Source organism: Pygocentrus nattereri, chromosome 2 (genome assembly GCF_015220715.1).
Source record: "Pygocentrus nattereri isolate fPygNat1 chromosome 2, fPygNat1.pri, whole genome shotgun sequence".
NCBI classification, from domain to species: Eukaryota; Metazoa; Chordata; class Actinopteri; order Characiformes; family Serrasalmidae; genus Pygocentrus; species Pygocentrus nattereri.
This window is the reverse complement of record NC_051212.1, coordinates 32,659,775-32,731,863: the sequence shown is the minus strand read 5'-3', so window position 1 is coordinate 32,731,863 and position 72,089 is coordinate 32,659,775. Positions and strand designations below refer to the sequence as shown.

Sequence of the window (72,089 nt, the reverse complement as noted above, 5' to 3'; positions counted from 1 at the left end):
AAATATTTGGAGAAAATTGCCATGCCAAGTTTTCTGTAGATGTGTTAACATCCTTATTTTCACTCAGCAAAGCAACACATCAACAACAAAAACTTTCATCTTTAGCAGTCAAGAATTCTTACTTTCATGTTGCTAGTTTTGTTTAATGTTGCCATACATTTCTTTTGTCAAGTCAATTAGGGTTTTTTTGTTCATATGAGAAGATATTTTTAAACATTCAATTAAAAACAAACATATTTCAGCTTTAATTCACTACTGTGTATTTCCTGTGGTTCAAAAGTTTGCATACACTGATTTCTAAGGCTGACGGAATTTAGCCAATATTGCCCTAGCCTTTTTTTTTTCCATAATCTTGCTGTGAATTAGTGATGGGTAACATGGTGACATTGAAATGCTACCAAGAAACAGAGTCATGTGCAAAAGTTTTAATACCCATGTCAAGTTAGTACCTGTTTTGTTGATTTTTTTTAAGTGAAAACAAGTTAATGCATCCTTTACAGAGAACACACTCAAGTATGGCCTTTTCTACAAATATTTGGGCACAAATTCAATTTATTTGCTGAGTTTAACACATTAGAAAAAAATAAATGCATGAATTATAGGTCAGAACATACAGTACAAGAAAGAGAAGGCATGAAATATAAAATCAGCAACACATTATTTGACTGGGGTGCTAAAACTTTTGCATACTGTATACACAGAAAAATGTTCCAGTGCTATGCACTACAGGTCGTGATACAGAGTGTTTTCAATATATGTCCTTGTTACCACAGCAACCATTCAGCAGATAAGACGCACTAGAAGAACTTTCAGGAGGGTGAGGGAGTTTCAGCAGAGAGACAGTATAAAAGCTGTAAGAGAGAAAGAAACAACAACATTCTCCTCCTGCTACAGTAACCACAGTGCCGGAGCTCTTAGTCTCATCAAGCATAAGAAAACGTGTGTATGATAGAGAGATAATGGAATACTCCAGCATCTTTCAGCTCAAATGATTTTTTTGGGAATACAGCCTGATCTAGAAGTTTGGCCCCTGGCCAAATGAGATGCTTTGTTTATTTTCAAAAAATCGAGCAGCACATCCTCTACAGAGAACACACGTCTGCACATTTAATGCACAATTACTGTTTATTTGCTGAATTTGACATAGTTAAATCCATAAATAAATAAAAAGCATCAAATTTAGTCTGTGCAAAAGTATGTATTTTTTCTAATATGCTAACATCAGCTAATAATAAAAAGTGGTCAGGACCCCCATGGACCCTCACAAAGCAGGTACTATTTGGGTGGTGAATCATTCTCAGCACTGCAGTGATACTGATGTGGTGGTGGTGTGTTAGTGTGTGTTGTGCTGGTATGAGTGGATCAGACACAGCAGCGCTGCTGGAGTTTTTAAACACCTCAGTGTCACTACTGGACTGAGAATAGTCCATTAACGAAAAACATCCAGCCAACAGTGTCCTGTGACCACCAATGAAGGGCTAGAGGATGACCAACACAAACTGCATAGCAGCAGATCTCTGGCTTTATATCTACAGGGTAGACCAACAATGCAGGTGCGTCAAACAGAGTGGACATTGAGTGGACACTGTTTAAAAACTTCAGCAGCGCTGCTGATCCACTTTCTGATCAGCATAAAATACACTAACACACCACCACCACGACTTCAGTGTTACTGCAGTGCTGAGAATGATCCACCCAAAGTGTGCCTGCTCTGTGAGGGTCCATAGGGGTCTTGACCACTGAAGAACAGGGTAAAAGGGGGTAACAAAGTATCAGAGAAACAGATGGACTACAGTCTGTAACTGTAGAACTACAAAGTGCACCTATATAGTAAGTGGAGCTGATAAATGGACAATGAGTGTAGAAACAAGGAGGTGGTCATAATATTATGTCTGACTGGTGTATTTTTGTGAATTCAGGGGTTTGTCTCACGAAGCTTGTTCAGCATAGAGGTACTTGCATGTTTCAGCTTCACAAATGCAGCCATAGTAAACGCTAGTAAACAGCCTCTTCTGTTAACCTTGCTTTAGATAATCAAGCTATGATTAAGCTTTGTGCACATACACATAAAAGAATGGCATTCTTAGCAATCAGTATTTCATAAGGAGCAGCGGAGTGGCTTATTTCTCAGTGAAGGGAAAAAAAATGCATAATTAGGAAGACAGTAAAGCAAGTATGGTAAAAAATGCTGTGGGCGCTGCTTATTGGAGTAATAATTGTTTTATACTTTTTGATATCTATGTATTACAATCTCAGAGAAATTGTATAAAACGGTCACCAGGCTGGTCCCTCAGGGTTATGTTTTCAGTACCTTGAGTTTGGGAATTTCTAATATTTTTAATATTTTTCAGTTGCATTTACTCCATATGTCCTGTATTCCTTCTAGGCTTTTTTCAGATATATCAGCTTACATTGTCATTTTTTTTTTCTTTTTTGATATAGTTATTACTTCGATTTAGTAATATGACTATAGCCTTTCACTTTTATAATAATCATTCATTTTATTACAGCTGTCTCTTATATTTGAATTTAAAACATCTCACACTGGGTAACGCTGATTTCACAAAAGCGCTTTCACAAAAGAGACTTCCTCAAGGATTATTTAGTAAAGAACAGGGTTCTGTATAGAACCGTGTACACTCAAAAAACCCTTTGCATTATTAAAGGGTTCTTTGCATTGTGAGAGGGTTCTTCAGCTGCAGATGATTCTATATCAAACCTTTTTAAAACGGGGTTCTATATAGCACTGAAATAGGTTCTTTTATTGTAATGATATCAAGCTTGTAACAGTAGAAGAACCTTGTTTTGGTGCTATATAGTACCATTTTTGAAAGCATTCTACATAGAACTATGTACAGCAAATTCTCCATTAATCTAAGGAACACTTTAATGATGCAAAGAGATATTTAATCGTTCTTTGAGTGCTCATGGTTCTACAGAGAACCTTTTTCTTTACCAAAAATCCCTTGTAGAACCATCTTTTTTAAGTGTGTAGTCAACAGATCTTTATTATTTAGTGTTCTCTACTAAGAACCTGATAAGAAATTACCCACATGGTAAAAGTCTCACATTAACATCTGCAGTTCCTTTGAGCCTAGTTAGGTAAGACTACAACCAGCCCTGTGCTAATATTCATGTATAGACTGTAGGAGCCCATTTGGTCCTTTATCATGTGATGATTAAGTGATTTATCATTGTTGGACACTGCCTTTAAACTCCCCTTTGCATTGCATTGATGAAAATGGTACTAGTCTAAATTGGCAGCAGTTGGCAGTGAAAAGGCAGCTGTTAATGACTGTATTGTCTTGGAACAAAAAACAAGAAACACTTTTTCTGGTTTATTTTATTTGTCCTGAGATGTATTCAAATGAGGGGAGGGGGGTCATTATTTAGTGTCCCATGGTACTGTGTATAGTCACATCTCATCACAGTGTATCAATGTTATGTCTATTGTACCTGAATGTACATAGACATAAGGACAGGACAGTGGACTTAACAAGCTACTGAAAGCATAATGCAGGGCTCATGGTGAAAGAGGCTGCTCATTACCAGAGATTTTTCACCTTTGGGTTGAACGTGTGTGTTGTGATAAGTGTAGCCACAGCAGGTAATTCCAGCTGATTCCAGCTATGTGAATTAAAGGCCCATTCACCAGCAGTTAGCTGCTTACTCAGAGCAGACGGACTCCTACTGGTAAGGAATCAGTGTCTTTCAGCAGAATTAGCAATGGTTTCAGCAAGAAACAAGACTACAAATCAACTCTGATCAAGAGGGGGCAAGTCCATGGTTGCCAGTAGAACAGAAGGGGGGATGGGGAAGCCATGCCTGCTCAATTCTAGTACAAAGCCTGAGCAAAGTAAAACTCACGCAAGTAAAACTCTGCTATAGCTGAACTGCATTTAACCATTGGAAAACAGTACAGGGACGCTACAGCAACTAGAAAACTGCTGTTTTCTGCATGCACATGTTTCACTCACTGGATCTTTCCTCCACGTAGGGATGCCAGATTTATAGTTTTTCAGCATGGAATATGTTTGGGATCACTTGGATTGTGAAAAGAAGAAAATGCCACCAACTTGTAAGACTGAAATTTGGAGATGTTATGGATGCTGTAATCTGTAGGAAAAAAAGTAGACACACTAAATACTGATCTTTTTTGGTACTGCAGCATGATTCAAAAAGATTAATCAGATTTCAAAGCACCATAATTTTAAAGCCCTGAGGTGTCGAGGAACCAATCAAATACCAACTCGAAGAGGGTGTCATAGAGTTTCTGACTGTTACCAGGCTCCCTTCAGTCAGTGAGGAGATGGCGACCCCTGAGAAGAAAGCATTTTCCGTTCTCCACTTCAATAATTAGTCATAAGTCATAAACAACGTGATTTTCATCAGCAGTGAACCTCCAACAGCTCAGAGGCTTCAGCGTTGGTTCCACAACACTGGATGATCTACAAAATTGCATTGAAAGGGCCATGAGTACAGTGACCCCCAACATGCTCAATCCAGTATGGGATGAATTTGACTATGGGGTTAATGTTGTCTTTTAAAGCATTTACAATTTACTGCATTGTTCTGGAATGCTTTACAAGTGAAATAAATCATTTTGAAATTGGATGAATCTTTTTTTTAATCACCCTGTATATTTAGTTAGTGGACAAATGAATAACTTTCACTGAATGATCACTGGAAATTAAATAAATGAAGCGTAGTCTCTCACTTTTGCATAGTAGTCCAAATTATAGTTGGATTTTTAAAAGTTTGCTGTTGCAGTTGTAGTTGGCATGGTATGATCAGTTTATTACCAGTTTGATTCACAATGCTTATTCAACCACGGCCAGGTCTGAACACGTGCGGAGCTGGGCTCCCACCTCAGAGTGAGCAGATGCTTCTTCACTTTCATGCCAGTAGCCTCTGCTCGTCTTCACAGACCGTTGCTGTGGCAACTGCCTTGTCTAAATGATGTTGTAATGCAGACAGAGGCAACGTTGAGCAATCTAGAAGAAAAGGCCATATATCAGCGTGGCAGCACACAGGCATGTTGGAACTGATTATTTTAACATACACAGAGAGCAACTCCTACAGTCATGTTCAGCTGAGGAACACAAGCAAATGTATGAGCTGTCTGTACTGCTGTAAGCCGCATTCCTGCAGCCATCATACAGCCAGTTAAACCTAATGAATGCTCCATTAATCTCATAAATGCGTTTATGAAATTGTTCAGTCCAGCATGACATTTCATTTAAATAGGATCCAGAGTGCATCATAAACCTCTTAAATCCACAGCCTTTTAATTCGTACAATGATATGTCATTTTTCTTTTATTTACATTCAAAAACATTTTAGTTCATGACTATATTTACTGCACTGTTATCAAGAACTATCCATTCTTTTTTTTCTTTTTTGTGGAATAGTCCACATACAGTATATGTCAGTGGGTACCTTAAGGGTTTTATTCACAGGCCTATAGAAAGTAATCACAATGATGGCTTGGTTGGTGTATTGCTTATATGAACGGTAATTAGTTATTTAAATGAGGTGGCAGAGCCCTTGCCTATTTTAGTGTAATCTAATATCCTGAGCTTATTCCTTCTATCATGCATCTAACATTTAGCTCATTATGTTTTTCTTGTTGTATACAGTGCAATGCAGGAAATAATATGGTACAGTGTATTAGCTATTAGTCTAGTTAGATCTGTCACACATATGAAATTTTAGCCTATAATCAAATACACAAACAACCCTTATTAACTCTTAGGCTGGTTTACATAGTTGAGCCTGCAATTGTATACAACACCTTCAATTACTGAACTAAATTAGCAGATGATACTCTTTTAACTTTTAAGAACAAGACATGCGGCTCGATATGCAGAATACAGCAAAGCAACAAGCAGAAAGTCCATGCTAGCATGCACATGGCAACTGTAGCCTCAGTTTACAGCATGTAGTGTAATAATTTTATTAAGTTTATTTTATATAAATTGTTTTTATTTATTGTATATACAAGAATATTATATGTAGGGCTGCAACAATCAACCGACATGAATAATGACATCTTCTTCTTCTTTCGGCTGCTCCCTTTAGGGGTCGCCACAGCAGATCATCTGCCTGCATCTTGCCCTATCCACTGCCTCCTCTACTTTTACACCAACCATCTCCATGTCCACCTTCACTATATTCATAAACCTTCTCTGATCTCCAACCTCTCCATCTCCAACATTCGTTGCCCAATATATCCACTATTCTTCCTCAACACATGTCCAAACCATCTCACCCTGGCCTCTCTGGCTTTATCTCCAAACTGCTCCACCTTCACTGTCCCTCTGATCTGCTCATTTCTAATCTTGTCCATCCTTGTCACTCCAAATGAAAATCTCAGCATCTTCATCTCCGCCACCTCCAGCTCAGCCTCCTGTCTTTTAGACAGAGCCACAGTCTCCAAACCATACATCATAGCAGGATGCACTACTGTCTTGTAAACCTTCCCTTTCACTCTTGCTGCTATCCTTCTGTCACACATCAGCCCTGACACCCGTCTCTACCCACTCCATCCTGCCTGCACCCTCTTCCTCACCTCTTTTCCACGCTGTCCATTGCTCTGGATGGTTGACCCAAGATATTTGAAGTCATCCACCTTTACGACCTCTACTCCTTGCATCTTCACCTTTCCACCTGCCTCCTTCTCATTCACACACATGTATTCCGTCTTCTCTCTACTGACCTTCATTCCTCTCCTCTCCAGTGCAAACCTCCACCACTCCAGATTCTCTTCCACCTGCTCTCTACTCTCACCACAAATTACAATGTCATCTGCAAACATCATGGTCCATGGAGCCTCCTGCCTGACCTCATCTGTCAACCTTTCCATCACCATTGCAAACAAGAAGAGGCTCAAAGCTGATCCCTGATGTAACGCTACCTTCACCTTGAAACCATTTGTCACTCCAACTGCACACCTCCCCACTGTCTCACTATCCTCATACATGTCCTGCACCACCCTAACATACTTCAGCTACACCTGACTTCCTCATACAGTACCACAGTTCCTCTCTTGGCACCCTATCATATGCCTTCTCTAGATCCACAAAGACACAATGTAGCTCCTTCTGACCTTCTCTGTACTTCTCTACCAACACTCTCAAGTCAAAAATTGCATCTGTGGTACTCTTTCTGGGCATGAAACCAAACTGCTCTTCACTGATCTGAACCTCTCACCTTAGCCTTGCTTCAACAACTCTTTCCCATACCTTCATGGTGTGGCTCATCAAGTTTATACCTCTGTAGTTACTGCAGCTCTGCACATCACCCTTGTTCTTAAAGATGGAGACCAGTACACTGCTTCTCCACTCATCAGGCATCCTCTCACTCTCCAGGATTTTGTTAAACAACCTGGTTAAAAAGTCCACTGCCTTCTCTCCTAAACATCTCCATACCTCCACAGGTATGTCATCTGGACCAACTGCCTTTCCATTCTTCAGCCTTTTTAAAGCTGCCCTCACTTCCACCTTACTAATTCTCTGCACTTCCTGATCCACTATCTCTCCCCCCGTTGTCCTCCTCTCTCTCTCGTTTTCCTCATTCATTAGTTCTTCAAAGTACTCCTTCCATCTACTCAACACTCTCTGTTCACTCACTAGTACATTTCCCTCTCTATCCTTTATCAGCCTAACCTGCTGTACATCCTTTCTAGCTATATCTCTCTGTTCAGCCAAGCGATACAAGTCCTTTACTCCTTCTTTACTGTCCAGCCTCTCATACAGCTCATCATAGGCCTGAGCCTTTGCCTTTGCCACCATTCTTTTCGCTATGCGACTAGCCTCACAGTACTCCTGCCTACTTCCTTCATCTCTCTGGTTATCTCACTTTTTCTTAGCTGCCATCTTCTTCTGAATACTCTCCTGGACTTCCTCATTCCACCACCAACTTTCCTTGTCTTCTTTCCTCTGACCAGACGAAACACCCAACACATTCTTGCCAGTTTCTCTCACCACCTTAGCTGTAGTTTCCCAGTCCTCAGGTAGCTCCTCACTGCCCCCAAGGGGCTGTTGCAATTTTTCCCTGAACTGCCTGAAACCATCCTCCTCCTTCAGCTTCCACCATCTAATCTTTGGCTCTGTCTTCACTCTCTTCCTCTTCTTTGTTTCTAATCTCATTCTATAGACAACCACCCTATGCTGCCTTGCTACACTTTCCCCTGGTACCACTTTACAATCTCCAATCTCCTTTAGGTGGCATCTCCTGCTAAGGATATAATCCACCTGTGTGCACCTCCCTCCACTCTTGTATGTCACCCTGTGTTCTTCCCTCTTCTGAAAATACGTGTTCACCACAGCCATTTCCATTCTCTTTGCAAAATCTACAACCATCTGACCTTCCGCATTTCTGTCTTTCACACCATACATACCCAGCACCTCTTCATCCCCTCTGTTCCCTTCACCAACATGTCCATTGAAGTCTGCACCAATCACTAATCTCTCCTCTCTAGGGACACCATCTACCACTTCATCCATCTTACTCCAAAATTCCTCTTTCTCCTCTAACTGACAACCAACCTGTGGTGCATATGAACTGACCACATTCAAAATTACACCATCAACCTCCAACTTCAGGCTCATGATCCTGTCTGATACTCTCTTTACATCCAGAACACTGTTCACAAGCTGTTCCTTTAGGATTATCCCTACTCCATTTCTCTTCCTCTCTACACCATGATAGACCAGTTTGAATCCACCTCCAATGTTCCTGGCCTTGCTTCCTTTCCATCTGGTCTCCTGGACACACAGAATATCTACCTTCCTTCTCTCCATCATGTCTGCAAGCTCTCTGCTTTTACCAGTCATTGTCCCTATGTTCAGAGTCCCTACTCTAACCTCCACACTCCTGCCTTTCCTTCTCTCTCACTGCCTTCTAACCCGCCTTCCTCCTCTCCTCTTTGATGGTCTTCGACCTACAGTTGTCCAATTTCCACCGGCACCCTGCTGGTCAACAGCACCGGAGGCAGTCGTTGTTAACCCGGGCCTCGACTGATCCGGTATGGCAATCATATTTGTGATCCGCATGATAGTTTTGGCACAAGTTTTATGCCGGATGCCCTTCCTGACGCAACCCTCACCATTTATCCGGGCTTGGGACCGACACCAGGACAGGTACAAAGATAAACATCTAAAACAAAATCAACAAAAATGAAATCTAAAACCGAGTGGGTAGTGAGTACACTGCTTCTTCAAATAAAGAAAACTGTTCTATGTAGAAGCATGAACACTCACATGTAATTTTGCACGATTAAATTATTCTTGAAAAGGTTATTCAATGATCATGAAAGGTTTACTCAGACTGATGAAGAATGTGTAGTATATGGTTCCATATAGAAACTTTTTTAAACATATAATTGACATTTTATTTGCCTCCAAAGTCAAGTTCACAAGTACAATTATGAGCAGATAATATTTTTTAATGTACCACATTGTTCTTGTTGTAAAGTAATTTGCAAGGTGTAATTTACATAGTTGCAGCATTTTGTCTTCTTATTCTCATATTTTTCAAATGTATAAATTTTTCCTCTTTTCTTTGTCTGTCTTTTATCGATCTACACTCACTTAACACTTTATTAGGTACATTTACCTTGTATCTACACTCATTGTCCATTTTATCAGCTCTACTTAACGTAAAAAGGACTGTGTAGTTCTACAACCCCAATTCCAATGAAGTTGGGACGTTGTGTAAAACGTAAATAAAAACAGAATACAATGATTTGCAAATCCTTTTCAGCCTATATTCAATTGAATACACTACAAAGACAAGATATTTAATGTTCAAATGGATAAACTTTATTGTTTTTTGCAAATATTCACTAATTTTGAATTTGATGCCTGCAACAAAGAAGTTGATACAGGGGCGTATTTACCACTGTGTTACATCTCCTTTCCTTTTAACAACACTCAATAAGCATTTGGGAACTGAGGACACTAATTGTTGAAGCTTTGAAGGTGGAATTCTTTCCCATTCTTGCTTGATGTACAGCTTCAGTTGCTCAACAGTCCAGGCTCTCCATTGTCATATTTTGCGCTTCATAATGCGCCACACATTTTCAATGGGAGACAGGTCTGGACTGCAGGCAGGCCAGTCTATTACCTGCACTCTTTTACTACGAAGCCACGCTGTTGTAAGACGTGCAGAATGTGGCTTGGCATTGTCTTGCTGAAATAAGCAGGACGTCCCTGAAAAAGACGTTGCTTGGATGGCAGCACATGTTGCTCCAAAACCTGTATGTACCTTTCAGCATTAATGGTGCCTTCACAGATGTGCAAGTTACCCATGCCATGGGCACTAACACACCCCCACACCATCAGAGATGCTGGCTTTTGAACTTTGCGCTGATAACAATCCAGACAGTCCTTTTCCTCTTTTGCCTGGAGGACACGACGTCCATGATTTCCAAAAACAATTTGAAATGTGGACTCGTCAGACCACAGGACACTTTTCCACTTTGTGTCAGTCCATCTCAGATGAGCTCGGGCCCAGAGAAGCTGGTGGTGTTTCTGGGTGTTGTTGATATATGGCTTTCACTTTGCATGGCAGGGTTTTAACTTGCACTTGTAGATGGAGCGACAAACTGAGTTCACTGACAGTGGTTTTCTGAAGTGTTCCTGAGCCCATGTGGTAATATCCATTACAGAATGATGTCGGTTTTTAATGCAGTGCCGCCTGAGGGATCGAAGGTCACGGGCATTCAATATTGGTTTTCTGCCTTGCCGCTTACCTGCAGAGATTTCTCCAGATTCTCTGAATCTTTTGATGACATTATGGACTGTAGATGATGAAATCCCTAAATTCCTTGCAATTGCACATTGAGAAACATTGTTCTCAACAATGTTGTTCACAAAGTGATGAACCTCGCCCCGTCTTTGCTTGTGAATAACTGAGCCTTTCAGGGATGTTCCCTTCATACCCAATCATGACACTCACCTGTTTCCAATTAACCTGTTCACCTGTGGAATGTTCCAAACAGGTGGTTTTTGAGCATTCCTCAACTTTCCCAGTCTTTTGTTGCCCCTGTCCCAACTTCTTTGGAACTGAGTGAATATTTGCAAAAAACAATAAAGTTTTTCCATTTGAACATTAAATATCTTGTCTTTGTAGAGTATTCAATTGAATATAGATTGAAAAGGATTTGCAAATCATTGTATTCTGTCTTTATTTATGTTTTACACAACGTCCCAACTTTGGACTTTGATCAAACATTGGAATTGGGGTTGTATATCACAATGTATATTATGGCATTGACAGTGAAGTGAGCCTGAAGAAGCCAAGGAAATACTCCTTTATAGAACAAAGCAAAACAGCCCCTAAATAACAGTTGGAATGGTGGAGAAGGTCAATTCTAGACACACACACACACACACACATACACACACACACACACACACATATATACATATATATATATATATATATATATATATATATATATATATATATATATATATATATATATATATATAGTGAACACAACTCATTAAAAAACTCATGGTATCACATAATAAAGGACAAAAACAATGCACTTTGGATGGTTAAATTACTCCCTAGATCCAATGTTAAACACTGAAAAAAGCACTTTTCAGGGATGATAAGCATGTCAGCCATGGAAAATCACTCAGTGCACACTTGGTTTTACTGATCTGAAAATACACACATGCACACACACACAAATCTTTCTAAATACACAAAATTGTATGTTGTCACTCCTTTCATAAAATGTGATTGCTAGGTGAAATTTGAAGCTAGATAATGAACCCATTATGGTAGTAAAAAAGTTTGATTCCATTTGAAAATGAGTATGAAATCCAATCAGCTCCCACAGTTTCACTACCATTCAGTTTTCCAGCCCAGCATGAGAAATATAATCTCACCACCAGGCAGGACTTACATATTCAGACAGCGAAATTAGATACCGGCATGACATATCTCATTAGAATGTGCGGCTATTCATTTCTATATTCACACAGAAAATACTTTCATACCTTTCATATTACAAAATAATTAAATGACATTTAGGCAGAATGATAAACTGTTATTACTCTGACCATTAAATGAACTGAAGTAAGTACCTTGAGGTGCAAAATCAAGAGAAAATATTTGGCTTATTGAGAAAACATATGGCTTATTTCTGTGATACTAACAATAGTTGAAATTTAGCATTTCTGGTAATGTGGTTACATTCATTCTATCATTTCCTATTGTTTCTACGCTTATTGTCCACTTTATCAGCTCCACTTACTATTTAGGTGCACTTTGTAGTTCTACAGTTACAGACTGTAGTCCATCTGTTTCTCTGATACTTTCTTAACCCCCTTTTACCCTGTTCTTCAGTGGTCAGGACCCTCACAGTGCAGGCACTCTTTGGGAGGTGAATCATTGTCAGCACTGCAGTAACACTGACATGGTGGTAGTGTGTTAGTGTGTGTTGTGCTGGACTAAGTGGATCAGACACAGCAGTGCTGCTGGTGTTTTTAAACACCTCAGTGTCACTGCTGGACTGAGAACAGTCCACCAACCAAAAACATCCAGCCAACAGCATCCTGTGACCACAAGTGAAGGACTAGAGGATGATTAGCTCATACTGTACAGCAAGAGATGAGCTGTCGTCTCTGGCTTTACATCTGCAGGGTGGACAACACAAGTGCGTCTTCATTGTAAAACTGCAAAGTGTAAAGTGCTGAGAAAATAGGCAGTGAGTTTAGATACAAGGAGGTGTAATTAAGTGACTGGTTGGTGTTAATGATATCAATATATATATATGTGTGTGTGTGTGTGTGTGTGTGTGTGTGTGCGTGCGTGCGTGCGTGTTGCTATTTTATCTTGATTTATTTGATAAATCAAGCGTAGTCTCTGACTTTTTTATGGTACTGTGCCACCCAAAAAGATTTTGGATAACCACAGGCTTTCAGTGCTTGTAAGATATATTAGCCTTGTAGCTTCACTGCAAGGCTAAAAAGCAAACATAGCTCTTGCCTGACTGACTTTGTTTGTCGTAAGACAGAAAATTATGTAAATTGGATTTTTCTTTGGACCATTCCTTTGATGCCTCTTCTTGCTAAATTCTCAACTTTCTCTTGCTTTGATGTTGCCACATTTCCTTATCAGAAATGGATAGTTTTATATAAGCTTGCAGTGAATGGCTCAGACTGCAAACAACACATTTGCTTCCTTATCGTCGCCTGTCGCCCTTGATGTGTAGCACTTTCATCGTGTTGGTCCAAGTTGCTCCTTAATATTGATTTTGGAGAAGTGCATTGCTACTTCAGGCTCAGTCATCTGGCATGATTCAGATGTTTTACCAGATACTGTACACTGACTGCACAGTATATCAGTAGTGGACAGCTTGTCCATTCTTATCTGAAAGCAGGAGCAGAATGACTGGACGATGAAGCGAGTCGAAACTGGTCTTTTCAGTTGTGCTCAGGCTTTGAAGCAGTAAAAAGGCCACGCTGGTATGTCTGTGCATGTGTATGTTTGTAACCTGGCCTGTTTATTAGGGCTGCACAATATATCATTTGTTATGTTATCATGATATTGGCTTTTGTAATAGTGATACCCCAGAAGACTAAAAAAGTCAAGTAAGCTCACAGTAGTGAGCAATTTGACCAATCGCAATCCAGATGAGTAGCTGGTTAGATGAATTATTGTATTTTTGTACAGCCAGTCTGTAGTCTCTTTCCGCTGACCCCCTAGTGGCCATTGACTTTTGGCAGCTGCTGGTCTCTAGACAGTACCATCCCACCGGTGCAATTCAAACACTAGGTTAGAATGTTTAGTTAGAACACTAACACAACAATCAGCTTTGGTTCAATCTGTTCATCAGATCTGTCTGCTAAGTCTTGCTTCCCACATCAGAGACCCAGAGTGGATTAAGATTTCTCAAAATATAAAAATAAAAAGAAAGGGAGGAAACATTTGTTTGTAATTTGTTGTACATTCATTTTTATTCATCACACACACACACACACACACACACACACACACACACACACACACACACACACACACACACACCTTTCACCTTTGCATTGCATTGTTTTCTGTCTTATTCAGGATCACCAAGTTAACTAAATATAAACCAAACAACATACATCCAGTTTAATTATTAAATGAAAACATTGTAAACAACCAATACCCAGTTAATGACAATGAACATCAACAAATAATACCCTGACCCCATGGAAATATCATGGAAAGCTCAGTTAGATTCTCAAACAGTAGCAAACAGATTTTATTTAAACATGTAGAGAAAGAGAGGCATTGACAGTCTTAAGACCAGACACAAGGATGACAACAGTGGTGTTATCATATTAACTAGGACACTAATGTCTGTGTGTAAAATGTTGTGACTATGTTGAGCTGCTAGCGAGAAATACATAGTGGAATGGGAGGGATGAGAGCCCACCACGGCTTTGAAAAAATTCACACCTCTCCATGGAAATGGCTGTGATAAAATAAAATGGTCAGTCCAACTGATGCTTCCTTAAAAACCTAAGTATTGTGTTTAACTGCCACAGTGAATAAAAGCATTTAAACACAATAAAACATCTCTATAAACATTGACTTGTTTGCTAACATATAATAATGAAAATTCTACTTCTATATAAATCATACACATTTCCAAAATATATTCCATTGATGGTACTGAAGGAAATTAAAGAGCTCCCTCCTTCAAAGTGGACAGAAATGACACTTTATTGATTCACCAGCATATTTATAACATATTGCATTTTCACAAAATGTAGCCATACAATTGCAAAGGCAGTACTTTGCCCATATTGTGCAGCCCCACTGTTCATTTTCACAGAAATTAAATATTAATGCTAGTTTGAAGAATGTGCTTCCTCCAAGGTTCAGACACCCTTTAAAGAGCTGTCAGATTCAGCAAGACACTGAAGAGGCTTTGGGTAACAACCGACATCCACATGTCCATCACTTGTGCTATTCCGTGCCCTCTACAGTTGCTGACACTTTCATTTGAAATTTATATCCTAGAGCAAAATTGGCAATGGCATAAATGGAAAAATGAGTTTAATTAGATCTGATTGCTGTAGACTGCAGAAGATTCACAGTTTCATTTAATACTGTAATGTAAACGTTCTTTAACTACACCATTACTCAACCAAAGGCCATCAGTACATCTAATTAGCACTATTGATTAGTATTGCAGAAGTGTGTATTATGATTTTGAGCTTATATGCCATATGCTATCTGTAGCCTTTTGACCAATAACTGGAAAAGAAGTATTCGCAGTGTTAATATGACTGTTGTATGATAGGATTGAGAAAGATTGCAGTAGTTAAACTGGGAGACAAATGAAGACAAATGCATTAAAAGTTCATTGCAAATAGATCTTTACAACATTCAGTAATGCTCAGCAATCCAACTAAAACCAGTGTAGCAGTAGAAAACAGTCCTAGATCAAACAAAAATTCCAATATGGACCATTCTACCAAATTAAATAAAACTGTGGTCCCACAGTGGAAAAAAAGGATTTGACTTAAACTAGACATATACAAGCATTAAGTGATGCTCTATTTTAAACAAAGGCATGAATAATGATTAATAGGATACTGCTTTGAGAGGTGGCTGTCACAAACTCTAACCCCTAAATTTCAGCTTGTGAAAATGATACTTATATTGTTTTAAAGATCTTTTTGATTTCTTTTAAAGTCGCTTTAAAGGATTTAGATGTAGATTTAATATTTAAGTAAAGACTTGTATTACATTAAATACAAGTTATTATTAAATACAAGTTGTATTAAATTAAATGTCTTCCAAATTCTGAAAATCTGTGTGTAACATTATGAATTGTCACCATTGAAACACATCTTTTCTGTAATTAAGTAAATTTTTTTATTTTATGAAATTAGCTGTGCTGGCTACTCATATACAGGCTGGCTTTTTTGAGTTGTGATCAAAAATGATGTTATGATGAACTAAAATTCAAGCAGTGGTAGTGTCCTGATTGTTTTATTAGTGACAAAATAGAATGTTTGATCATTTATTTTAATTCAAGAACATTATTAAGGTATGGGTTCACAAGCATTTTAGTTTAAAGTCCAAGTCAGTTAAAAGTCCAATGTCATGCCACGCTGTAGTACTACAGACTGATCGTATAGACTCCAAATCCCAGAATATACCTGGGGATCATGTGACCCCATCCACCAACCACGAACCGTTTCAGAGATCAGCCTCATCTGAATATTAATCAGCCACACTGTTTGTTATTTCTCAGACTACTTGTTCTCACCGCACTCTGCACTCTTCAACTTCATTTTTCCCTGTGCCTGTGATGTGGTTGTTGTGTTTTTGTCCTTCAGTTTTGACCTGTGTTGTTGACTTCACCATTTTCTGGATGTCCCTTAGGTTATCTCTGGCTTGGACTCTGTTTTCTGATTAGAGTTTTAGGTCAAATTTCTTCTGGTAAAGCCTCATATTATTTTTTCCGCAAGTGTCTGGTACTGCCTACCGCCCAATGACCGCTGGGATAGACATGTTTTCTAAGAAGCGGCTTAGTGTGTGTGTGTGTGTTTGTGTGTGTGTGTGTGTGTGTGTGTGTGTGTGTGTGTGTGTGTGTGTGTGTGTGTGTGTGTGTGTGTGTGTGTGTGTGCGTGTGTGTGTGCGCGCGCCTTTGGCACTTTGTGCCAAGTTACATGTCATTTCCAGCTCAGTAGGATGATCCATATAAGCACCATATAAGCAAATTCATAACAGAGGTAAAACCAAGGCTTAAATCAATAGATCAATAGATAATAGATCAATAACCAGACAAAACAATAACAAGAATATAAACTGAAGGCTCAGCAATGACCAAAACTGGTAATAATGCAAAACAATGAGTCTTTCCAAGTGATTCAAATAGCCCATAGAGCTAATGAATGGAACAAAATAAGAGTGTGAATGAGGGACAGACCAGTGGTCAGAAGTCAGAAGAGTGGGGAAGACACATTTTATGTATTATTTGATAAGTTTAATAATCATTAGATAGATAGATAGATAGATAGATAGATAGATAGATAGATAGATAGATAGATAGATAGATAGATAGATAGATAGATAGATTAAAGTATCACTTATAATATAAATTTGTGCCTTTCAAAAGATGTTACTTGAAAAAGCCGTTAATGGGAATTACAAGTGAGGGACAGAGCAAAGTGAAGTAAAGCAGTGAAAAACTCAGAGCACACTGACCTCACGAGTTCATTTGGCTTGTGAATTCTTATTCAGCCTGGCTGTTCTTATCTAAAAGCTGGGAAAGAATGGCACAACCATGAAGCAAGTAGAAACAGGTCTTCACAGCTATGGCCAGGCTTTGATGTGGCAAGTGAAGCCTGCTAGTGTGTCTCTGTGTGTGGAGCCTGATAAGTCACTGACACAAGGCATGAAGCCTACACTCTAAAAATAAAGGTTTCTAAATTGTTCTTTGTTTTTATGTGTAGTTCTTCCAGAGGAGATTCCTCAGGGCCTTCTAGGCCTTCAGTGAAGGCCTAATGATTTTTTTTTAATAAAAAAAATTAAATATGGCTCTGTCTGTGATTTTTGGTTCATTTTTATTTAATGTCATAATGTTAAAAAAAATATTTTTTACTATAGTTAGCTTACTTCTCTTAGCTTACCTTAGGGCACTTGTTATCTTAGTTAGCTTACTATCTATCTTAGTTAGATTGGGTGGTTGGTTTGTTCATGTGTGCATTAAAAGTTGCAGAAAAGCTTCTCTTGACTTCACACAGACAATGTACCCTTTTGCTGTAGTGCACACCTTTCAGATACAGAACAAATGGCATGAAAAACTCTGTGAGAAGATGTTATTTGTTTTGGAAAAACTAGATGTCATGCAGTTTGTCAGTATGCTTTAGCACAGTAGGTTTTCACCTGCTGCTGAGTGATCGATCATGCAATTAATTAAGAAGCTTCAGTGAGCAAAATACCCACTGGTCTGATCTGTATGTGTGTCTTTGCGTGTGTGCATGCCTGTGTAGTGAGAAAGATGAGCTAAAAGGTTATCGCTTAAATTAAGTATGTGCATTAAAACCTTTACATGTATGTACAGTGAGGTTCAAAATGCTTCTGTTTTTTGTTATGATGAATTCAATTCTAATTTAGTGTAATAGAATATTTGAAATACTGACATGACTTTCAGAATTTGGTACATCCCCTTTTTTGCTTTAATGAGAGTGTGCACTCGAGCTGGCATTTTCTTCACAGGTGTATGTAAAAAAATGTAAAAAAAATGATGAGTAGATCAAATCTACCTAAGAATCATCTGAACATGTGATTTGGTAGAAGAGATCAGATTTTTTGTGTGAAAATTTGACAAACTTTTGTTTCCATAGGTTAGAAATGAAGCTAAGAGTCTAATGTTGCTAAAAACACTGGACGTCTAAAGTCACCCAAACCGTTTCCATGAATTTTGCGCAGAAAATCTTTACAATGTCCAATTATAAATTTTAGTACCACGTTTTCTGCACAAATACGCCTCAACCATTTATGTTTGTACCTAAATGTACACATGAACGTTTATTTGTATTGATTTCTTCTAAAATGCACAATATTTTGTTGTTTATTTTCAATTTTAATTCAATAAAGAAAAACTGATTTTCAGTTTGGGTAACTTTTGGACACACTGAATGTGTGTGTATATGTGTGCGTGTGTGTGTGTGTGTGTGTGTGTGTGTGTGTGTGTGTGTGTGTGTGTGTGTGTGTGTGTGTGTGTGTGTGTGTATGTGTGAGTGTGCATGTCATGGTCATATGTCACTGTTCAAAAATAAATAAATAAATAAATAAATAAAAGTCAACATTTTTGCACATTTTTTGTAGCTATTGATGCTTGTGTGGACATTTTATGATAAATGGACCAATTGAAATGCACCAAAATTGCTTGGAATAAAATGTTTTTACATTAACTTACATTAGAAATAAAGATATTTGTGATTTTGTCCTGGAAAGCTACTATTATCTTTAGGCACCAAGGATGTTCTTGCATCTGGGAGAAAAGTGTATATTTCTGTATGTATGTGTGTGACAGATAGGTAGATAGAGAGAAAGAGAGAGAGAGAGAGATGTGCAAGCAGGGGGAGAAAATGAGACCGCACAGTAAGAGGAACCCATGCAAGCAATGGAGAGAGAGAATGGGTGCAGGAGAGTGAGAGAGAGAGAGAGAGAGAGAGAGAGAGAGAGAGAGAGAGAGAAAGAGAGAGAGAGAGGTGCAGCAGACTGGGACTGAGTGGATGAGAGGAAGCATGCTAGAGGAGGAGAGGAGAGGATGCCTCAGCTCCGTCTGACTCTACAGCATCCTCAGCCTGAGAGAGATAGAGATAGAGAGAGAGGAAGAGAAAGCACAGCACATCACACTCACACTGCAATCATTCCATCATCCATCATCTTCCAGCCAGAGTCCTCTACACCCGCTCTCTTCAGCATCAAACCAGGTAAACCGTCTCTTTCATCTCTCCCTGCTTAACTTCTGTAGATGCACCTCTCATGTCCTGTGTTTCACCTGCCATTTCATTTCTGAGGTTTATTTAAAAAAGAAAAAAGATCAGTTAACACACACTATGCAGAGGTCAGTGTGATGTGTCTGTAAGACTCATGGGGAACATTGCTTTTGTTATTTTGTTTTGCTTTATTTTGATCCAACAATTATTTAAACTTGAGTAAAACCTGCTAAGCTGTTTGCTAGCATCTATTTTACGGTGAATGGGAAGATATTTCTTACAGTATTGACATTCTTAGAAAACAAAAATACAAATTTCTGCACCATCTATTAAAGACAAAGACTGAAAGTGTACCTAAAACATTAGTTCATTATGTGAAGTGTCTGCTTGTGGATACTCATCAAAAATGTCGGGGGGTTAGAAAGTGAAGGGGTCAGAAAATAGAAAGAAAACTGAAGAGATGAGTTTAGTAATATTTTGCACTCATTTTCTTTAGTATTATTTTGCTGTTTGTCAGTTTCAGCATTTCTATTTTTTGTTGTTTCTTGCAGCCCACAGTTATCAGAGGCGCATTTATGAATCCAGTAATGCTGTCAAATCAATCATCAGCAGCCTAGAGACAGAGGCAGGAAATGAAAGAACACTTTGTATCTTATAGCTGTCCACAGTCTCCAAATAGGGAAGCTCACATTAATAACTGCAGGCTGTGAAAGGCATCGCACTCTTGTTGTTGGCTGTAATCACGTTTGGGCAGCAAACTTTTCTTCTGAAATAATCTCCACTGTTAAGCACTGAAACAACAAACAGATAGGCTGTCTCGTCACGCAGCCTTAATGGAAACTTCATTTCCATATAAATGGCATTAGTACAGCTAAGGATTCGAATGATGTTGACATTCTTTCTCATCCACTTCTGATGGATTATTTGTATTTGTGATAGTGACTGTAATAGTTATTGGAGATTAGAGTGCCAGCTGGACCTTGGCCAGATTTTACAGGTGACTCACCTGGACAGTAAAGGACACAGTAACAAAATGTGCAAAAAAGCGGGGCATGTCTCCAAATGATCGCAGTAATGTGACAAAACAGGATTTGCTCCCTTCTTCAATTGCATATCATGTATAATTCCATTTAATTGCACATCTGCATATAATCATACATTCTATAGTACTGCTTCTGCCTTTATAATCTGTGAAGATGTTTTTCCACAACTCCAAAGTTCAGACTTAGAAGTCGGTTCCTTTTCCTGCATCTCACAGTCCAATTAATCTTCATTTCAAATTTCAAATTTTTCAGAGCCCTGCTGATGACACCCTGTATAAATAAAAATAATGCATGACCATTAAGGCATGGGAATAAACGAATGCCTTCGTAAGCTGTGCTCAAGGCTTAATTATCTAATTTCCGCTCCTTACTAAGTCATGGCCACCCATCATTTTTATCTATAAGGTTTGTCACCAGCAGGGCTCTGTAAAATTTAGACATACTGTTCTTTTTTCTTTTTTTATCTGTCTGTTTTCTCTACTCAGTAGCAGCTTTTTACAGCTACACATTGTTTCAGACTCGTAGTGTTGAGTTGTCTTGAGGATGGACAGAAACATCTTTGGATTTTTTCAAATCTGGAGCAAGAGTGGAGCTTGATTTTCTCCCCTCGCTCAATGATTCAAAGTGCTGCTTATCTGATGGTGACTGTTTCAGTGGTTTACCAGGTCTTGCACACTTATTAAAAGTCTAGTTTTCTCTATGGTTTTTAATCATTTTAGCCAGTTCTGAAAAACTCCTGTTTTTTATTTATTTTCATTTAACCTTCCCCTTCTTGATGCAAGTTAATTGTCTAATATGTAATTTTTTACTCGGTTATTGTTTTCACTAGTAAATGAAAGAAATAAATTGTGGTTTCTGACTTGTAGTATTGTAACTAAGAACATTTGTTGGAGGATAAGAATGCAAAATATTCTTAGTTCTTTCATCATTTTGTTATTTTAAGCATCTGAAGGCCAAAGATTATTGTGATCTTTACAAGAAAATGAGTGTGTTTATATACAATTTATTATTATTATTATTATTATTGTTGTTGTTATTGTTATTATTATTATTAATAATAATAATAATAATAATTTCAGAAGATCAGAGTTTGTCAGTAATTTGTTAGACATGTTTACATGCATCAAATAATGTAGAAACTCTAGGTCGACATTAGTCAGGCATTTATTATAATTCTGCCTTGCAACCTGCCAATAAACTCACAGAAGAAGGCATGTCTTAACTCAAACATCATGCTGCAGATTTTGTCAGCTTTTGACATTGAATTAATTTATACATGGATATAAGATTCACAGATTTATCATGTCAGCTAAAAAAAATTTTATTTTATTTAGAAAATGTAAAAAAGTCAGTACAGCAAAAAATACAGCATCACTACAGGGGGAGGTCACCAAAAGCTATAGGCTCCCTCCTTAAAGTGACCCCCCACCCTTTACACCAAAAAACCAACTTCCCAGACTCTCCCCATAACACATTGAACACATGTGTACACAACTCCCTGAACGAACATCAACAACACAACAACAACACAAACAGTACTTTTTACAGGGTCCCTCTCGCTCTGAACAGAGCATATAGAAGCCACCACAATATTAATGCTTCATTTTGTCAAGCATATAGTTGGTTTTAGCATAACAACAACAAACAACAGTGTTTATTACCATCCCACAGGTGCTATATGTATACAGGTGCTTAATGCTGCTTGCTATTGCGGTGTTCTGTTTTTGCACCTGTGTACACTGAGATAAATTAAAGAAATTAGAGTAAGTGTTAACAAGTGTTGAAAAAGCCAATTATTGGGCCAAAATCCTGCTTTCTTTATCTAATGTCTAGAAATCTAATAACAGCCTTAATCCAATCTTAGAAACCAGAGTATGCTGTTTACATGACCTCTTGAATAATCCAGTAATAATTGTCTGCATGTTTATACACTTAATGTTCAGTATACAGCAACATACACACCTGTTTTTTTATATATTTTTGCAATTTTACAATTTTGTATTTTAATTCCATTGTGTAACCATCAGTTGCTACTACTGCAGAATCAAACAAAAGAACAGACAGTAAATCTTATGTAGCTTTAACATCTGAAGGTTGCGTTTGCATCTAATATAACCTACCTGCAGTTGTGCTTTATTGAACTGCCTGGTAACTGGGTAGTAAAAGTATTTCAGTGCTCACCTTGAACAGTGAATGACTGTCTCTATTTAACTAGCCTCAGTGTTGAATGTCACCCACCCACCCACCTCTCATGTTCCCTGTATAAGAGCTCAAACTGGCCATTGAATTTGTCCTCATGAGTTTTCTATAGGTTTTTTTTTCCCTTCAGTTTTCAATAGTGGTGCTGAAGATATTATACACTTTTCTGGTACATGTACAAGCTTACCAGAGATGATACAGCTCACAGAATTTTCAAGGATGCTTTAATTCACCAAACAGAGACACTGTTGGGCAGCTTTAAAAGCCTCCTATCTTACATGCATAGTTGCAGTTATCTTAATGCTACTGTTTTGTGAAATGTTCATCTTGGCTTATATACCACATACTGCAAGTCTAATATGTGACAAAATACTATGTACATATTAAGGCATCTTGCTGTACTTGGGCTTGTAAGAAGTGTAAATATTATTTGAAGACATTAAGTAGAAAATGGCATATGTGATTTGCATTTGTTTCAACTGGAAGACCTGAATGTTTTTACAAATTGGAAACATCTTTCAAATTGTACTTACCAAATTAATTCTATATTGTTTTGTCGTTTTGTTTCTTTAATGTCCTTGCACAAATCCTGGGATATATATATATATATATATATATATATATATATATATATATATATATATATATATATATATATATTGGGCACTGCCACTGAGCATCAATTCAGAAACACAATATGAGGAACAAAGTATGGTAGCAAGTAATATCAACATAACTTGCAGTATCCCACGTTGACCACATTGGCAAATATATCACCTCATCAGGATAGGCAGGCAAAGGAGAGGGAGTGAGAATGAAGGACTGTCACCAACTTGTTCCTTTTTACAGGGAACTCAATTTGCTGCCTTCTTTATGTTATATCAAGAGTAAATTCAAATGCTGTCCTGAAGAAAACCCCATTAACCATCTCTGCACTGCTAGAACTGCTGGCAGAAGTAGGAACGAAGCTCAAAGTCATTTTGCTAGGCCTTACACAAGATATTGTCCTATAAACTGATGTTGGGTAGTCAGACTATATTAATGCCCAGTTTTGATAAAAAGATGGCAACAATCTTTAGGACAAGCTGCTGACTACATATTCCACAACTTCAGATATGCATATCACCAGAGTTGGATCAACAGAGTACAGGAAAAATCTTATTAATGTATTGCAACTTTAGTAATCTTAGAGAATTTCTACTAGTCCATTCATCTTGAAATGTTTATCTGATGTAAATTGTAATGGCATTTTCTATTGGTCTAAAAATATAGAGCACTGCACAAAAGTTTGTCCCTGAAAGTTTTAAATTATTAATTAAATTAAATTATTTAAAAAACTATTTATACAATAACTGCATATAGAAATGATCGTTTCTTGTATGTCAGTGTTTTTCATTTAACCATTTCCAAACCTGTCCTTGTGGAACCGCAGTATTATTTGTCTGGTAACTGGTTGGGCTAAACAATACTTCATTAAATTAAACCAGGAGTGCTGGTGATAGAATTTAAAGTCTCAGGGAACACAATTACTCAGTAATTGTGTTTATATGACACTTAGCAAAACTTGAAAGAAAAATACAGGATATAAATGTGAGAAAACACAGCTTTAAAAGGCTGCTCAGACACAGATCTGAGAACTGCGTGCGCATGGCTAATAAGCAGCTTGATTGACAGCTCTCTGTCTGTAACTCTTCTAGCCTGCTCTGCCACTCATACAGAACCAAAATCATTATCCAGTTTTTATGTGATGGTTACTGGATGATGTGCAGATATACAATTTAGTTATGCTGGGTTAGCTTTAGCTCGCTAAGTTTTCTGACTCTGAAATTGTTTTGTGTGGGCGGGGCAAGAGATTTGTGCTTTGTGGTTGGTAAGTAGGATACTTGTGTTAGCATGACCCAAAATCAGGATCACTCAGTTTATTTAGAGAGGAGAGAAATATGGTGAAATATATGGGTTATATGTGGGAGATTGGAACATTAATTAAAGGGTTTACTCAATACATGTTTACTGTTTTCCTGCAAGAGCCAGATTAACCTAATTATAAATAAAACACAGATTTAGGTTCCTTCGTTCATTAACAAACACATGTGATGACTGGGAACATTGAGGAAAAGTATAGAACCAAACCTATGTTCTTGTAACTAGCTCACAAGATAAAAAGTACTTTTTTTGAAAACTAGAAATTCTTGTTACTTTTTACTATATTCATGTTTGTTAGCATCTATTCTAATGCTACATTCAAGGAGAAATCAATTTCAATCCAGTTCAGTCATTCATGGTTTCAAATAATTTGCTTAGTTGCTATAGATATATATTCAAATATCCTGCAGAAATAAGATCTGTCATATTGAATGTACTTACATCAATAATATGACAATAGAAGCAGCTTGTAGCAACAACATATTTCTCTCTGTGGTCAACAATTTAAAGTACACCCTCCCTTCCAGAAGTAGCAGGGGTGTGAGGCTGATTTGAAAACATCATGCTATTACCACAAGGTGGAGTATGATCTCTCATTATGTATTTGGAGAAATGTTTTCTGAGTACACATACTGCATGGATTTACAGCATAGTAATGCAAAGCTTTTGCAACAATTATCATTATTATGGATTTGTAATTTAAAGAAAAGCACTTTCCTCATCTCTTTTTAAAAATCTTTAATGTTCAAAAGCTTTTAAGAGGTCATAAAACTCATTACGGTTTCATTACAGTTATGCCTAAAATGCTTCTTGGAAATAAGTATGTGGATTCAATATGTTTTATTAATGTGGAAATGATGTACACATTTAAATCTAATTCACAGTACTATTTTAGCATTTGACATATTTCAGCACAGTAATGACCAAGCTGTGAGGACACTGATGTCTGAATCACAGTAATTTCTGAAGGATTGTCTTTTCCCCTAATATGTCCACTCAGTTATGAAAGTCAAAGTGACACAGCTGTGAAACAACTGACCCTCTGCTGTCTAGAGAACAGCTGCAGACTTGTTGCCCACATGGTTAACTATAGCCATGATGCTATGCTACCTGGCATGACTCGTTGAGAGGTACAAGTATACAAAACTGTAGACTAAGTCTATACTATACAGTCCCTCCATACTGCCTGGGACAAATGTTTATATACTTTTTTAATTTGCCTCTGTGCTACACAGTTTTGCTTAAAGTGCATATTCTGAGATTTTAATAAACAGTATTTTTATACATTTTAGTTTTATCCTGTAGAAATTACAGCACTATGTTGATATGCCGCCACCATAGGGACATACACTATATTTCCAAAAGTATTCACTCACCCATCCAAATCATTGTATTCAGGTGTATATAAAACCAAGTACCTAGGCCTGCAGACTGCTTCTACAGACATTAGAGAAAGAATGGGTCGCTCTCAGGAGCTCGGTGAATTCCAGCATGGTACCATGATAGGACGCCACCTGTGCAGTCCAGTCGTGAAATTTCCTCACTACTAAATATTCCACAGTCAACTTTCAGTAGTATTATAACAAAGTGGAAGTGATTGGGAATGAAAGCAAGTCAGCCACAAAGTGGTAGGCCATGTAAAGTGACAGAGTGGGGTCAGCGAACACTGAAGCACATAGTGCACAGAAGTCAGCAACTATAATAGCTATAATCGTTATAGACCTCCAAACTTCATGTAGCCTTCAGATTAGCTCAGGAAAAGTGTGTAGAGAGATGGAAGCATGGAATTCATGGTGGAGTTTGGTGGAGGGGGGATTATGGTGTGGGGTTGTTTTTCAGGAGTTGGGCTCGGCCCCTTAGTTCCAGTGAAAGGAACTCTTAATGCTTCAGCGGACCAAGAGATATTGGACAATTTCATGCTCCCAACTTTGTGGGAACAGTTTGGGGATGGCTCCTTCCTGTTCCAACATGACTGCACACCAGTGCACAAAGTAAAGACACAGATGAGTGAGTTTGGTGTGGAAGAACTTGACTGGCCTAACCTCAACCCGATAGAACACCTTTGGAATTAATTAGAGTGGAGACTGTGAGCCAGGCCTTTTCGTCCAACATCAGTGTCTGACCTCACAAATGCGCTTCTGGATGAATGGTCAAAAATTCCCATAAACACATTCCTAAACCTTGTGGATTTCCCAGAAGAGTTGAACATGTTATAGCTGCAAAGGGTGGGCCGACATCATATTAAACCTTATGGCTTAAGAATGAGATCTCACTCAAGTTCATATGTGTGTGAAGGCAGACAAGTGAAGACTTCTAGATCTACACAGGGTTTTGAGATTACTCAGGTGGGTTTAATTGCTTCAGTAGTGATGATACTAAAGAGCTTCCAGCATCAAGGCTTCTGATCATCTTTGGCATCTGTTTTTGCTGTTTGTTAAATTGCTGTTGTTTGAACAAAACCTTGTATCTCCATTTTTGACTTTTTTGTTTTTGCTTTCCTCCCAATGACAGCTGGGATAGGCTCCAGCATCCCCCCGCAACCCTAAGGTAGAACCGGCTTAGATAATGTGTGTGTGTTGTCCTTTACATAGTATGCACATTTCATGATGAATGGACCAAAAGAACTCATTCAAAATGACTTGGAAAAAAGTCTGGTTCCATTGACTTACATTATAAGCAAAATTGATTTTTTGCTTCTCTTGTAAAGTTGCCACTTCAGAGATACTAGGTTTTGTTCAGACAACAGCAATATATATTTTATCCATATTTTATTATGTTTATTTCTAATATGTTCAACTTAGCCAGTAAATAGAAACAGTGCACCAACATTTGAAGAAAAATGCCATAATGAAATTCCCAGTAGAAGATGTGTTCGCTTATATTTCCTTAAAAATCAACAAAACATGGTAGTATTCAGACTTTTCCATGGGCTGTACACTGCAGTGTATTTCATTCACAGTGTGGAAAATATCCACATATTGAAATATATAATACAGTATTTTCACACTGGCCGTTATATGTTGACATTAGTCCATAATCCTGTCTTATACTTGACAGTGTGTTAAGATTTAAAGCCTCTGTGCCAGCAGCCAGTGATATGAGACCATGAGATGCTTGTTCTGTGCTTTGATCAGTTTTTTTTGACAGCCATGTGAAATGCAGCCATAAAGCTCGATAGAATAATGATATGACTCCAGTCCAAGCCACTGTATAGCTTGGGACATGAGGAGCATATGAATGCACAAAGGCTTCTTTTATATTATTTCTCCCAACAACTTGAATTTCCAGAGTGTGTTTTCATATGTCAAACGGCATTAAGCCAATAAAGAACCTAATAACAGTAGCTGTTCACTCGCTGTCTCTCTGCTGCATGCACGGATGCTCATCCACAATCCATACTCCAAACCATCCAACAAACTGTGTAATAGTAAAGAGAGAGGATTAGTTATTAATTAAGACTTTCCTCAACGTATTATGTCCAAATTTTCTTTTTGCTGCACTCAAGAAGCAATGCATAATACATGTGTAAATGGGTATTGCTTGATTTAACATTTGGTTTCAGCCTAAGAGCCAGTAGGATTAAACCAACATGAAACATGACCCCTTTTAGAATGTTGAAAGAAGATCATCAATGACAAAATCAGCGTTTTGTAAAAATGAATAGAACCACTAGTATAATAAAAGCTGAGAAAAATATTACTTTTGTTTTGCAATGCTATTCAATGTAGTTACACATTAATTACAGAACTATTATCAATGTTGTAATAATGTAATAAAATATGTAATGCAATGACAATGCAGTGAACTATGTTTATGTTTGATCTATGTGCAGACAGTATTGAAATGACCAACATGTAAAGCAGGCATGTCAAACTGGGGACCTTCCAGGCCAAAGTGCCATGGAAATAAGCATTAACCCTCATCTAACGTTATGAATTCAGTTCATGAAGGCCTTATTAATTAGCTGATGAGCTGAATCAGGTGTGTTTAATGAGGCACGATGCTGAAGTCTGCAGTGTTTTGGTCCACGAGGACTGGAGTCTGACACATGTGACGTAAAGGATGGACCATACATACAACTTTTCACCAAATTCAAATCCCACTAAAATATCTCATCTGCTTCGCTTATAAGCACAAAGGCAGTAGCATTTGAATGTTTAGAATCTGCACTTTCAGAAGAATTTCTCCTCTTGTCTTGAAATGAGGTATTAATGAGATGATATAAAATGAAACCATGCTTTTGTTATCATCACCATAACTGCGACTCCTAAAGGAATTTAATCACAGAATAATCACCAAAGATGAGAGGAATAGAATAGTATGTGCAGGTACAAAAGCCTTAAACATAATAATGAAGTCTGTACCACAAGCTGCATAACACTTATCAGCACTAAGAAGAAAAAGGCCAAAGTACAAATTGGTGGAAAGTTCAGGAATGAGTCAGTGACGTACCTGTGGAAATGGCTTACTCCTCTTTACTGCTGATGTAACAGAAGGTAGCATAAATAATTTCAGATGAGTACAAAGGAATTATTGTAGCCTGTTTAAAATGCCAGATACTCATTGGCTAAAGAGTCGCTGTACAATGAGATGATGGTCAGAGATATTTAGGGACTTCTCAGTCTTTACAGTATAATTCTGATTCTGTAAGCATTCAAATTGCATGCAGTTTTATGTTTGTATGCAGATATAAAATGCAAGAGAAAAGGTCAAAGTTAGAAACACACAGCTTTGTTGTATTTTACATGTAATCTAGAGACTATAACTAATGAATAGAAATTACCATACAGCCAAAATCTTTGCCAGTGTAAAGTTAGGTTGTTGTTGAAGCCCCATAGAAAAATATGCATATCTATAATACATATCAAGGGCATTATGGCTTAAAATGTGACTCAGCCAGCTCAGCTCTGATGGGATATTTGTTTTACAATAAACATTTTACATTGATCTAGTTGTAAAGCTGCTTATAGCTCTAAAGAGTTGTCTCTCTTGACATTTAGATTTGCTGTCCAGTGCAGTGGCCACAGAGTGCCATAAACCAAGAGGTCTTTAATGCCTGTGATAATGATTGCGACAAAATGTACTGGAAGAGCTCAGATGTGCAGACTCAGGGAAGTTTGCTGCAGTGAAATGGCTGCTTGTTTCCTACTTTGCCATAATGGTCACTCAGTGTGCATGCTGATTGGTCAAAATGACTCTGCCCTCCATGCGAAACGCTCCACTGCTACAGTAATGCCTGTACTTAGAGAGAGAGAGCACAAGAGCACAGTGTCTGATGGAGGATCTCAACGGACGCTTGGCTTCATTATAATAGAGATAGCATCTTCACAGCAAAATGGCCCTAGAGATCTAAAAAAAGTGGCTGCAAACGTCCAATTTCACGCCATCGTGCAGGCACCAATGTATTTACAAAGCTACATCTCTGCTTGTGCTAGAATGGAAAAAATATTATGGCAAGTTAAAGCATCTTAAATGTAAATAGTATATCTGAAATGTCTCTGGAGATTGTTCCAGTACTGCTATTATTATTCAACACATTTTCCACCCATTCTTTATATTTGTGGGTTAGGGTCTTATGAGGGTTAGGGTTAGGTTTTAGGTTGAGTTTAAGATTAGGGTTAGGATTAGGGCCAGAGCTAGGGTTGGGTTTTGGGTAAGGTTAGGTTTTGTGTAATGGAAGTGACGGTAATAATAAATGTACTTAATGTAAGTAATATATCAACAGGACAGCTACAAGATGTTTACTTCAGTGTATTCAGATGCTTCAGTACTGCTACTTCATTGATACTGTTGCATGCATGCACGTACACATATTTAGCCCTCCAGCATTTCTCTCCCGAGCCAGGCAGCCAGCACTGACAGCAGAATGCACAGCACAAGAAAAATTAAGAGGAGAAAAGGTGCAAGTGCTTTCACATTTATTACCTACACAAACTGACTGATTGAATTTGCTTAGTCTCATTACTCAAAATGAACTCTCTCTCTCTCTCTCTCTCTCTCTCTCTCTCTCTCTCTCTCTCTCTTTCTACCTCTATAAAATGCTCTATAGCTGTATGAATTAACTTTAGTCTCTAAGTGTAGGATTTGTCTCCACAAATGATTTGGAATTTTTTAGCAATCTCAGAGCCCATTACTATCAAAGCACACTAAATCTCAGAAACGCCTCTCTTTTTTGCCTCCCCCAATTTATGCTTGACGAATTCAGGAAAAAGCTCTGTTAACAAGAGGCTCTCAGTGCTGTGCCTGCATCCATCAAGACTCTCTCAGAGTCCTGCTTCTCCTTCCATTTGATCAGATCCATATGGCCAAATGCAAGCCAGGGTCATGCAGCACCCTCTGCAAGGTTTGAGATAGTGAAGTCATTTGTTGCTCTTTAGCTCGAATATGAAAAAATGAATATAAAGCAAAACTACAGAGGAGCTTCGGTAGCTGAAATGAGATTACACAACCAAGATAGTGTTCTTTCAGTATCCGCATATACCTGCTGAAACGCTAACCTGGTCCTGAGTCATGCATGTACTAACAAATTTGACTAGCATTATATTTCTTCTGTTTTCAGAGGCAGAAATAAATGGCTCACCATGAAACACCTCATGCTTCCTCATTGTTTCCTAGTTTATGCTAAATAATTGGCTTCACTCACTTGAAATTACTTTTTCATAGAACTGGAAGTCAACTTACACAATGTTATGCACTGTTTCATTCAATGAGAGTTTTTGCACATGTAGTAAATTAGTTTGAATTACCACAAACTGTACAAAGTCTAAATACCCCCAGTGCCTGGTTCCATGACATGTTGTTTATTTTCTAAGATAATATTGTCCACAATAACAAATATAAATATGGTCTTGAGTTAATATATTTGAAAATGTGTCAATTATTAGCATTATTATTACATTAACCACTAACAGCCACAGGTATCAGAGCTGCAGGATCTCATGCAATAGCTGTTGGTATGCACACACATAACTCATAATGTCTTAACTTTGAATGGAAGTTGAGCATACTGCTCAAAAGGCTGCTCAGGAATCATATACAGCAAGCACTCATAGGCCAGATTTTGGCTTACATATACATATTTCACAGTTGTCCATCAAAGTTGTCCATCAGTGCTTTCTGGAAAACTATCCCATGGGCAACATCTAGAAATGCTCCTGCTCAAATGTTATGTTAGCTTGCTAGCTTGTCTACAAAGTACTAGGATTGACATGGACTGGAAACATCATTTCTAAAAACATGAAGAGCTAGTTTGTGAAAACATTTCAATACAGCAACATACAGCAGATACTGGACATAAATATATTTAGGTGATAGCAGAGAATTGGTGAAGTTCAGCAATCTCACTGCTAGTATTTGACAGTTATTATCGCCCACCCCTAATTTTTCAGTGATATGAAGCTGAAGCCAGCTATTTGTTAGCTTCTTGTTCAAAGTTCCTCTTCCACCTTAAATAGTACAACAGGAGAAAGCATACTACTAGCGATGTTATGAAACAGACCATAATATCATGAAATGACATTAAACACATCACCCTACCCTTCCATCTTCACAAAAATCGTGACACCCTACCCCTAGGCGTGAACTCGCAAAACAGAAGGGTGATGGCTAAGTGGTAGGGACATGAAGTGACATGGGATTGGGCCTAAAACTTTTTTTTTCAGTAACTACAGGGACTTCAATGCAAACTGGTGGAACTATTCTTAGATTACATAGAAATTATATAGATAAGTAATATAGATATTATTAGATCTATAGAACTCTACAATAAAACTTTGGGCCTGGCTATGTAAGGAGTTAACCTGGCTGAAGAAGATATCTATAGCTCAGTGACGTAACCGCTTCATGTCATGAGTAAAATGATCCTAACACCACTTGATTTTGAAGATATCCCAGGGCCCATATTTATGACATGTCTCAGAGTAAGAATGCTGATCTGGGATTAATCTGTATCAAGGGTCACCAATCTTATGCGCAGAGGGCTGGTGTGGCTGCAGGAGAAGCACACCTGATTCCACTGCAAAGGCCATGCTGGTTATTTTTTGCCATTTTACTTGTTTAAGATTAAAATAAACCATTTTGACAAAAAATGTTTTGACAAAATAAACCCCTCAAGGCAACTGCGCTTATTCTGACATACTTCAGACCAATGGTGACCAACACTTGTCCTGGAGATCTACCGCCCGCAGAGTCTGGTTTCAACCACAATCTGCCACACCTGCTCCAGCTAAGTAACTTCTTCAGAACTTCTTGATTGGTTGGATCATATGTTTTAGTGTTAAAAAGTGAGAGCAGCATGTTAGACGCAGAATGGAACTAAACTCTGCAGTAAAGTAGGTCTTCAAGAGGAGGGCTTGTGATCTTTGCTTTAGATTGTGTTTCATGTCCCTGGGCTCTTTTTTCCTGCTACTCCAGTGAGTCACACATTTTTAGTAGTGTTTATTCAGTAGTGTACTCAACTCATCTTGCTTAGCTGGCAAAATGTCTGGGGAAAAATGGTAGTTTACAAAGTACAATCCAGAACAGAATAAAACAATAGCAATGGAAAAAGACTGATCAGACAACACAAGCTATGGCAATAAACAACAACAAATATGTCATAAAGGTTTGGTTTGCTGCAAATATGTCACTGCTTTTAGAAAAAAACCATGTATCTCCATTTTTGTCCTTTTAACTTCAGCACATGGTTTGAAAACCCCAGCTGCAATTTATATTCTGTAATAATTTAATGATGAATGGACCAATAAAAGTGGTTCAGGATTGCTTGGACTAAAAGCTTGAAACACTAAAAGACATATAACAAAATATACTAAAACAATCATAGGTGTCACAATTGGCCCCTCCCGCTCCTCCATGTGCTTGTGTTTTCAGTCTTCCATGTGTGTCTGTTTACATGTCCCTGTGCTTCTTGTTTGGTTTCCTCCCGGTTCTGCCCCCTTGTTCCTTGACTCCGCCCCTGATCTTTTCCACCTGTTTTCCACCTGTGTCTTGTGAACCATTGTTATGCCTGCTGTATTTAACCCTGTGTTTTCCCGAGTTTCTCACTGGTCTTTGTTTGATATGCTTTGCTTGTGTTTATTTTGTATTCTTGTGCTGTTTGAAGTGTTTGAAGTGTTTGTTTATTCTGACCTCCGTTGTTTGTTTATCCTGTGTTTCTTTTGTTATGTCTGTTCCCCTTTCCATCCATGTTGGCTCTATGACCCTGGACTGTTTTGACCCTGACTGTGAATTTGCCCTTAATAAATCTCGCTTATCTCAGCATATGCATCTGTCTCATCGCTCCATGGCGTTACAATAAGATACAATGTCCAGTACAAGAATAAGTAAAATCATATAAATATTATGCAGGTGACAATGTAGTGGTGAGTGTCACGGCCAGTGGATAAACTGAGTGACATTATGCACTGTAAACGATAAGGTTTGTTTATAGTTGTGCAGTATGCCTGGGTATATGAATAAGTGGCAGTGTAATATGCAATATTTATGGATGTATAAACATCCATAAGATAAGCTTGATGACCCCTTGCTTTCAATTGACCTGAATGAACTGTGTTTGATAAATATGGACACATGGAGACAATGTAGAAATAAGATAGCAACAGCTAGGGTTTAGCTCAAGCAATAAGCATGTTTATTCATGACTTCTGATCCATTTATTTTGCACTATTAAAAAACTAAAAAAAAGATTTGATCATATAGAGTCATAAAAAATGTCCCTGGGGTATTACAGCCTTTTCAGTTCAGAGAACAAATACTGTTACTTTCTCAGACCTGCTTGATGTTTCTCTTTTCAGACTTTCTGGAATATGTTGACCTGAAAACTGCCTTGTCTGTCCTTTTAAAGCTGAATCCGTTTTCCTTGCACGTCTAGTTTCCCCCTCACTGTGCTGCGTTCTACTGCTAGTAGAGACATCATTGTCTGCTTAGAAACGGTGCAGAGAGAGAATGAAATCTGTGAGACTTTGTTTCATATCTGAGGAGAGTGATGGAGTTCCCCTTTTCCTTGTGGAGCCATTCTCACTTTTATTCACTCCCCCGCTCTTGCTTTCATCATCGCCTCATTGCTGGGCTGTAATTCACTTTGGCTTCATGTGTGAGATGGTGCAGTTGTGGCCTGTCCTTTCACTCTTTGCCTCCCATTAGCTCTTGCTTTCTCTCACTCGCTCAGTCTTGCCCCTGCTTTGTCCCTGCCTGTTCCTCTTTCTGCCTGTCTGCCTTTTCTCTGCTTGTGTCCTGCCACCCTTTGTTTTTCTCTCTGCTCTAGACATGGTCCCTCTCGTTGTAGTCTACAGTGGTTGTTACACCTTTAAGAATGACTGGAGGAAGTTGTCTTATTCTGTTGACTTTATTGTACTTTACCACATTTATTATTTACATTTTATTCACTTTCATAGTATTTTATGTGTTTTGTATGTAATTTTGTAGAATATTATGCATTGTAGGATCCATTTATTGCGTCCAACAGTATTGTCTGTACGAAGAGTCAGAAAAATCCAGAAAGAAAAAATATAGTCATGTGCAAAAGTTTGGGTGCACATGGTCAAATGACATTTTTATTGATTTTGTGAAAAGAGAAAATAAGCAAGCACATCCTCTAGAGAGAACACATTTCTATACATTTTACTGCATAATTACAGTTTATTTGCTGAATTTAATACATGGGGGAAGAAAAAACTAAATATGCAATGTGGCCTGTGCCAAAATAATGGCACATTTTATAGTTTTCTCGTCTCCAGGCTTTTTATTTTATTGACCTGTTTTAAAACATAAGGTTCTGAAAAGGTACAAATATGTACTTTTCACCTGGAAAAATGGATTTAAGGTGCACAATTGGACCTTTAAATCACTGATGAACCTTTGAGGTACATTTATCTTGTTTGTACCTTAATAAACAAAAAATGTACCTTCACAGTACCTTTATTTCTAACAGCGATGTCTTACAAACAAAATTCTAAATTGATATACAATGATTGTAAACTTGGAACTTGAATAATGATGCTAAATACCAACACAATCAGTTGTGTTCTTTATTGAAAATTAGTAAAAGTTTAGTCATTATTTAGTCTTTAAATAGCATTAATAAATCACACTAAATGTGTTGGTACATTTGTAGCTAAAAACCAGTGTGTAGTTCATTCCGTTGAGTCTGAATTGGCGTTCCAACATTTAGATTGAGATTGCTTTATGCCATTTCTTTTTGCTGACCGCTGAACTTTTTTCATAATTGTTCACTAGATGTAAGTTTAAAATAAACATCTCAGCATGGTCTGGACCTTTTGTGGTATGAATTCGTCATCGGGGTCTCAGGTACTTAGACGAGTTGAACACTTGGAGCAAGATTATCATCAGTAATAACAAAACTGAGCTTGTCTAATCTGAGCTAAACTGTTTCGTGCCAGCCACCCGGCCAACTCCAATATCACATCAAACTGTCACCCCATGTGAACCTTATTTCAGCCTTCTCTGTCACATCGAGAAACAATAAGAACATATGACGATGAAGAACACATGGAACAATGACAACGTCTGATCCTCCTCTCAAGATTCTGCTCACAGCAGCACAGCTTAGAAATGAGCTGTGATTACCCTCTCCCCTAGACCGCTGCTAATGCAAATACAACCTATTCCTATTCCAGCCACGGATGTAATTAGTGTTGTGTTGTTTCTAATAACCTCATATTTGCTATTTTTGTGGTCTGAACCACCGTCCGTCCCATTGTAGTTGTGGGGTGGGGTGGAAGGGGGGGGGGGGTAGTGTTGTCTTTTCTCATCTCCGCTCTCAGATCAAATTCTTATTTAGCGAGCATCTGTCTGCTTCCCTCGGCAGTGTGTTTGCTCCATGAAAGCTTCGAAATTGGTGTCAAAGGTGTTGCTGTGTCGTCAAGTATTGTAAATTAAGAAGGAGAACGGCTGAGAACACAAGGGCAAAGTGTGTGACAGATACACAAACAGACGTGTGACAGATTTCGACTCTGATGATGTCTTTTTTTTTATCCTCACATGCACACCATGTTGCAGTGTTACACGGTCCCATTGCTGTGGCTGTGAATGCAGTATGTGTTGTGACAGTTCTGGTTTTTGCGCGTACAGGAGATAAACATTATTGCCTCAGGGCCTTGATGTTTAAAAGTAAAGGCTCTAAAAAGGTTCTTTGGAGTGACGCAAGAGAGGAATCATTTTGGCTCCAGTGAAACTTTCAGTTGATAGATTTTTAATGTTGAGGTCTAGGCTTTGACTGGTTTCAGCAGTCTCGCAGATTTTTTTTTAGATTTAAAGAGTGGAGCTTCATTTTCTTCTGTCTCTCAAAGCTGAAAGTTAAAGAACTGTTTATCTGATGGTCACAAGTTTGATGGTCTACCAGCTCAGTTTTGGTGGTCTAATAGGTCTTGCCCAGTTGTTAGGAGCCCCCATTTAATAATCGGCTCTCTTTTAATATTTTTTATTTTTTATCAATTTATCAACATATCAATGTATCAGTATGCAAGTGGATTATCTTATATCTCCTCAATAATATTTGTCCTCAAAATATATTTGATATTACACTTGGTGTGGGAGGTTTTCTGTAAATTATATGTTTCATGCTTTTTTCTGACACTGGAAAATGTGTGTGTAATGGCCATTTTAATAATAAGTTAAATAAACAAAAGTTTGGTGTCTGACTTTTACACAGTACTGTATAAAATGTATGTGTTTACAGGGACATTAAATGTGTCTGTTTCCTTTTGGGCCCTACAGGTACAGCAAATGGACTATCACAATATAGGAAGTCAATCATTGAATTCCCCTATCCATGGATGCCATGACAAAATTGCCATTACTCCGGAAGAGCCCATTATTAAGTGATCGGATACACCGGAATCCAGTAATGACCACATGTCTCTTGGAGGAGCTTCTCTAAAGGCAAGCACTCTCTGTCAAGTGCAGAGGGTAACCTCATAATGCTTTGATTCACAAGCCTAGTTTCCTGATTAACAGCTGGAATGCACTGTCTTGGCCAAGTCTGAGTGTTTCAGAGCCTCTGAGAGAACCTAGCCCTCAAACACCTGTAGCACTCTCTTATAGGAGCATAGGTTTATTTACAAATGAACGAGGAATGTCTGTGCTGGAAATTCCGCAGATGAGACCATTTAGTCAGGCAATTCCTATTTGCTGTAAGCACTGCCAAAAAGATCCAGAGCTGATTTTTGGATGAGTTCTTGAGACCCTTCCAAGTGGGCTGTGGAGCAAACCCCAAGGACTCAGCTGTTGCTTTTACTTTGCCCACCTAAGGACACATCTGGTGCATAAAGGGATAAAATAAACAATCATCACATTATACCTTCTCCTCCTGAAGAGCTGTGTCAGCTTTTAGACAAAATATTTGTGCTTTTTAATAGGAATGCATATCAAACAAGGCTTGGGCAAATAAAAAAGCACAAAATGGCAGAACTATCAGGATATAATGGCACTGAAGACATTCTCTTCTCAACAGGCATTCCCTTCAACTCCACTGCTGATTATGAAGATTTTGAGCCAGAGTCGGATGCTAGCAAGATCATTATCCCCTCCATCTATGCCCTAGTCTGCTGCGTGGGCATCATAGGCAATGCCATGGTCATATACGTCATACTTAAGTATGCCAAGATGAAAACAGCCACCAACATTTACATTTTGAACCTTGCTATTGCTGACGAACTGTTCATGCTGAGCGTTCCATTCTTGGCTACATCAGCTGCAGTGCGCCACTGGCCATTTGGATCACTGATGTGTCGGCTGGTCCTCAGCGTGGATGGCATCAACATGTTCACCAGCATCTTTTGCTTGACGGTGCTGAGTGTGGACCGGTATATTGCGGTAGTGCATCCAATCAAGGCTGCGCGCTACCGTCGGCCTACTGTTGCTAAAGTGGTCAACGTTTGTGTGTGGGGACTATCACTTCTTGTCATTTTGCCCATTATTATCTTTGCTGACACAGTCCCAGCAGAGGATGGAGGGGTAGACTGCAACTTCCTGTGGCCTGAGGCCTCATGGTCAGAGGCGTTTGTGGTCTACACGTTCTTGCTGGGTTTCTTGCTGCCTGTGGCAGCTATCTGCCTTTGCTACTGCCTGATCGTGGTGCGAATGCGAGCGGTAGGGCTAAAGGCAGGCTGGATGCAGCGCCGGCGCTCTGAGAAGAAGATCACCCGCATGGTGTTGCTTGTGGTTGCAGTTTTTGTCCTTTGCTGGATGCCCTTCTACATCGTGCAGCTGATTAGCGTATTCCGCCAGCCACCTGACCCCATGGTGACTCAGCTGTTTGTCATTCTAAGCTATGCTAACAGCGGAGCTAATCCTATTCTATATGGATTTGTGTCTGACAACTTTCGGCGGTCCTTCCAGCGAATTGTGTGCTTCCGCTGGTTGGAGAATGGGCTAGATGCAGAGCAGGTGGACTACTATGCTGTGGCCCTAAGACGGCAGACGACATGTGGGCCACAGGACTTTCCTAAGGAATGCTTAGCCTCTGATACGGTGTTTCGCAATGGAACATGTACCTCGCGTACCACCACCTTGTGAAATCACACACATTTTATTCTTTTCTCTGGCTCAATCCAGAAAAATGAGGTTTTTAATTGTGAATGGGAAGACAAGAGAATTCATAAACAGTACTTTCAATTTGAAGCCAGAATGATATGAAAAAAAAGCATGTTGATGGTTAGCAAGTCATTCATCGTATGTCATCTAACTGGTTGTAATCCATATTTTTGTATAGTCATTCTAACAAAGCAGTTAATGGCCATATGTGTTGAAAGTTTAAAGTTAATTGAGTCCATAAGTGTCAGTGCTTTAGCATGTTTTCACTATCAGTAAGACACAATCAGCCATATCCACATCACTGTTCTTGCTTAAGTAATGCTTTCTCCTTGTCACTTGTCCAAATTTGAGCTCATTAACATGAATGTGTTATAGGTTGCTTAATGTTATATTAAAGGATGTTCAGGTTATGAGTTTGTGAATCTATCTAAGTGTCAAATATTTGGAATTTATTGGAGTAAACAAATCCCACCATGTTAGCTTATGTGTAACTGAGACACTATTTAACAGTAGGCCTTTATTATTTACCTATATCTTAGCAGATATAGTTTGGATACTTGAAGTTTTTTGCTTCAAGTATCCAACCAAATCAAAGCTAAGGAGCTGATGTCAGTGACATGCTGTTCAAAGATACACTCTTATAAATAAAGGTTTTTAAATGTCTTTCAGTGGTTCCATCCATTGAGAATTTCTGTTAATGGTTCTTCAACACTCTTAGCAAAAAAAGTTCTTCATAGCACTAAGAACAACTCTGTAACTTACAATATTACCACATTTCTTTGGTGCTGCACAGAACCATTTTAAAAGGTTCTTTAAGAAACCACATGTGACACGTTTTAAAGCTCCAGTGACACTGCTATATCTGCTCCACTTGTGCCAGTGCATCACACTAACATACCACTATGTTAGCATCACTGCAGAGCTGAGAACGATCCACCACTCAAATAGCACCTGTTCTGAGGGGGTGCTTTTAGGGTCCTGACCATTGAAGAACAGGGTAAAAGGGGGCTAACAAAGTATACAGAGAAACAGATGGACTATAGTCTGTAAGTGTAGCACTACAAAATGCATCCATATGTTAAGTGGAGCTGATAAAATGTACAAAAATTGTAGATATAAGGACATGTACTTAATTAAGTGGGCGGTAATATACAGACATAGTCACATAGCTGAAAGCTCATAACAATAAAAATATTTAAAATACATACAGAAGTCATAAACTACATGGGTATAACCAAATGAAATAATGTGAAAATACTATAGCACACAAGTGTAAACTCCTTTGAGTATAGCCACCAAAACTAGTCTTTGCCTTAAATAGACATGATTTATGTCCCCTTATCATGTAATTATCCACAATACATTTTCTTAAATGCATTAAAATGAGCACCTAAGCTGTATTAGCAGGTTATGTTACATTAACTATGCTTACTAAACCTTGATTTAAACCTATTCTGCCAAAGTGAGCCACTATTTCCTGCCCTGCTCATTAGTTAATGACAGTGCATAGAATCTGATGGAGAATTTGAAACTCTTGAAGAACCATATTTTTAAAGGGCTTTCTATTTGGTATGGTTCCACGGAACCTCTAGCCCCTTATTTTAATAGAGTCCTGTTTCAGAGCATGCAAGGGAACCATCACTGTCATTTTCACATGACAACATTCAGCAATATCATCACTGCATATGATCCTGTTTAGGCATAACAGAATGTAAACAAACCCATGGCATACATTCAGCATTAATGCTCACAAGCAGATGTTTCCATTTAAAGCTGTGATTCCTTTAATCACCGATCAGACAAAATGTCTTACACTCACACATTTTACTGGATCCACAACACAGCTCGAATCTCATGTTTCACCAATAAAAACATCTCACAAAGCAAAAGACCTTGAGGTCTGTAAGAAGAAGGAAGATGCTGAAAGCCTTTGTGAGTTCTGTGGGGGAATTTAGCGTGTATTCCACTGGTTCCAATAAAGCAAATCCTCAACAAACAAAAGAACAAATTGCAGCCCCTAGGAAAACACAAATCAAGCACACATGTCACGATTGGCGCTCAGTCTTTCCATGAAGACAATGGAAAGACTGAAAGGCAAAGTAGTTTTACACATGTGAAAGTCTAAATGTCAAGGAGTGTAATTCAACAAAACAGAAGACTTCAGACTGAGAAGTGATCAAGGAGCGGTTCACGATTTAGATACAACTTTTGTTGTTTTTCTCAGTGGCTTGTTTGAATATAGAGTTGACATTATCAAGCTGTGCTCAGTGGCTCATGAAAGCATGTATATGTTTCATACAATAAAACTGAGAATGACAAAGTGTTTCATATTGTCTGTGCTGAAAACACTTTAAAAAACAATAGTAAAAGAAAGCTTTTCTGTTGCATCTGCAGTGTATTGTTCAAGGAAAGGTTTCCTTAATTAAAAAAAATACTAATAATAGAAGGCCTTGGACAGTTGCTGAGTTTTGTCTGCAAATATTTATATTTATTTATTTTTTAATGCAAGAAGATATGTGCAAAACAAAAAAGAAAAATAAAGCTATAAATCTGTAGTTTGTTCTCTAAGGTGGGGCTATTGTTCCACAGTGAGCATTATTTGGCATTCTGAGACCTGTATTATTCTATGTCAAGTAGTCTTTACTGTCATTCTTCAAATTTCATTTAATCATGAAATTTAATTTAATCATGAAGTCCAGCAACTGCCCAAGTTACAAATCTTCATTGCAAAAAAATTGTGACAGTGAAAACAATGATTAGTAGATTTTGTTTGAACTGTATTATGTTGAAAACAGTCCAATTATTCCAGTTTTGGAAAGCAGAGCGTTTTGCTGTTCTTGTGTTATACAGATCTGCCTTACAGGGTAACTGTACAGGGCATTTGTTGTCATATTTTGTGTTGCGTAATGTGCCACATGGTTTCAATGGGAGACAGGTCTGAACTGCAATCAGGCCAGTCTAGCATCTGCACACTCTGATTATGTCATGCTGAAAAAGATGTTGTCTGAAAGGCAGCATATGTTGTTCTAATATGTTTATATATCTTTCAATCTTAATGGTGTCTTCATAAATTTTGCAAGATATTGATGCCATGGGCACTAGTATACTATGTTAACATGACAGAACTTTATACTGGTAACAACCTGGATGACCCTTTTCTTCTTTGGAGAACACCACATCCTTTATGTCTATAAAGAATCTTAAAGTTTGACTTGTCAGAAAACAATGCGTGTTTCCACTGTGCATCAGTTTCAGATGAGCTTGAGTCCAGAGAAGGCGGCAGCATTTCTAGATATTGTTGACATATGACTTCCACTGCCTTGCCCTTTACACACAAATATACATTATATAGCCAGAGGTATTCAGTCACGCATTGAATTCAGGTCTTTTTAATCACTTCCATGGCTACAGGTGAATAAAACCAAGCACTTAAGCATGCAGACTGCTTCTACAAACATTTGTGAAAGAATGGGGCGAATTCAAGCATTGTACCATGATAGGACGCCACCTGTGCAAAGTCCAGTCGTGAAATTTCCTCATTAGTAAATATTCCACAGTCAACTGTCAGTGGTATTATAACAAAGTGGAAGTGATTGGGAACAAAAGCAACTCAGCCATGAAGTGGTAGGCCGCATAAAATGACAGAGCGGGGTCAGCAGATACTGAGGTGCGTAGTGTGCAGAGGTCGGCAACTTTCTGTAGAGTCAATTGCTACAGACCTCCAACTTCATGTGTTTTCAGATTAACTCAAGATCAGAGTGTAGAGAGCTTCATAGAATGGGTCTCCATGGCCGAGCAGCTGCATCCAAGCCTTATATCACCAAACGCAATGCAAAGCATCAAATGCAGTGGTGTAAAGCACTGCCACTGGACTCTAGAGCATTGCACTCTAGAGTAGTACTGTCTGGAGTGATGAACCATGCTTCTCCATCTGGCAATATGATGGACGACTATGGATGTCTAAATGCATTGTGCCAAGTGTAAAGTTTGGTGGAGGGGGGATTATGGTGTGGGCTTGTTTTTCAGGAGTTGGTTTCAGTCCCTTAGTTCCAGTGAAAGGAACTCTTAATGCTTCAGCAGACCAAGAGATTTTGGACAATATTGTGCTCCCAACTTTGTGGGAACAGTTTGGGGATGGCCCCTTCCTGTTCCATCATGACTGCGCACCAGTGCACAAAGCAAGGTCCATAAAGACATGGATGAGTGAGTTTGGTGTGGAAGAACTTGACTGGCCTGCACAGATAAACCCGATAAAACACCTTTGGGATGAATTAGAGTGGCGACTGCGAGCCAGGTGTTCTCACCCAACATCAGTGTCTGACCTCATAAATGCGCTTCTGGAAGAATGGTCAAAAATTCCCATAAACACACTCCTAACCCTTGTGGAAAGCCTTCCCAGAAGAGTTGAAGCTGTTATAGCTGCAAAGGGTGGGACATCATATTGAACCCTATGGCTTAAGAATGGGATGTCACTCAAGTTCATATGCGTGTGAAGGCAGACGACTAAATACTTTTGGAAATATAGTGTATCTCTGGGTTCTCTGAATTCTTTGATGTGTGAAGTACACCCTTGTATTTGCGGAGTCCCATGTTGGCTGGCTGACCCCAGCATTGACTCACCCACCATTGGTGCAGTGATGCTAGCTTCAGTGACAGCTAAATGTGTGGTTTAACAGTTCTTTTGGAAGTGCTCTTGAGATAATGTGCTCTTTCTCACGTTAACTGAGATATTACCCACCTCTGCTTTTTTCTGGTGGTTGAGAAATGAGTAACAATTCAGTCTCTTGGGAAATTGGGAAGTTTTATGATTAACAAATATTCTGCAGCATACTGCAAAACTTTTCAGAGGATTCCAGGGCATAGTTACAGTTGCTAGGCTATAAAGAACCAACTGAGTGAGTTGGTCTGCTATAGTAACATCCTGTGGCAGAGCAGTGCTGTGTCTCTAGTTAGTTAAGAATACCAAAGACAGAAGCTCACTATTGTAGGTTAAGCTGCTAAACAATGAGGCTTCCCTGAATTTGTATTTGAGCATCTAGGTTAATTAGGATGTCCTGAACACCCCAGAACCACAGAACCATGGTATTTCATGCCTTGATTTTATGAACTAAAGAGACTGAAATAACTGTAATCCTTGCAGTCACTCGTGCAGGAATGTTTTTCTGTAACTGGATTATTGGCTGATGGATTTTTTTTGAGCCTCGATATATCAATGCTCATAAAGGACTATGCCTTTCAACAATACTCACTTTATATCTAAGCATGGTTGCATCATCATGTTTTTTTGAAGAATTCACACTTTTCCTAGTCTTAAATTGTCCATGTCCCAACTTTTTTGGAATATACTTCAGGCACTAGTTTTGGAATTCAATATATTTAATTTTCATATTGCATACTTACAATGAAACAAGGAAACTGATAAGGTAAAATATTAAACATTTTGGTTTTTTTAACATAGGTCAAAATAAATTAATCACTGCTTTCTGTTTTTATGTGCATTTCATATACTGTCCTAACATTTTTGAAATGTACATTTACATTAGAAGAAAGTTTGAAGACAACAGGCTTTCTGTTCTTTTCTAAGTACAATAAAATGCATCAAAACAATTGTCCATAGCAATCAATGGTACAATACAGATGTGGCAGATATAGATTAGGCTAAGCAATACTGGAATTTTATTTAGCGGCAAATCTAGTGTTAGGAAATTCCTGCAACGCATTATTCTCTGTATTTTCACACTGCCTTTAGGCCACAGCGCTACTGGCTGAACTTCTCTCACCCCTACAGCCCCCGAACTCAATGCAGTACACTGAAAAGAATGAACGCTCCCAAATGATTTGGTGAAGGTGGAAAAGCATGCATGGTTTATGTCCTTCATGTTTTAGCCATTACCCCACATCTGCACGTGACACTGCGATTTAATTTACTTCACAAACACTGCACTGACCATCAAAGCCACAAGTTAGCTACTAGTTTTAAATCATCTGAAACTATTCAGACTTCAAGCACTCAGTTAATATTACTGACATAATGTGTGAAAGCAATAATGAGGACACATGGCTCCAAACGTTGATAAATCAGTGGAAAGGTCTGGAGGAGTGAGAGGGATAGAATGCAAGAAAGAGGATAATTGTGAAGGAGAAAAAGAGAATAATAAATCTAGAAGAATGCAATTTTCAAAATATTCAAACAAGTCATTATTTGTAGGGCTATGAGTGATAGCTGAGTATCACAGTGAAGGAGACTAATTGTTCCACATCATCTGGAGCTGATAAAATATCATATAGTAATAATGATAATACACTGTGCAAAAGTGAGACACCACCCATCATTTATTTCCTTTCAGGTCAAAAAGGCATTTAGTAAAAGTTATTCAATTTTAGCAATAGGAAAAAACATAAGGCATATATTTAGTTAAAAAATGACAAAGAAGCTTCAATAACTAAATTATTATTATTATTATTATTATTATTATTATTATATTTTTACCTCTTTGCCTTTATTACAGGTTCCATTCTTTTCGGAGACTTGATTTCATTTTTTTTTTAAGAATATGCCAAGATGTTTTTCAAAGATCAGTCTTAGAACTTGGTACTTCTGCTACTCACAGTACAATAAACACATTAAGTGATGTTGATCTGGACACTGAGGAGGTCACTCCATTGTTCTGAGAACACCAGCAGCTTCTTTGTTTGATTTGAAAATGTTCTTCTTTTTTGCCTATTTCCTTTTTGCAGTAACAGCACTGAGTTGTCTTCTCACAATGGAAGGATGGACTAAAAGACCTGTGGATGTGTTTCAGATCTGAAGCATTTGTAGAGCTTGATTTTCTCCTGTCTCTCAAAGATGAAGCTTAAAGTGCTGTTTATCTGATGGTGACAGTTTCAGTGGTCTACCAGGTCTTGCACGGTTGTTAGGTGTTTCTACAACTTCATTGTTTTTTTAACTGTAATCCACTGAAAATTACTATTTTAAATTTAAATTGAAAAAGTTGTGAACAACAACTGTATACTGTAATTCTCTATTTATGATCATCTTTTATCATTATCTCCCTTGTGATTTTGCTATATGTGTGGATGGGATGAGTGCATTTTGGATAAACACAATGCTCTAAGTGGTCATTGAATTTTGTCAGATAATAACACAAAGCTTTCATATAAAATTAGTACACATCTCTTGCACTTTTCTGTAGTGGAATTTATGCCTCATAAAGTTTGGAAAATATAGATATAATAGTGCAAATGAGAAAGAAACTGTCACTGCACCTTCTGATCTGTATAGTAATTAAATATGCATGACAATTTATGCTAATACATTAGCTTTAGAGGACTTTCTCTCCACACTCAGCGAGGCTTGACAGGCAGTACTCTAAAGCCATCTCATAGCAAAGCAAAAACCTGCCATATCTATTTTATAATGTATATATGCCTGAGCACATATGCATTTGTAAGTTTGCTTCGTCACAGTATAAAATCTGCATGATTGGCAAAGGTGACTCAAAATCAACCAGAGGGGATCCATCAGGGTCTTGTAGAATGTGTGTGTGTGTGTGTGTGTGTGTGTGTGTGTGTGTGTGTGTGTGTGTGTGTGTGTGTGTGTGTGTGTGTGTGTGTGTGTATCAGAATCAACTTGAATCATTTATTGGCCAAATATGTTTTTATGCACACAGAATTTGTAGTGGTGTGCACTCACACAACAGCGGAAAGTAAAACTAAACTGTGATGAAGAAATAAAATAAAATTTCAAACAAACCCAATTCCAAAACAATTGGGAAAGCATATGAAATGCTGATAAAACAATAAGTTACTAGTAAATTCACTTTGATCAGTGCTAAATTGAAAACATTACAAATACACAATATTTCTGTTTTTCTTTATGAACTTTATTGCTTTTGTCTAAATAGGTGCTCATTCCAAATGTAATTCCTCAAACACATTCCAACAAAGGTGGGACAGGAGCATGTTTACCACTGTGCTACATCATTATTCTTTCAAACAATATTTAATTATCATTTGGGGACTGAAGGCACCAAATCCCACCTTGAAAGCATACATTTTTGCCATTCTTAAGGTCTTCAGCTGTCCAATCATACAGGTTGCACGTTTTCAATATGAGACATACAAGCCAGTCTATTACCCACATCCACATGCAACCATGCTGTTGTAACTCATGCCAAGTATTTCTTGATGTTGTCTAGTTGAAATGAGCTTGGACTTCACTGAAAAAGGCATCTGAAAAGCATATGCTGCTCCAAAATGTGTATTCATCAGTGTTAATGGTGCTTTTAGAGATGTGCAAGTCACCCATTAAACCCTCCCCCCATGACAGATCCAGGCTTTTAAACTTTTCTGTGGAGGGTCCTTTACTTATTTGGCCCAGAGAACATAACATCCATTATTTTCATAAAAAATCAGACAGGTTTCCACTGTGCATCAGTCTGTTTCAGCTGAGCTCAAGCTCAGAGAGGTCATTTCTGGACGCTATTGACATTTGACTTCTGCTGTGCAAAGTAAAGTCTTAACTTGCAGCGACAAACACTGTTTATTGACAGCAGTTTGTCAAATAAACATGCACATGCAGTGATCACCACAAAAGCAGGCCTGTTTTCAATGTGGTGCCACTCAGTGTTTTGGCCTTGCTTTCCACACAAAGATGATATTATGCACCATAGAGGGTGAAATCCTAAAATCCTGGCAAATTCTCACTAAGAAACATTGTTTTTAAAATTCTAAACATTTTTTGTTTGTTTTAAATTGCCCCATCCAAACATTTTTGGAACATGTTGCAGGCATCAATTTCACACAAGCATATATTTACAAAACAATGAGGTTGATCAGCTAAACCATGAATTATTTCATCTCTGTAGTATATTTATTTAAATACTGGTCAAAGTTGCGTCACTGCTTTCTGTTTATTTTACTGTTTACCAACTTTTTAAACTTTTTTTGGAATTGTTTGTACAATATAAAAGTGTGCAATAGACTTACTATACAGATTCAGAATGAGTAGGTAGCAGAAGGTGGTTGAAGTCCAGTCCTGTACTAAGTACAAATATGTACACAATGAAGTTAGTTAGATTTACTGAGGCTGTCACGAATGTCACCAGTGCAGCAACAGACTCGATCTCCCAGAATCCTCTGGGAGATCACATGACGTCATATCCCAGAATACACAAGGAGCAACTGAGTGTTGGCCTCCACACAAGCTCCTATTAGTGTTCAAGATCGCCTGAGTTCTAATGTGCAGCACCTGTATCTATGATCACATGACCTCATCAGTTTAGCTTATAAGCCCGGGCTTTAGCAGTAGTTAGTTGTGAGGTATTGTTTCATCTGCAAACTATTGAGGGTCCTTTCTATTGTATTAATTATGATGTATCACTTGTATTCTCGCTTCCCTGACTCTGATTTTTGATTTGCCCATTGGATTGTTTGCCCTGGAGATCTGTTTTTGTGCCTTAACATTTTTGCCTGTTTTTGGCAAAGATTTTGGATTTTGACTTCAACTTTAAAGCCTGCTTGTATTCCTTTATCTGCGAGAGTCTCAACTGTGATAATCATTACAGAGGGTTTGTCCTTTTTGTATAGAAACATTAACTATATTCTGTCTGAAGGGAAATTTCATAGTCTGTCTGATTTCTACATAATAGTGTGGCACCTTTCAGTTTATGTCCCATTATCTTTTTAAACACAAAGTGACTTTATTCTGTGAAACGTGAAGGGATCTGTACTTTAACCTCAAATAAAATGATTAAAATTTGTATAAAAATCATCACAAAAACACATAAAATGACTGTATTGACCTTTAATATGGTGATTTTGAACTTCTCTATGAAATATATTCATTAAAATCTTCCACTCACACCATAATTGCAATTTGTCAGTTATTTGGTTCATTTCCAAGCAAATAGATGTTAAAAAAAATATGTTCCATATTAATGTGTTTATTTAACAAAATAGTCATTTTAACCTTTGTCCTAAATGTTACTTAGTTACTTAATTAATAACACAGGAAAGATTGCACTATTTTTGGAAAAAAAAATTAGCACTTATTTTGATTAATAAAAAAGATCAAGAAAAAAGTACATTTTAAAATCATTTCAAGGCCTAAAATGATCTCTATTCATGGAAATGGTCATGTGATACTGTCAGTGCAGTACTCTAACGCAAAAAAGTAAACAAACCTGTTTTCAATCCCCTACACGGACACAGACAATGACGAGATGGATCCACACATTTACGAATTCTGTAAACAATTGAATTCAAGGCTTTGTAACATAGATATAGAAAAAACATGAATGGCTCTGCTCAGATTCATTTAATTCTATTATTTACAAATGCAGTCCTTTGTGGGGCCATGAAAGAGCTTGCTACAATGTGTTGGGTGCATAAATAAGTCCAATGCAGACTTTCCATTTGTATTTTGGCCTTTGTCCCCAACTTTCTTTATGTGAGTTCTTTATGTGACAAAATGATGACAAAAGCATGAGAGAGAGCAGCGGAGAGCATTGTATCAGTGATGTGCTGATATGGCATCATTCATCTGCAGTGTGCCAGGGTTATTTGCTAAGAGAAATGTTGGAAAAATATGTCAGTAAGCGATAATAAACGATGAAACTGACAAGAGAGGAAAGAAACTTGAAATGAATAGAAATCTTTCATCCAATGATCCAAGACCAAGGACCAAGGCTCCATTTCGATTCCTCCAGGATGAATTCCTTAACCTTAGAAATGGAAAGTTCATTAGATTTATGATTACAAACTCAATTGTCATATCTATTAAAACAAACTTCTCCTCTTGTTTTAATGAACTATGGACTAGAAATAATGTTACAAGATGCTTTTTATGCACATACCAGGATGCCAAAATAAATGGATAAAATATAGTACAGTACGTTTTTTTCAGTTGATGCCACGAATATGAGAAATCCTGAAGTTGTGGCTAATACATGCAAATATGAAGGTTGAACAACTCTACAAACTTGGGGTCTGTAACCACTTCACTGACGAAGACGACTAAAAAAAATGCAAAGCAGATTTCTTTAAATGGCGGCTGCTAAAGGAAACTGCTATTCCCTCTGTTGTATTTTCCACCACAGAAACTGAAATAAATATAAGAAACTTATGTGAGTGAAATAAATTATTTGTTCATATCCACTGTGCATATATCACTGTTACAGACTTACAGTTGTCTAAAGTAGGCCAAGCAATAAAACAGCTATCTACCTCGCTGTTCTACCTCTTAAACTGGTGAGCAGAGTAGCAAGTCATTTATTGTTGACACTATCAATTTCTGTCTGCCCTGGGTTGTTCTGCTTCAGCCCTGATGGGTTCAATCTCTCTCTCTCTCTCTCTCTCTCTCTCTCTCTCTCTATTTTTGGCTCTCTCCTCTTCAAGCTGCTGCAACTCCTTTGTGTATTCTGGTTCAAATTGATATGGCTCTAGGACATTTTGGAAACAGACACTCCACACCATCTTCCTAAATAGGTAAGATAACTGTAAAAATTAACTGTAAACAGAAGCTGCTGGCATTAACCATGCTGAACAGCTGTAGCTACAGGCTAGTAACAACAAATGCACATTAGGTTGCATGCATTGATCTCAGTTGAGAAAACCGTTTCGAGAGAAAACAGGGAAGCAATTCTGGAATAATGATTATGCTAAAAATACATTTTGGGCTAAAATGTTTTTCAAAACTATCACAAAAAAATCAAGTATCAAGCAATGCATTTATAACCATTTTTGTAATACCTTAACAGGTTTTGTTTAGAGGCATTAAATGCTTTGGATATCTGATTCCTAGTGCTATAATGGTGAACAATTCAGACTCAGAATTTTTTCTAAAAAGGTGCAGTTCCCACCAAATCACTCTGAATGATGTGTATGCCTAAACCCTTAAATGATTCATTAATTTTGCAAAGTCAGTGGAGTTCCCCTTTCAGGCTGCAAATGACACATATTCAAATGTTCCCCAAATGATGCTAATATCTGTAATGGGGAGCGATGAGGCGGACGCACATGCTGAGATAAGCAAGCTTTATTAAGGGCAAATCCAGGGTCATGGTCAAGACGGTCCAGGGTCATAGAGCCAACACAGATTGATCGGGGACAGACATGACAGACACCAGAATCAAACATACAAACAAAGACCAATACAAACACCACCAGAACAACCAACACAAGCATGAAACAGCACAAATCAAACAAAGACCAGCACTAGACTAATGAAAACACAGGGCTTAAATACAAGAGGGCTAACAAGGGTTCACAAGATTCAGGTGGAAACACAGGTGAGAATAATCAGGGGAGGAGTCACCAAAATAAGGGGCTGGACTAGGAAACCAAAACAAATGCACATGGAAGATCAAAACACAACACAAACACATGGACAGGACTGGGAGGAGCCAAATGTGAGAGGATCACCAAGCCATATCAACAAAAGGTATCAATGTAGGCTTTGTTTGCACATTTAACTATTGTAAATTATTGAAATTAAGCAAATGAAATGGTCATTTAAAAACTTTGTCCCGAGGGATGGATTACTTACAGATTTGGTGGTGCTAATGCCCCAGGGCATCTGGCTATAAGGGTTCATGAGCCTCAGGCCTGAAGTCTTAAATATATATAAATAAGTAAACTAAATCGAGTTGTAAAATGAAACCTGAGTCTAACAGAGGCTAGCTGCACATCTTTACGTTTTTGACCGTAAGTTGTTGATAAAAGTCATTATTGCCAATTTATTTATATGCTCTGATTCAGCACAAACTAAACAACACTGGTGTCAGATGTGGGATTTCAGGTATATGGCATACTGTTGGAAAGCTTGGCTTCCTTAAATCAACACAGAATATTAGCATGCTGCAATGGACTGGAGACCTGTCCAGGGTGTATCCTGCCTTCCATCCGATGACCACTGGGATAGGCTCCAGCATCCCCCCCACGACCCTGAGGGAGACGCGGCTTAGAAAATGGATGGATGGATATTAGCATGTACCTAGCATGTAACATTATTATTTATAATTAAATAAGATTATTATTGGGGTCTTTTTCACGAGTGATGGGAAGAGGGATCGTGAGATCGGGCGTAGGCTGGGACAGGCGGCAGCAATAGTGCGGTCACTGTACCGGACTGTAGTGGTGAAGAGGGAGTTGAGCCAAAAGGCGAAGCTCTCTGTTTACCGGTCGATCTACATCCCAATCCTCACCTATGGTCATGAGCTGTGGGTAATGACCGAAAGAACAAGTTCGCGAATACAAGCGGCAGAAATGAACTTTCTTCGTAGGGTGGCGGGCTACACGCTATGCGATAGAGTGAGGAGCTCAGTCATCCGGGAGGAGCTCAGGGTAGAGCCACTACTCCTCCGCATTGAGAGGAGCCAGCTGAGGTGGTTCGGGCATCTGATCCGAATGCCCCCTGGACGCCTCCCGGTGGGGGTGTTCCAGGCACGTCCTACTGGGACAAGACCCCGGGGTCTTCCTAGGACCCGCTGGAGGGATTATGTCTCCAAGTTGGCCTGGGAGCGGCTTGGGGTCCCCGGGAATGAGCTGGAGGAAGTTGCGGGGGACAGGGTCATCTGGGATTCTCTGCTCTCCCAAATGCTACCGTGACCCGGTCTGGACCAACGGTCAATGATGATGGTGGGATGGATGGATAAATAAAATTATTTTCATGTCAGTTTTCATTACCAACATCAAGGAACATACACTATATTGCCAAAGGTATTCACTCACATATCCAAATCATTTCATTCCATGGCCACATTTGTATAATACCAAGCACATAGGCATGCACACTGCTTCTACAAACATTTGTGGAATATTTAGTAGCAAGGAATTTTCATGAATGGACAGGTGGCATCCTATCATGGTAGCATGGTATTCACTGAGAAATTTCCTCGCTACTAAATATTCCACAGTCAACTGTCAGAGGCAACTGGGAATGACAGCAACTCAGCAACAAAATGGTAGGCCACATAAAATCACAAAGAGGATGCTGAGGCGCATAGTGCGCAGAGGTCAGCAACTTTCTGCAGAGTGAATCGCTACAGACCTCCAAACTTCATGTGGCCTTCAGATTAGCTCAAGAACAGCGTAGAGAGCTTCATCAGTGTCTGACCTCACAAATGTGCTTCAGGAAGAATGGTCAAAAATCTTGTGGAAAGCCTTCCCAGAAGAGTTGAAGCTGTTATAGCAGCAAAGGGTGGGCCGACATCATATTCAACCCTATGGATTAAGAATGGGATTTCACTCAAGTTCATATGCATGTGAAGGCAGACAAGCCAGTACTTTTGTCAGTATATAGTATATCAATCTAGTGGTCCAGTAACCGTGTAGTACAATACACTGTACATTATCTTTATTGTGGCCTAATGGGTACTCTACTGTACTATTCTACTATGAGGAATAGTATGCAGAATGTATGCAGTATGTACCAGCACAGTATGTAGTAAATAGTACACAGTATGCTTATTCAAGCACTGCCCATGATCTAGTGACGCTTAATAAAGAAGGATTATGAAAGCTTAGTGAAATGAGCCCAAAAGAGGGTAAAATAATGTGGAAGGCATGGAAGCCATAATAGTAATCTGCTGTGGCTGACTACACAGCCAAAAAGAGAATCCTTTTACACATTTATTCCCATACTACATGATATTTTGCTTTATTATACAACCATTTTTACACTTCAAGAGACTCAACCACAAGTTTTGTTTCCTAGAAGTCACAGCTCGGGCACTCTTTTTAATTGTCTCCCTGACTAATCTTTCTTTGTCATTGTAATGCTGTTGGCATAAAATGTTAGCTCTAATTTAACTTTTTTTTTTCTTACCCCAACTTGTTTTTTTCTACGAAAAGACCTGGGTGGTCAAAGAATGGTCTATTGTCATAGCTGGACCCAGGAAAATCACATATGGATAATAATAAACACTATAGTCAACAATAGTCAACTATAGCAATATTTTCTGAAGAAGTGACTGGCTGTTTTGCAAGTGTGCCATCAGCTGAATAATGCCCTGCTATAATGAAAAAATGTTGCATAACATTTAGCAATTATGGGCGGACAACAAAGATTATATTGTTACGCTGCGAATTGCACATGACGCAGCTTTATCACAATTCTCCAGAGCATGATCAGTTATTTATGGCATCTACAATGCACAATCCAATCTAGGTAATGGTTCTAAATTGCCAAGAATGTTACTGCAATTAACCTCAAATAGGAGCTCTTGTCTCGTGTACATATACTTATCATTCTGGCAGCTATACAGGCCACAGTATAGCAGTAAGGCTATCACACCCTTATTTTAGCCATTGTAAATGCCATTGCTAGTTGTAGATGCTGTTAAAAATGAGAGTTTCTATCTTGCATTGAGTGCACAGCCCTACTATAAACCTTTAACTTGTACAGAACTTTACATTAAAGTGATACTTACCTACAACGGGGAAATTTCACCTCCACATTTAACCCAGCCATGAATTGAAATACCACATACACACTAGTGAGCACAAACACTAGGGGGCAGTAAGCACACTTGCCCAGAGCAGTGGGCAGCCCTATCCACGGCACCTGGGGAGCAGTCAGGAGTTAGGTGTCTTGCTCAAGGACACCTCAGTCATGTACTGTGTGCACTGGGGATTGAACCAGCAACCTTCCGTTCACAGGGCCAGTTCCCTAACCTCCAGCCCATAAAAATGTTCTTCACAATCACACATATTGTACACATACATTACAAAAAGTAGTTATTTAAGGGCTACACATTTCACATTTCTTTTCCATGATGTCTTTGTATGTTTATGTACCAAAAGCATGACCATGTTCCAACCTCTCTTTCTCCCTTAGAATTAAAAGGCTGATTTTGATACTGTGCCTTTGATATATGTTAATCATCTCTGTTCTGATTGGATGCCCACTTTAAGAAGCAGTCTGGGCTGAAACACTTCCTATAACTTCAGTGTGAATGAGTTGTTCAAAAGTAGAGTGGAATCATTTGTCATTATTAAGTAATAACTTTAACAATGTTAACTGAAATATTATAAAGTAGACACAAGGTGTTTTAAGGTGTTTTATTTAATATTTCAAGGTTTTTGGGGGAACACTATATTTATTTTCTTTTTATTTCTTTTATTATCTGCCTAAAATGCAAAGTATTCACCCTATTTTGTAATTTCATTATAAATGTCATGCAGCTTACTCAATTATTAAGCACTCATGAACAGTTTTGGACACATCTAAAATGTCTTCACGTTTTACAGCTTCCTTTGATTTATGAAGTAGTAGAGTTCTAGTGCCAAAATAATATCATTTTGATCATCATTATTTATATATTTATAACTCATTACTTTATATACCAATTATATAATGGATCAACATATAAATATCATCATCAACACAACAAATCACACTGTTCAACAGGTGGCAGGTAAAAACTCTCCAAACCTGATTGTAAAATCTCTATGTAGCACTGTTAAACTCCAGTATCACTATGCAAAGTCTCCCAGCCCAGTCAGTTTTTACTGTCATTAAACAAAGAGTCCCAGCCCAGTCAAACTGTACCATCACTGTGCAAAGTCTCCCAGCCCAGCCAAGTTCCAGTGTCAATAAGTAAAGTGTCCTGACCCAGTCAAACTCCACCGTCACTAAGAAAAGTGTCCCAGCCCAGTCAAACTTCACTGTCACTAAGCAATGTCTCCCAGCCCAGTCAAACCTCACTGTCAATAAGCAAAGTCTCCCAGCCCGGTCAAACTGTGCTGTTGTGGTGCAAAGTCTTCCATCCCAGTCAAACTCTGCTGCCACAATGTAAAATCTCAAGTCCTATATGCATTATATTGCCAAAAGTATTCACTCACCCATCCAAATGATTGAATTCAGATACTCCAATCACTTCCATGGCCACTGATGTATAAAACCAAGCACCTAGGCCTGCAGACTGCTTCTACAAACATTTGTGAAAGAATAGGTTGCTTACAGGAGCTCAGTGAATTCCAGCATGGTACTGTGATAGGACACCACCTGTGCAACAAGTCCATTCGTGAAATTTCCTCACTACTAAATATTCCACAGTCAACTGTTAGTGGTATTTTAACAAAGTGGAAGCGTTTGGGAATGACAGCAATTCATCCACGAAGTGGTAGGCCACGTACAATGACAGAACAGGGTGAGCAGATGCTTACGCACATAGTGCGCAGAAGTCAGCAACTTTCTGCCTAGTCGATCACTACAGACCTCCAAACTTCATGTGGCCTTCAGATTAGCTCAAGAACAGTGCGTAGTGAGCTTCATGGAATGGGTTTCCATGGCACCAAGAACAATGCAAAGTGTTGAATACAGTGGTGCTTCTGCTTGAGGATACCCTACAAGCACTCAATTGGGTTTAGGTCCTGAGACATACTTGGCCAGTACTTCACCTTTACATTCAGAAAGGCAGTTGTCATCTTGGAGGTGTGTTTGGGATCATTATCATGTTGGAAAACTCCCATGTGGCATAGTTTCCAAAGGGAGGGGATCATGCTCTGCTTCAGAATGTCACAATACATAGTGGAATTCATGTTTCCTTCAATGATCCACAGCTCAGACAGTTGTCATGGTACTCCTCACCAGGGCCCCACCACACATGTTGGACATCGTCTGAGCCAAACAAGTTTATCTTGGTCTCTTCAAACCACAGGACATGGTTCCAGCAATCCACGTTTTTGGACTGCTTGTCTTCAGATAACTGTTTTTTGGGCTCCCTTGTGCGTCAGCTTCAGAAGAGGCTTCCTTCTGGAACAACGGCCATGCAAACTGAGTTGATACATTGTGCGGCATATGGTTGGAGCACTGACAGGCTGACATCCCTCTTCTTCAACCTCTGCAGCAATGCTGGCAGTACTCATGCATCTATTTTTTTAAACCAACCTCTGGATGACGCTGAATACATGGACTTCTTTGGTCGACCCTGGCGAGGCCTGTTCCGAGTGGAACCTGTCCTGCAAAACCACTGTATGACATTGACCACCATGCTATAGTTCAGTTTCAGGGTGTTAGCACTCTTCTTATAGCCTAGGCTATCTTTGTGTAGAGCAACAATTCTATTTCTCACATTCTCAGAGAGTTCTTTGCCTTGAGATGCCATGTTGTATATCCAGTGGCCAGTATGAGTGAATTGTAGCCAAAACATCAAATTTAACAGCCCTGCTCCCCATTCACACCTGGAACCTTGTAACTCTAGCGAGTCACAAGACACCAGGAAGGGGGACAACAACATAATTGGGCACAAAAACAGCTATTTAAACATTAACGGCTGTGTGTTGAGTTATTTTCAGAGGACAGTAAATCTATTGTGCTATAAAAGCTGACTATTTTATGTTATATCCAAGTTTCATTTCTGCAGTGTTGTCTCATAAAAAGATATAATAAAATATTTGCAGAAATGTGAGAGGTGTACTCACGTTTGTGATATATATATAATAGGTTGGTCTGTATCTACAAAATGATAACTTTACAGGAGTCAGGACCCCCATGGACCCTCACAGAGCAGGTCCTATTTGGGTGGTGGATCATTATCAGCGCTGCAGTAATGCTTTCGTCATGGTGGTGTGTTAGTGTGTGTTGTGCTGATTTGAGTGGATCAGACACAGCAGTACGACTGGAGTTTTTAAACACTGTGTCCACTCAATGTCCACTCTATTAGATGCAGCTGTGTTGTTGGTCCACCCTGTAGATGTAAAACCAGAGACGATAGTTCATCTCTTGCTGTACAGTATGAGCTAATCATCCTGTAGTTCTTCATCAATGGTAATAGGACGCTGCCCACAGGACACTTTTGCCTGGATATTTTTAGTTGGTGGACTATTCTCTGTCCAGCAGTGACACTGAGGTGTTTAAAAACTCCAACAGCACTTCTGTGTCTGATCCACTGAGATCAGCACAACACACTAGCACACCATCACCACATCAGTGTTACTGCAGTGCTGAGAATGATCCATCACCACAAATAGTACCCGTTCTGTGATGGTCCATGGGGGTCCTGACCACTGAAGAACAGGGTAAAAGGGGGTTAACAAAGTATCAGAGAAACAGATGGACTACAGTCTGTAACTGTAGAACTACAAAGTGCACCTATACAGTAAGTGGAGCTGATAAAATGGACAATGAGCACAGAAACAAGGAGGTGGTCATAATGTTGGATGGTATATATATATATATATATATATATAGTTTACAACTCTTTCTCTCAGTGCTTTGTATATACCAATGTGTACTGAAGTGCTTTAGTGATATTCTGCGCATCTGATTTTATTGTAGCAAAAGTTCTGTATGAAATGCAATTTATGTATTTAGTTTTGGGTGGTCTTCATAAATATTCTAAATTTAATGACTGCATATGTGATTAGGATGTGTCCTGCTTATGGAAAGATTCTAAACATCAAACAACTAAATCACTGCACTACATACACATACTATCTAGCTAACTAATTTACTATGGTTCACAGGATATACAAAGTTACATAAAAGTCAAACTCTTGCTTGCCTGAAGATAATCAATATGTGAATTTAGCACAGTTTACCACAAAGAAAACACAACCACCACTTCTGAAGTATATTTTATAAATATGTAGTTCACACATCTTCAGACTGTTTTCGTTCACTTTTACCCTGAAGGCACAGGCATCTTCAGCCATCTGATGTTCAGAGCTAAAATGTGTACATTTATACATTCAGCAGTTTTTAAAATTTAGCAACCCTCTGAGCAACCCTCTCTCTCTCTCTCTCTCTCTCTCTCTCTCTCTCTCGCTACTTACCACTGTCTTTCCCATCAGGAGCTATGTATAGCATATACACTATATTGCCAAAAGTATTCACTCGCCCATCCAAATCATTGAATTCAGGTGTTCCAATCACTTGCATGGCCACAGGGATATAAAACCAAGCACCTAGGCCTGCAGACTGCTTCTACAAACATTAGTGAAAGAATGGGTTGCTCTCAGGAGCTCAGTGAATTCTAGTATGATACTGTGATAGGACACCACCTCTGCAACAAGTCCAGTTGTGTAATTTTCTCACTACTAAATATTCCACAGTCAATTGTCAATGGCATTATTACCAAGTGGAAGTGATTGAGAACAACAGCAACCCAGCCACAAAGCGGTAGACCACATAAAATGACAGAGCAGGGTCAGCAGATGCTGAAGCACATAGTGCGCAGAAGTCAGCAAGAGGTCCAAACTTCATGTGACTTTCAGATCAGCTCAGGAACAGCGTAGAGAGCTTCATAGAATGGGTTTCCATGGCCGAGCAGCTGCATCCAAGCCTTACATCACCAAGTGCAATGCAAAGCGTTGAATGCAGTGGTGTAAAGCATTGCCACTGGACTCTAGAGCAGTGGAGACGTGTTCTCTGGAGTGAAGAATCAAGCTTCTCCGTCTGGCAATCCGATTTACGAGTCTGGGTTTGGCAGTTGCCTGGAGAACGGTACTTGTCTGACTGCACTGTGCCAAGAGTAAAGTTTAGTGGAGGGGGCAAGAGTTGGAGCTGTTATAGCTGCAAAGGGTGGGCCGACATCACATTAAACCCTATGGATTAAGAATGGGATGTCACTCAAGTTCATATGCGTGTGAAGGCAGACAATGAATACTCTTGGAAATATAGTGTATCTTTATTAAAGATGTTTAAATAGCTGGGGAGAAATGCATGTCCTATGTTAAATAATAACAAAAGCATAAGTAAATAGCACATTTTTAATGAAACATCAGATTTAAATATAAACAAGACTGCTGCCTGAAACAGTCTATATAAAACAGGGCCTTTGAGCCAACTTCCATTGACTGAACTGTGCCAGCATAGTTCTTTGCTGCTGCATGCCTTGGAATTTCATTGGCAATTCAGTGGTCTCCAGTGCACACCACTGTTTGATATTTAGCAAGTTTTTCCCAAGGGCTTGAACTCTTCAACTTGAACTCTGTTTTTGAAAAACAAATTGAGAAAGGAACCTTGAAATTTGCATGAACGTTAGAAAAGCCTTCACAGATGCGCAGCATCCTGTCTCTCCTGTTATTCATTACAATTCCCAAATGCAGGAGGAATTCAATTGCAGTATCTGTTTTTTGCATTGAAGGGCAGTGTCATAGGCTCAGATAGGAAACCTGAGAAGAGAATTAATACAGAAATACAGGATTCTATCCATTTATACAGTGGTGCTTGAAAGTTTGTGAACCCTTTAGAATTTTCTATATTTCTGCATAAATATGACCTAAAACATCATCAGATTTTCACACAAGTCCTAAAAGTACATAAAGAGAACCCAGTTAAACAAATGACACAAAAATATTATAATTGGTCATTTGTTTATTGAGGAAAATGATCCAATATTACATATTTGTGAGTGGCAGAAGTATGTGAACCTGTAGGTTTAGCAGTTAATTTGAAGGTGAAATTAGAGTCAGATGTTTTCAATCAATGGGATGACAATCAGGTGTGAGTGGGCACCCTGTTTTATTTAAAGAACAGGGATCTATCAAAGTCTGCTCTTCACAACACATGTTTATGGAAGTGTATCATGGCCCGAACAAAGGAGATTTCTGAGGACCTGTTGATGCTCATCAGGCTGGAAAAGCTTACAAAACCATCTCTAAAGAGTTTGGACTCCACCAATTCACAGTCAGAGAAGATTGTGTACAAATGGAGGAAATTCAAGACCATCGTTTCCCTCCCCAGGAGTGGTCAACCAAAAAAATCACTCTAAGAGCAAAGCGTGTCATGGGCGAGGTAACAAAGGACCCCAGGTTAACTTCTAATCAACTGAAGGCCTCTCTCACAGGTTAATGTTCATGGGTCCACCATCAAAAGAACACTGAACAACAATGGTGTGTATGGCAGGGTTGCAAGGAGAAAGCCACTGCTCTCCAAAAAGAGCATTGCTGCTCGTCTGCAGTTTGCACAAGATTACGTGGACAAGCCAGAAGGCTATTGGAAGAATGTTTTGTGGACAGATAAGACCAAAATAGAACTTTTTGGTTTAAATGAAAAGCGTTATGTTAGGAGAAAGGAAAACACTGCATTCCTGCATAAGAACCTTATTCCATCTGTGAAACATGGTGGTGGTAGTATTATGGTTTGGGCCTGTTTTGCTGCATCTGGGCCAGGACGGCTTGCCACCGTTGATTGAACAATGAATTCTGAATTATATCAGAGAATTCTAAAGGAAAATGTCAGGACATCTGTCCATTAACTGAATCTCAAGAGAAGGTGGGTCATGCAGCAAGACAATGACCCTTAGCACACAAGTCGTTCTACCAAAGAATGGTTAAAGAAGAATAAAGTTAATGTTTTGGAATGGCCAAGTCAAAGTCCTGACCTTAATCCTATCGAAATTATGTGGAAGGACCTGAAGTGAGCAGTTAATGTGAGGAAACCCACCAATATCCCAGAGTTGAAGCTGTTCTGTATGGAGGAATGGGCTAAAATTCCTCCAAGCTGGTGTGCAGGACTGATCAACAGTTACCGGAAACGTTTAGGTGCAGTTATTGCTACACACCAGATACTGAAAGCAAAGGTTCACATACTTCTGCCACTCACAAATATGTAATATTGGATCATTTTTCTCAATAAACAAATTACCAAGTATAATATTTTTGTGTCATTTGTTTAACTATCCATCCATCCATCAATTTTCTAAGCCGCTTCTCCATCAGGGTCGCGGGTTTGTTTAACTAGGTTCTCTTTATGTACTTTTAAGACTTCTGATGATGACTTCTAAATCTGATGATGTTTATGGTTATTCATGCAGAAAAATTCACAAGGGTTCACAAACTTTCAAGCACCACTGTAGATCACATCCACCTCAACTAGGCCAGCATAGTTGATCTCCAAAAATCTCTCCTTCTGTACAGGAGAAGAAAAAAACCTTCTTTATTTTTAATGTACAGTTCTGGGCTTAAAGTGCAGACTCTTAGCTTTAATTTGAGGGTATTCACATCCTAATTGGAGGAAGGGTTTAGGAATTATGGCTCTTTAATATGTAGCTTCCTCTTTTTCAAGGGTTCAAAGGTAATAGGACAATTATCTTAAAAGCTATTTCATGGGCTGCATATGCGATTCCCTCATTAATCCATCATCAATTAGAGAAGTAAACTTTGCCAAAAAAAGTCTAAAGAAGCCTGGAACTTCTGGAACAGCATTCTTTGGACAGATGAAACTAAGATCAACCTGTACCAGAATGATGGGAAGAAGAAAGTATGGAGAAGGCTTGGAACAGCTCATGATCAAAAGCACACCACATCCCCTGTAAAACATGATGGAGGTAATGTGATGGCATGGGCTTGCATGGCTTCCAATGGCACTGGGTCACTAGTGTTTATTGATGATGCAACAGATTCTGACATGTACAGGGATATACTTTCTGCTCAGATTCAACCAAATGCATCAAGGTTGATTGGCTGTCGCTTCACAGTGCAGATGGACAATGACCCAAAACTTACTGCAAAAGCAACCCAGGAGTTTTTTAAGGCAAAGAAGTGGAATATTCTGCAATGGCTCAGTCAGTCACCAGATCTCAACCCATTCAACCATGTATTTCACTTGCTTAAGACAAAACTTAAGGCAGAAAGACCCACAAATAAGCAACAACTGAAGACAGCTGCAGTAAAGGCCTGGCAAAGCATCACAAAGGAGGAAACCCAGCATTTGGTGATGTCCATGAGTTCCAGACTTCAGGCAGTCTTTGCCTGCAAAGGTTTCTCAACACAGTATTAAAAATGAACATTTTATTTATGGTAAAGTTCATTTGTCCAATTACTTTTGAGCCCCTGAAAAGAGGAGGCTTTGTAGAAAAATGGTTGCAATTCTTAAACATTTCATAGGATATTTTTGTGCAACCCCTTGAATTAAACCTAAAAGTCTACACTTCAATTGCATCTCAGTTGTTTGTTAACTCTCAGTTAACTCTCAAATCTCAGTTAACTGTAGGTCAACGGAACCAGACATTTTTCCAAGTCATTTTGAGCAATTTCTTTTGGTCTGTTCTTTCTGAAATTTACACACAGTGTAAAAGGCAACAGGTACTTTTCAGATTCCTTTATTGATCCCAGGAATCTTTTCAGACTGTCAAAAACTGTAAAACGTCAAAAATGGAGATACAAGGTTTTCCTCAGACAGCAACGATATGATAGTCCAGACAGAAGTAGGAAAACATTATGCAGGAAATATTTTGCACCAACTTAATAGTGTAGACCATATATTGTTAATAAAGTATTCATTAAGAAATCATAGATGTATGAAGTGTTCATGTAGAGCTAGAATCACTGCAGTAATGCAGTGAATTTCTTAAATGCAGCAGATTGCAGAGATGGGTGAAGCATTAAATGTTGGATTTTGCAAATCTTAGTTATTAGTAATAATTAGTTTTTTGCAAAGCATATCAGGAAAGTGGTTGGTGCTTTGTGCAGCCTTTCTCTGAATATTGTAGTGATGGGGTACCTCTTCCCAGCATTCCTTGTGGTTTTGTTTTGTGTTTTTTTTTCTTTTTCTATCCTTTTATTTTTTTCTTCTTTTTATCTGACACATTTTTCTTAGTAAAGGTATGTTTGAATGCATTTTATTACTCCAATCATGATGGTGCTTTGTGTTTTATAGTATTTATAAATAGCATTAGAAACTAATAACACACCCTAAATTTCAGTGTTGCAAGTGTTTTTTCATGAAAGAATACATTTGTGGACAGAGCATGGAGCAGTGAAGATATATACAGCCATACGCAAAGGTTTGAACACGTCAAATTGCATGCTTTGTTGGTTCTCTGAGTGAAGATAAGTTAACTCATCCACTACAGAGAACACACATAAATACAGCATTTTTATTTACATTTTAGTGCACAATTTCTTTTTATTTGCTGACTTTCACATGTCGCAAAAAAATAAATATAATACATAAAAGGTTCCATAACTTTTGCACAGGCCATATCTTTTATTTTGTTCCAGTATGTTAAATTTAGTAAATAAACAGTAATAGTGTATTAAAATGTACATGTGTCTCTACAGAGGATGTGTTAACTTATTTTCACTTAGAAAATCAACAAAGCATGACCAGTCGCTTGACCGGGGCACCTAACTTTTGCATCCAGCTGTAGCAATAACTAAAGGCTGTGGAAAAGCAATATTTGCAGGGGGCCGCCCCTTGGGCCCCTACTCGCAAAGTGTATCTAATGGATTTCATTCAGCATTTCTGCTTGCAGACAGGAGAAGTTTAAAGAGCTCATCATTGCATTTCAAGACAATCAAGGGAAAAGCAGTGAAGCAAAATGTTAAAGATGTATTATTACAGGCCTATTGACTTTAATGTTATGGAGAGCAATAAGTGAGGTCCAATGTCTCAGGCATGCAGTTAGAGGAAAGTGAGAATGTCAGACAGGAAGCCAAACAGACAGAACAATTCACACAGAGATGAGTGGAGAGAGACAGACTAATCATACTAATCATATAATAACCACACAGCAACACAAAGAGACGGCCCAATGCAGGAAAGAGTAAAGGCGTTCATGAACATCAAAAGCCGACATTAGGACAAAAGACACCGTCTAAAGACAGTTGAGCAGACACAAAAACAAAACTGCTGTCTTTTCTCCAGAGGTGGTTAATCCTCTTTTCTTTTTCCTGACTATGGGAAAGAAAGCAAACGTATAGTGAGTTTTTGGAAGCTCCTGGCTCCTCCGTCCACATCTGGTTCTTATATCTGCTGACCTCGTGTCTTGCACTGTATCCAAGAACGGCCTCTTCGTTGTCAGTGCTCACTGATGGGCTGGAACTAAGCAAGCAAAGCCATGAGGGAAAGAAATGACACATGAGAAATATGCTGACAGGGGCAGGTGTTCAAATACTCAAGACAAATGCCATCAAACTGCCATCCAAGTGTTTTTAAATGCTTTGGTGCAAGCGTTCATGTATATAAACGTATAATTAGTCAGTCAAGTCTGGGTGGATTTGACTCCTCATTTGTAAGTAAAAAGTGTTCTAACACATGTGTCATCTGATATTGTTTGCCAGGATGTAGAATGTTTTTTTTTCCATTTTGATAAGTCTACATAGCATTCAGCAGATTTTCATTAAAAAATATGTAGCTATATTACAAACATTACAAACACTTAATTAGGAACACCTATACACCTACTTCATGCAATTATCTAATCGACCAAAAGCTTGGCGGCAGTGCAGTGCATAAAATCATGCCGATTCAGGCCAGCAGCTTCAGGTTATGTTTACATCAACCATCCGGATGGAGGAAAAATGATTTTTTGTCCATAGCATGATTATTGGGCTTGTTTCAGTTTTTCTGTAACAGCTGATTTCCTGGGATTTTCAAACAAAGTAGTCTCTGGAGTTCACTCAGAAAGGTGCAATGAAGAAAAAGCATCCAGAGGTCAACAGAGAGGGGCCAGACAGGTTCAAGCTGACAGAAAGCCTATGGTAACTCAAACAACTACTCTGTGTAATTGTGGTGAGCAGAAAGGTATCTCAAAATTCGCAACATATCACACCTTGAGGCGAATGGGCTACAACAGCAAAAGACCATGGCAGGTTCCACTTCTGTCAGCTAAGAACATAAAGCTGGGACTGGAGTGGGCACAGGCTCACCAAAATTGGACAGTTGAAGACAGGAAAAACCTAGCCAGGTCTGGTTAATCTCGACTTCTGCTGAGGTACCCAGATGGTAGGGTCAAACTTTGCCAACAATAGCAGGAATGCATGGACCAAACCTACTTTGTGTCAGCAGTCCAGGCTGTGTCATGTGGCGAATGTTTTCTTGGCACATTTTGGGCCTGTTATCGCCAAGCAATCGTTGCTTGAATGCCATAGCCTATTTGAATATGGTTGCTGCCTATTTGCATCCCTTCATGGCAACAATTTACCCATCTTCTAATGGCTTCAACGTGATTATGCGATACTTTCAAAAAAGTCGTTTCAAACTGGTTTCATGACATGGCCTATAGAGCTGTTGAGTGCTCTTCAGTAGCATTCCCAGTCTGAATTCAGTGGAACATCTTTGGGATGTGGTACAATGAGAGATTTGTAGCATGAAAGTGCACCTGAACAAACAGCAGGAATTTTATGATGCAATCATGTCAACATGGACCAGAATCTTAAAGGAATGTTTCCAACATCTTGTAGAATCTATGGCATTAAGAACTGAGGCTGTTTTGAGAGCAAAAGGAGAGCCTACCCAGTATTAGTACAGTGTTCCTAATAAAACGTTCAGTGACTGTATACTGTATATCCAAATGTATTCGGACAGCTACTTTAGGGTGCACCCACTGCTGACACAAGTGTTCAATTGTGCCTTCACAGCTTTCATAATCTGCATAGAAAATTGACCAATAGAATGGGAAAAGGGAAGCAAGATCACTGTGGTCACCAGGTCTCTTAGAAGCCGTGGAACTGTGTTCTCTGGAATGATGGAGTACCTTTCACCTTTAGGATGAGTTGGAGTGGAGTTTGTTATCCAGAATCATCCAAAATCCATACCAGACCTCACTAATGCTCTTGTGGCTAAATGCAATGAAATATTCACAGCAAACTTCTAAAATTGAGTGTATAGCTTCCTAGAAGAGTAGACACTGTTACTACAGCAGAGACTCTTTAAAACCCCTGATTTCCCTTTTAAGAAAGTCTTTTGATTTATTGAATCATTCAAAAAGAAAATGTAAAATAAATAGTTTAAGGAACCAACTGTGGCTATTCTATGGCATCCAAAGAACCCTTTTTGGAACATTTTTAAAGAGTATAGAAATGTGATAGGCAGGGAGAAAATAAGAGTTATTAATTTGTGTCATACTATTTATGCCCCAAAGTAATTATGTAGTTTCATATATAAATGCACAATGAATTATATCTACATTCAATTTGCAGTGTGCATCAACAGCTTTGAGTAAATGCTTCACAGCTTTTTGTTTTGTTTGTTTGTTTGTTTTATTTGATGTATGGAAATAACAAAAACATGACAAAAATGCAAAGGATGCTTTTTCTTTGTATCAATCCTAATGAAATATCTCCTCTCCCATTTTTAAAAGCCCAATGGAAACCACACCAATTTCCCTGCTTGTTTCAAAGAGCTATTGGTAAGAAATAATTCATCTGGATAAAAGCAGGCATTTGTTATTGCCAGTGATAACTGCAACTTCTTAATCACTGTGAAGAGGCACACTAGAGGGAAAAAGGCTACACTTTGAGTAGGATTTACAGGGTAAATATAAGCAGACGAACGCACACACTGCACATCAGTGTAATCTGCAAATGCTTTTCTCTATAAGTCTCTAACCTTTCTGTGTTAAAGGATCTCTTGAGGATAATACAACCTACACAAAGAGTTAGCGAAAAGCTGACTTGAGCTGTAAAATATTTGAAAATCCCAGCTGAAGAGTTGCATCGCCAAGACACCTGCAGAGAATTTAAAGTACTGTACACGTCTTCTCCTGTCCTCAGCCTTCTCCACTGCACAAAATGAATCATGCAAAAAGACATCATTTGCGATCAATTCGAAAGCATACAATTATCGTTAAAATGCAGTCAAAGATTATTTGTGTGTCATCCAGATGTCATAAAATAGTAAAGAGTAATCCAAACAGTGTCAGGCCTCTTCTTTTATCAGTCAGACAGTGGCACTTCACAGAGTTTGTCAGGCTTGAAGAATTCAAAGGCAGCTTGCCAGCTACCTCTCAGTCCAGCCCAGATGGAATGCAACGTTTTATTATAATTTTTTTTTTTTTATTATTGCTCCACCTCTGTCTGGAAGTCATAAATCATTAACCATATGTATCATAAATCAAATATATCAAAGACTCTGCAGCTGTGATACTATATCAGACATACTTCAGATTTTAATAGAACTCCCAATAGACACACTCCAATAAACTCAAGATCAAATCCAGTTTATCTTTTTTACTTGTCAATATATAAATCAATAAATAATAATAAATCAATGTGATGATCAGTTATTAATCTCAGTGTTATTGAGCTCTGCTAAAGTCTGAATAGACTGATAAATCAGATGTGCCAGTTATTCATATCAGTGTTACTGAGCCCATATGAGAACTAATCAAACTAATAATCTCCTCAGTAGTGGACATACAAGTGATAGCTTCCCATCTGTGTTGTACTGGACTCCTGCTCAGGGTATTGTGGGAGCAGCAGGGGACTAAAGCAGATGATAAAAAAAAAGTTGAGAATTTTTGGAACTTCATTTAAATGATAAGTACATTTTTCATGGAACTTATTAACACAATAATTACATGAATAAAACTGCCAACCAGTGGCCAAACAGTGAAGGACAGTGTATATTAATTAAAAAAAGATTTTCCCATGTGCCTTTTCAAAATGCATTTGAAATGTTTTCTAAATGCATTCTGAGTATGTTACTTTTATGTGCTGTAATGGAATATAATAACAAATACATTTAGCACAGTGTATTCCGTTTTCAAGCATCATGCTTTTTCATGTATTTTGCCCAACTCTGTAAGTGGATGTGCTTCATGACTATTTCTAAAAATAATATCATCTTAATAATGTACTAATGTATTCATTTCCAAAGAGGCATTAACACATTCAGTATTCATCAGCAAAAGACTATTTTGAGGATGCACCCCAATGTCTTGATTAGCAAAATTTAGAACAGTTCAGACAAGTCTACCAAATGTTCCCCACACTTGGCATGACATATGGGCCCCGAATAATTCCAGGCCTCTAATTGGTCATTATAACCAACCTCCTAATATGCTGTTGGCCCTCTGCTGTCATGATATTTAAGTCCTGGGAGATGTGAGGTGGAGCCCCCACAGATCAGACCTCTTGTTCCAGCACATCCCACAAATGCTGATTTGTTGAAGGCCAGGGAATTCTTCATCTTGTAATGTTTCTCAAATTATTCCTGAACAATGTGTGCAGTGTAGCAGAGAGCATTATCCTGCTAACAGAGGCCACTGGCACTGGAGAACGCTATTGCCTTGATGGGTGTACCTGGTCTGCAACAATGTTTTGGTAGGACCCATATGAATGCCCAGACCCAGAGTTTACCAGCAGAACATTAATAATCCATAGTCATAATCCCTCCACTAGCTTGTCTTCTTACCTTAGTGCACACTGATGCCGTCACTTCCCGAGATAAATGGTACGCATGTACCCGCCTGTCCACCTGATGTAAAATAAAACAGGATTGAGAAAACTTCAGACAAGGCAACCTTACTCCAAGGTCCAGGTTCGATGCTTGCTTGCCCGTTGTAGGCACTTTCAATGATGGACAAGGTTAAACACTTTTGGCTGGTCTGCAGTCATGTAGACCATACCCAGCAGGGTGAGATGAACTGTGCTTTGTGACACATTCCTTCATTAAAAATATCTGACTCATGCTGCAGCAGCCCTTCTATCGATTCAGACCATGGGATAGATGTTATTGCTCATAAGCATCGATGAGCTGTGAGGACTTCACTCTTTGTTGCCAGGTCATGTTTTTTTCCTCATCAAACCACTCTCAATACATACTCATCACTGACCAGGATCACCCCAGAAGCCTTGTTGTTTTGAAGAGGCTCTGACCCAATCGTGAGTGGACCTTAAAAACAAAATGCTCAGTAAAGAAAAAGAAGTAAGAGCAGACTTTGATGAGTAGACCCCAATAATGGGATTTTTAATTATATCTGACAGGTCAACTCATAAAATCAGCAAGCCCACTGGTTAGCTCTTATGGTCAAAATAACACTTGGATAAGAATTAGACTGACTGCTGTCTTCTCTGGCAGCTGATGTGGATTGAGAATGAGATTTTAAGAAATGGAATAAATTCATAAATTTAAATTCATTAATAAAGATTCTTCAGTCAAGAAAAGAAGATAGACAAAATGGTAATTCCTTTTTTTCACTTGAACAGTTTTGCTATTTCTTAAGCTGTTAAATTTGCCAAGGCTTTCTGTCTCAACATTCTCACAATATAAAATGCAGCCATAAAATAAAAAAAATAAATAAAAAAAAACAAAACAGCAACCAAAGCTGCAAAGTTTTAATGAGGAAAAAGCAATCACTTTGCCCCATAAGTTATATGAAGTCCAAACTATAGATTATAGTTTTTAATAGACCTGGGTTGGTGATGATAATGGTTTTACTTAATAAACTACCTCACACCAGTGGAGATGCACGCACAGCGTCGCACAGCAGATTGGACTATAGCAGCAGATTGGACATGGGAAGCAACACAAGCTCAATTTCACTTTTCTGAACACCATTTAGTGAATTTAACCAGTTAACCAGTTAACTAACTCTTCACAAACTCGCTGGTTTCAAGCTAAAGCAATAATGAGTCACTCAGACATTGAGTCTTTATGAACTATTATCTTTTGAAGGCCTCACAAATAAAAGAATAATATATTACACTACAAGACTTAAGGTTCAACATGCTTTTATGGCCACACAACAATGTTGGTGATATTTGAATTGATATATGTGTTTATGCATAAGTATACAATAACCAGTGAACAAGGTGATAATTTGCATTTAAAACAGAACTAGGCAAGAAAATAAAAAACAATGTGATGAGAAAGTTTATTGTTGATGTTGTTATCACTGATGTAGCTAAAGATGTTCCTAGTACTTTAAAGTGGACAAAAGTGTATTGTGTGCCTATTTACCAATAAATGCCTCCAGGCTTAATGGACAGTGCTTTTAGTGCACTAATTGTCCAAAACAGTGCCAATGCATCAAGAGAGCTCTTCAAAGTAAATAAGTGCAAAGTTTTAGACTGGTCAAGCTAATCTTTCAATTTCTACCCCATTAATCATGAATTTTGCTTGCTGAGAATGAGACTGAAATTCATCATTCCCCGACCTCAACCACCAATAGAAAGAAATGGAAATAATTGCTAAAACAACTTAGCAAATCTCAAAGCATGATTATTGAAAAATCATGATATTAGTAAGTCACACATCCAAATTAGCATTCAAAACATGTGCAACCAAATGCTAACTTAATGGTACCTAATTTGTCCACAACAATTTTTTTATGTGGGAACATATAAAAAGTAAGTAATCAACTAAGGCAACCTGTCTGTAAAAGAATAAAACATCCTTCTACACATAACCATATAAAATGTGCCATTATGTACTTTTGTCTCATATTGTTAACAACCTAAATTTTGCATTTTCTGGTAAATAGGTACACGATACATTTCAGTCCACTTTACACATACTAGGAAATCTTTGCTTTGTTTTTACCTTTGCAAAACCCATTGAGTGCATTAACATGCATTTAATAATCTGATCATTATCAGACTTCAGCAAGTATCTAATTATTCACATGGTCACATGAACTGCATACTCCATTTCTTAGATTGGATAAAGGCCTGGAAATCTGATTAAGAGATGTGATAAAGAGAGCTGGATTTTACCTCAGTCATCAGGTTTTTCAGTGCATGTACAACCTTACTCTGATTTCTTTCAGTTTGCTCAGCCTGCACATGTGCAAAAACTGACTGCTGTCCCAGAAGTAGCAAGCACAGTTTAACACAGTACCCATGAGATGGCATCAAAGCACTTTTGAAATGATGCTGAAACCAACAACATGCTTGAAGACATGAATAACTTGAATATCATCTTTTAGACGCACGCCTTGTTCTGTGAGTTTATTGATGGGTTGCAAAGCAGAAATCTCATTACTGCCTGATTCACATAGACCCAGAGTTTTCCCACTATCTGATTACTTTACTGCATGTAAATGCATTGAAAAAATTATTGACAAACTCTGATTTTCTATAAGTTTATTAAGTGCATGTAAACACACTCATTGTGTTGGTTTATTACAGTTTCACCTCTCCTTAGAACTTCCTCAACATCATCTGCACACAGGTATCCTACATTCTGCTCTAATGTGCAGTTGATAATGATGTCAATAATGATGTC

General features: G+C 38.5%; 1 protein-coding gene across 1 annotated transcript; it reads left to right on the top strand.

Moving 5' to 3' along the window:
- The first annotated feature begins 19,265 nt into the window (after positions 1–19,265).
- sstr1b (somatostatin receptor 1b) lies at positions 19,266–41,493 on the top strand. The gene is made up of 2 exons (XM_037545415.1): positions 19,266–19,466; positions 37,370–41,493. The coding sequence occupies exon 2, from the start codon at positions 38,054–38,056 to the stop codon at positions 39,167–39,169; it is 1,116 nt and encodes a 371-aa protein (XP_037401312.1). The 5' UTR covers positions 19,266–19,466; positions 37,370–38,053; the 3' UTR covers positions 39,170–41,493.
- The last annotated feature ends 30,596 nt before the right edge of the window (positions 41,494–72,089 follow it).

Bases quoted from the DNA above. Each gene is read 5' to 3' on its own strand.
- sstr1b (XM_037545415.1), top strand. From the start codon at position 38,054: ATGGCAGAACTATCAGGATATAATGGCACTGAAGACATTCTCTTCTCA.